This window comes from Bufo bufo, chromosome 1 (genome assembly GCF_905171765.1).
Source record: "Bufo bufo chromosome 1, aBufBuf1.1, whole genome shotgun sequence".
Lineage (NCBI taxonomy): Eukaryota > Metazoa > Chordata > Amphibia > Anura > Bufonidae > Bufo > Bufo bufo.
Window position 1 is genome coordinate 765,488,636 of NC_053389.1, and position 72,089 is coordinate 765,560,724.

The window sequence follows — 72,089 nt, forward strand, 5'->3', positions numbered from 1 at the left end:
ATCTAAGTAGGCACAGGCGTATTCCTGGAATCCGTCCAGTAACCGATCTAGCATCCGCTGAAAAGTTGCCGGAGCGTTTTTCATCCCGAATGGCATGCCCCGAAATTGATACAGGCCAAACGGGGTGACAAACGCCGACTTAGGGATGGCATCCTCGGCTATAATTCACAGTATGAAAAAATATATATAGTGTGGGAATACGAACTGTATATCACTGAATAATTTTCCCAAACTTAACTTTTAGTTATGAACATTTAAAATAGGTCCAACAAAGTATATAGATAACTGCATATAAACGATACAATGGACTTATGCAGAGTAGGGCTCAGGGTATATAAACAAACAATAGAGAGCACAGTTTTGGACTAAATAGTCTCCACTCACGGTTTGATGATTTTTCTGTTATGGAGATAACTCGTACCACAGCAGGATGTAGATATTTGTGGTGGGGAGGTCCGCAGGAACAAAATAGATGGGTGTTCACTGCAAATATCATATAAAAGATGATGTCATCACCGGCTCTTCTTGTATAGGACAAATATGAGATTGGGAAAGTAATATCCCTAGCCGACTAGTGAGGCCCTGCCTAAAAGCGGAGAGGTCTCCCGCCTATATGCGGGAGAATCACCCCCAGGAGAGCGACCCCACTTATCGACGGCTATCCCTATTATCCTGTCCCTGAAAGTGATTTTTCCCAATGTCAATGCAGCCAAAGAGAATAATAAAGTAATCCCAACGTGTTTCCTCCGATGAAGATATATGTATCACCGGATTCATCAGGGGATGTCAGAATGAAGGTATACGGATGGATCAATGGCACGATAGCCGTCAGCCCAATAGCTCTCTGTAGATAATCTCCAACTGAATAATGCAGTAATATCTGCAACTGCCCCCCTATATATACCAATGGCAATTATCATAATAGATAAGAAACAAATACCTCATGGTTTGTAGTCAGTGGCGCGCGTTCCACCATCGCCAGTGCCGAAACCGGCATCCTCGGCTAGTGGAATCTGCCAGTATCCCTTACATAAATCTATGGTAGTGAGATACTGGCCCCGTGCCATCTTATCCAGCAGCTCGTCTATCCGAGGCATGGGATAGGCATCAGACACCATTTTGTCATTTAGCCTCCGGTAGTCGACACAGAAACGTGTCGTGCCGTCCTTCTTGGGTACCAGCACTACCGGCGATGCCCAGGGGCTATCGGAAGGTTCGATAACCCCTAGCTGCAACATCTCGTCAATTTCAGTTTTCATATGTGTCCTGACTGCTTCAGGGACGCGATATGGAGTCTGCCGCATAGGTAGCTGTCCCGGGGTTTCGACTCGGTGGGTGGCTAGTGGAGTGTACCCAGGCAAATTGGAGAAGGTAGCCCCTTTAGCTATAATCAGCTCTTGTACCTGGGCACGCTCCTGAGGGCTTAGCCGCTCCCCCAGCTGAACCCCCTTGGAGGGCTCTGTCTGTTCTTCCTGTTCTAACAGGTCAGGTAGGGGCAGATTCTCCTGATCCTCAGAGGCTGAGGCGCATATCGCCGCCACGTCCTCTATCTTCTCATGGTAGGGTTTGAGCATGTTTATATGGAGCATGCGTCTCTTCCCTACCCCTGAGCAGGGGCCAATCACATAGGTGGTGTCACATCTCTGCTCCACCACCTGGTATGGGCCTTGCCAGATGGCCTGCAGCTTGTCTGTGCGGACGGGTTTTAGAATCAAAACCTTCTGCCCCACTTGAAAGCTGCGGTCTCTGGCTCCACTATCGTACCAGCGGCGCTGGCGTTGCTGGGCCGCCCGGAGGTTGGTGCGCACAGTCTGAGTAAGCGCCTCCAGACGGTCCCGGAACTCCAGTACGTAAGATACGATAGGGGTTCCATCTGGGCTACTCTCACCCTCCCAATGCTCCCTAATTAGGTCTAACGGCCCTCGCACCCTCCTTCCAAGCAGTAATTAAAAAGGAGAAAACCCTGTCGATTCTTGGGGTACCTCCCTGTATGCGAAGAGCAGGTGGGGTAAAAACCGCTCCCAGTCTTTGTGCGCTTCTCCAAACGTACGGAGCATTTGTTTCAGCATACCGTTAAATCTTTCGCACAGCCCATTGAACTGAGGGTGGTAGGCCGAATTTATTATTGGCTTAATGCCACATATCCTCCACAGTTGTTGGGTGACCTCGGCAGTGAATTGGGTGCCCCTATCGGATATTATTTCTTGGGGAAATCCTACCCGGGAAAATATCTTCATTAAAGCCTCGGCCACCGTTTCAGCATGGATATTAGGGAGGGCTACGGCCTCAGGGTATCGTGTGGCATAGTCCACTACTGTTAAGATAAACCTTTTCCCAGAGGGACTGGGTTTGGGTGAGGGCCCCACTATGTCGACGGCCACCCTACTGAAAGGTTCTGAAATAATAGGGAGGGGACATAATTTAGCTTTGTGGCGGTCACCTCGCTTGCCTACTCGCTGGCATATATCACAGGAGGTGCAGTACTGCCTCACATCTTTAGAAATCCCTGGCCAGAAAAATGCATGGGTTAACCTATATCGGGTACGGGTCATCCCTAGATGCCCAGACAAGGGAATATCATGCGCAATCCTAAGTAGCTCTTGCCGATATTTCTGGGGAACCACTAACTGTTTGGTGGTCACTGTGACTGACCCCCCCACTCCTCTTTCAGCAATCCGGTACAGTAGCCCCTTCTCCCACGTGTACCGCTCCCCCTCTAACCCAGCCTGGTCGGTGTGTACTCTGTCCCTATATATCTGTAGCGTGGGGTCTGACTTTACCTCTGCCTCAAATGTAGTTGGGGTATCCCAGGACATACGGGTCGTGTGGGGGTCATGGTCTCTTACCTGAGCCTCAGAGTGTGCTAGTGGAGCCGTGATGCGAGCCTGCTGTCATGTGGTCACTGGATGAGCTTCCTGGTGTGGAGCCTGGGGCACAAAAGCAGAGGTCATCTGGCCCAAGTCATTCCCCCGTACAACATCTGCTGGTAGATTTTGCATGAGGCCCACTTCCACAACCCCCTCTCCCACACCCCAATCCAAATGCACTTTAGCAGTGGGTAGTCGGTACACTGCTCCCCCTGCCACCCTTACGGCCACTGATCCGCCAGTGTAAGCGGAACCTGGAACCAGATGGGGTGCGATCAAGGTGAGCGTGGCTACGGAATCTCGGAGCCCTTGTACTTCCTTCCCTTCCAGGGTCACCAGCTGGCGATGATGCTGTCTGTTGTCGGTGGCTCGAACGGACATCACCTCGTGTAATACCCCTAGAGGTTCCTCGGCTTGCACACTCCACATCTCTTGGGCAGCTGGCTCCCGCTGATAATGGTGGGCAGCAGCCCTTGGTGCCGGATTCGGTCGAGCTTGGTTCCAGGCGGGTCTGCCTCGATTTTGGGTGCACTCACGGGCCATATGCCCCCACTGTTTGCAGGTGTGGCACTGGATATTGGCACGTCCATTATACCTGGAGGGTGGTGGTAGGTTCCCTGGGGACGGGCGAAAAGGAGATGCAGTGGGAGCGTGGGGGGGTGGAATGCTGGGTGACCCCGCGGGTCGCGGGTAACTCTTGGGGAGGGTTACCTGATGCCTTCTCGCATCAAAATGCTGATCGGCTAAGCGTGCCGCTTCTGTTAGGGTGAGAGGCTTCCTGTCCCGCACCCATTCTTGTGTCTCTGGAGACAAACCGTTGAAGAATTGCTCCAACAGCATTAACTGTCACAATTCTTCCATAGTAGTGGCTTGGCTGGCTTGTATCCACCCTTGTGATGCTTGGTCCAGCTTGTGTGCCCACTCAGCATGAGAATCTTTCTCTGGTTTTCGCAGGTTTCTAAATTTCCGCCGGTATGCTTCTGGGGTAATGGCATACCTCTCTAATATCGCTCGCTTTACTTTTTCATAATCTTTGCTGTCCTCGCTGGGTACAGCGCGATATGCTTCCGCTGCCCGCCCTGCTAGCTTGCCTGCCAGCAAGGGGTCCCATACTGCCCGTTCCAAGTCATGTAAATCACACAGCCTTTCAAAATCCTGTAAAAACCCGTCAATCTCATCCTTCTCCTCGCAAAATACTTTAAAGGCATGATAGGGAATTTTGGGTTTTACCTGGCTGTAGAGTGACCCAGTTGTGGATTCCGCTCGGGACGGTGCATGCTGTGGGCTGTGTGCCATCACGTACTCCTGCACATTTGCCATTACCATTTGCATCATGGCCTCTGATATAGGCTGTGGCAGAAATTCCAGCCTGGTTCTCATTTCCCTCTGGTAGAGTGTCTCCTCCATGACTGCTGGGGGTGCAGCGCTGCGGGCTCTGTCTCCCTCCCTCAGCTCGGCAATTAGTACGTCCTTGGGTTTGTTGCTGGCTACTTTACCCCTGGCTTCCAATAGCTCTTTCAATGTCTGCCGTTTCAAAGCAGCATAATCAATCTCCATTCACCTCGTTGTTCGTTCCTTTTTTCCATACGAATTGCCCTTCACTTTCCTTGTTCGATAGTTTCAATTTACACGAACACCGCTTTTCGGCTGTAAGGTTGGATCCCGTCGCTTGCCACCAATTGTAGCAGAGTGCAATATTAGAATCCACGATCTCCGCTGGTATAACAGGTAAATCCACAGTCCGCGCTGAACAGTAAGGCAATGTTCCCAATCCTCCCAATAACCGGACGAAACACAGTCTGGGAGTCAACTGACTTTACTAGGCATAGCACACATGTTTCAAACCCCTCAACAGCCTCATTTACATACAATAGGGTGAATAGATTACTATAATACAAGGAAAGGTGGGGCAGACAATAGCAAGGGCTGATGGGAGGTTGAGGGGGGACATGGCAGCTAGTTTAAACAGGTCTGGCAGTGTCCCTGGGACACCACCCTGCTCTTGGGAAACAATGGGACAGGAAAATGAGAAAGGAAGGGGGGTGTATGGACAGCCGAACCTAAAATAATATAAAAGAATCCATCTGTTACAGCCCAATATACATAGCCAAACACATCTAGCATACAGCACAACCTACAGACAACCTTTCTTACATTATAGTCCAGAAGTTGCTAGGTTTGCCACACCATGTTTTTATTGAACACACCATGTAAACATTCACAGTGCAGGTGGAAAAAGTATGTGAACCCTTGGATTTAATAACTGGTTGAACCTCCTTTGGCAGCAATATCTTCAACCAAACGTTTCCTGTAGTTGCAGATCAGACATGCACAACGGTCAGGAGTAATTCTTGACCATTCCTCTTTACAGAACTGTTTCAGTTCAGCAATATTCTTGGGATGTCTGGTGTTAATCGCTTTCTTGAAGTCATGCCACAGCATCTCAATCGGGTTGAGGTCAGACCTCGGACTGGGACACTCCAGAAGGTGTATTTTCTTCTGTTTAAGCCATTCTGTTGTTGATTTACTTATATGCTTTGGGTCGTTGTCCTGTTGCAACACCCATCTTCTGTTGAGCTTCAGCTGGTGGACAGATGGCCTTAAGTTCTCCTGCAAAATGTCTTGATAAACTTGGGAATTCATTTTTCCTTCGATGATAGCAATCCGTCCATGCCCTGATGCAGCAAAGCAGCCCCAAACCATAATGGCCCCACCTCCATACTTCATAGTTGGGATGAGGTTTTGATGTTGGTGTGCTGTGCCTCTTTTTCTCCACACATAGTGTTGTGTGTTTCTTCCAAACAACTCAACTTTGGTTTCATCTGTCCACAGAATATTTTGCCAGTACTGCTGTGGAACATCCAGGTGCTCTTGTGCAAACTGTAAACGTGCAGCAATGTTTTTTTTGGACAACAGTGGCCTCCTCTGTGGTATCCTCCCATGAAATCCATTCTTGTTTAGTGTTTTACGTATCGTAGATTCGCTAACAGGGATGTTAGCATATGCCAGAGACTTTTGTAAGTCTTTAGCTGACACTCTAGGATTCTTCTTCACCTCATTGAGTAGTCTGCGCTGTGCTCTTGCAGTCATCTTTACAGGACGGCCACTCCTAGGGAGAGTAGCAGCAGTGCTGAGCTTTCTCCATTTATAGACAATTTGTCTTACCGTGGACTGATGAACAGCAAGGCTTTTGGAGATACTTTTATAACCCTTTCCAGCTTTATGCAAGTCAACAATTCTTAATCGTAGGTCTTCTGAGAGCTCTTTTGTGCGAGGCATCATTCACATCAGGCAATGCTTCTTGTGAAAAGCAAACCCAGAACTGGTGTGTGTTTTTTATAGGGCAGCTGTAACCAACACCTCCAATCTCATCTCATTGATTGGACTCCAGTTGGCTGACATCTCACTCCAATTAGCTCTTGGAGATGTCATTAGTCTAGGGGTTTACATACTTTTTCCACCTTCACTGTGAATGTTTACATGGTGTGTTCAATAAAAACATGGTAACATTTAATTCTTCATCTGTTATTAGTTTAAGCAGACTGTGATTGTCTGTTGTTGTGACTTAGATGAAGATCAGATCAGATTTTATGACCAATTTGTGAAGAAATTTATATCATTCCAAAGGGTTCACTTGTTCTTGCAACTGTATGCAAGGGGCATATATGCAAGGGCATTATATGCGATGAATAAGCATGTTGATATGATGAAAGAGGAGGAGGAGAATAGGAAGATTCAGCCATATACCCTTGTTTGTGGTGGAAGGGGTGCATGGGAATACAGTGTATTCAGTACATTATAAACAACACATTTAGAGTGACTTTATGTTCAGCCGCTTTCCTCTGGTGGAGTCGAGAAGTCATGGTCAATCCAGGCTTTGTTCATTTTTATAAGAGTCAACCTGTCGGCATTTTCAGTTGACAGGCGGATACGCTTATCTGTTATAATACCACCAGCAGCACTAAATACCCGCTCAGACAAAACGCTGGCAGCAGGGCAGGCCAGCACCTACAAGGTGTAGAGCGCCAGTTCTTGCCATGTGTCCAGCTTGGACACCCAGTAGCTGTAAGGCACTGAGGGATCATTGAGGACGCTGACACGGTCTGCTATGTACTCCTTCACCATCTTCCAAAATTTTTCCCTCCTTGTGCTGGCGGGGTGTCATAAGACTGTCCCAGGCTTTGGAGAGTGTTGCCCTGCCTCTGTTGGAACTGCTGTGTGTTTCCCTTGTCTCCCCTCCTCGGTTGGCCAAGGAACTACGGACTCTGCCGCCAGTGTTGTCAGATGGAATTTTTTTTAGCAATTTTTCAACAAGGATCTTCTGGTATTGCACTCGTCCTCTCCACCAGAGGAATGAGAGATGAGAAGTTCTCTTTGTAGTGGGGGTCAAGAAGGGTGAACAACCAGTAATCCGTGTTGTCTAAAATGCATATAACGCGTGGGTCGCTGGAAAGGCAGCCTAACATGAAGTCAGCCATGTGTGCCAGAGTACCAACAGGCAAGTCTTCGCTGTCGTCATCAGAAGGATCACTCTCAATCTCCTCATCCTCCTCTGCTGCATTATTTGCTGCAATCCAACCGACCACCTGGTCGAACTGGTCTGACTTCAAGAGTGTTGTCCTGCGCCGCCCTGCAAACTGTGACATGAAGCTAGGTATCGTGGATGATTGTTTTTCTTGTGCTCTGGCAGCAGGCACAGTTTCACCGCGCCCAGGGCCACAGCCTCTGCGTGCACCATCAGCATCACGGCCACTGCCCCGTCCCTTACTTCTCGCCTTCTTCAAATTAAATGTTATACTGTATATGCTTGAAAGTGCGTCACACATCCAGTAGCGTAGGATTTGGAAGTGTATGCGCAAACACATTTAAAAAGGTATTTGGGATGTGGAAATGTCATACAGGAGATATCCCGCAGATAATGTCAATGCTGTCACCAGCGGTTAATAAAAAATTACAGGGAATGTCACAGGTATTTGGGATGAGGAAACGTTATACAGGAGATGTACCACCGGTAATGTCACTGTACGCAGCGTCTACTCAAAAAAGTACACTGTATGTCACAGATACATTTTAGAAGCGCACACGTTACATTGCAGATGTGGCGCAGCTAATGTCACTGTCTGCAGCGGACACTGTCTACGGAAAAAGTACACTGTATGTCACAGATAAATTTTATAAGCGCATACGTTACACTGCAGATGTGGCGCTGGTAATGCCACTGTCCGCAGTAGACACCGTCTATGGAAAAAGTACACTGTATGTCACAGATAAATTTTTTAAGCGCACACGTTACAATGCAGATGTGGCGCTGGTAATGTCACTGTCCACAGCAGACACCGTCTACGGAAAAAGTACACTGTATGTCACAGATACATTTTAGAAGAGCACACGTTACATTGCAGATGTGGCGCAGCTAATGTCACTGTCTGCAGCGGACACTGTCTACGGAAAAAGTACACTGTATGTCACAGATAAATTTTATAAGCGCATACGTTACACTGCAGATGTGGTGCTGGTAATGCCACTGTCCGCAGGAGACACCGTCTATGGAAAAAGTACACTGTATGTCACAGATAAATTTTTTAAGCGCACACGTTACATTGCAGATGTGGCGTAGCTAATGTCACTGTCTGCAGCGGACACTGTCTACGGAAAAAGTACACTGTATGTCACAGATAAATTTTTTAAGCGCACACGTTACATTGCAGATGTGGTGCTGGTAATGTCACTGTCCGCAGCAGACACCGTCTACGGAAAAAGTACACTGTATGTCACAGATAAATTTTAGAAGCGCACACGTTACACTGCAAATGTGGTGCTGGTAATGTCACTGTCCGCAGCAGACACCGTTGTTGTGCATTTTCATAAGTGTACAATGTATCTGATGATACTATATTCAATATGGATGATCATTGCCTTTAACAGCATGTGATCAGCATGAACCTGGAAAAAACCAAGATGGGTTCATGGCAAGTTCAATGTGTTAAAAGTAAATATATAGGGAGCATTATACTTCGTATTATTGTTTAGAGACATTATTGTTTCTCTAAACTTGTCTGTCTGAGGAACAATGGGTGTTTCATGGCTAAACCATGATCTGATAAGAGACGTCCATAAAACACATCTGGTGTGGAACAGATATCTATTCATATATTCACATATATGTATATATATATATATATATATATATATATATTCCTGTGTGCATTTATTTAGCATTTGAACTTGTTAATGATTCATATATACTATGCAATATTGATGTATTATAACCAAATATTATTAATGTATCTTTATGTGTGTGTATCTCACTGAGAGGATATATTCTAGGGGATATAGAAAGTGTTTAAGTAGAATTTTCTTAAATAGGGTTTATTTTAGAGGAGCTGATGTTATTTCAAACATCATTACTTAATAGCTGAGACAGTTAAGATACACAAACCAGGAAAAGGACCATTATACTCTTATCTGCCCCATAAGTTCAGGGATTAGGGAAACTTCTGATACCGCCAGTCAGTCTGAGCAAAGTGTCAGAAAGAGTCCCTCCTAATTGATTTAAGGTGGAAGAGGTCAAAGGTTAAGTGGTAATAAAGCAATATATATATGTTAATTCTTAAAATATTTAAAATTGTTATATGATACAACAGTGCCATCAAGTGGTAGATGGGCAGAAGTTTCTAAGGAATGTCAATTAAATGACATCATTCCCATGTTTAACATACGTCACACCCACCTTATCTAATTGGAAATCCCTAATCCAAGAGGGGATGGGCATAGATAAGGATTGGAATATCTGATCCAGTTTTGGAAGATCAAGACACTTCACAAAATAAACACTTCACAAGGACTTCACAAAGGGGATCACTTCACAAAGATTCATTCATCAGCATCACTTCACACGTCAGGAACGTACCACAGGACGGGACATATCTAAATCTTGGAAAGCTGCGTCCATTCTAAAAGCTCTTTATCCCAAAGCCAGGGGTAATGTATGATCTATTTAATTTGCAGTAATTATAAATCGCTCCAATTGGCATATAATTGAGACCCCATTATTAGTGGGTCAATAGTGTTAAAACAATAATTTTATGGGAAATTTTAATGAATGTGCACATCATTAGAATTCCTGTAATATTGCTATCAGAGTGGAATCTCTGATCGGATTTTATTATCCATAGTTAGGCCAACGGGCGTATTTATAAGGTGTCTCTTACTGCCATATTCTTTGATTGAGCATAAGGGATTTTCCACAGATTCATTTCTATTGTTTTTGTTGTTGTTGTTACATTATAATATTTTGATAATCAGTACACTAATCGGTAATAATTTGATAAAAGAAAAGAGTAGTATTGTATTGTACTTGGTGTAGTAAATTAAGTGAGCCTGGCGTAAACGGTGGAGCATCATCTTGTGGTCAATTTTGATATTATCCTTGTATTCATTTGTATGCCATTTTTACTGCATGTATTTATTTGTAATAAATTATATTTTATATAATTAATTGCACCCTGTTTCATTATCTGCACAAATTAACTTTAGATCTCGTCAATAAAAGAACTGGCGTTTATATGTCCGCCAATTAAATTTTAAATTTTTCATATTTCATAAAAATATGAAATCATAGTTTTTATGATTTCATATCTTATATGAAATAAATACCCGACACCGTCGAAGGAAAAAAGACACTGTATGTCACAGATATTTTTTGGGATGCGCACACTTTACTCTTGAGATGTGGCGCAGCTAAAGTCACTGTTCGCAGTGGACACTGTCTATGGAAAAAGTACACTGGATGTCACAGATTTATTTGGGATGTGCACACTTTACACTAGAGACGTGGCGCAGCTAATGTCACTGTCTGCAGCAGATACGGTCTATTGAAAAAGTACACTGTATGTCACAGATATTTTTTTGGGATGCGCACACTTTACACAGGAGATGTGGCGCAGCTAATGTCACTGGTTGATCTATTTGAATCACTGAGGCCAGACACACCGCGAGGTTACGATTAAGAATGCATCTCTTCGAAACATGTCAACCGGTGGTGGTGGGAGGTGATGTCCCGAACATGTAATGCGCAACATGAATAATAAAGACGAAGCGACTAAGATATGATCCTGTGCTGGAATATTTTTTATTTCCATATTTTACTAATGATACGGTCTGCTTTACAACCCTCTTACATGTCCTTATATTACTGCCATAGATACATACTGTATGTATCCCAGACATTCCTAAACCACATCCGCTGGAGGCTCGTTCCAAGTTCTACTACTCTTTTGGAAAAAATATTTTCTGACATTGAGTCTGATCTTCCTCCAGATTTCAGATTGCCTCATTGTTCTTATTAAAAAACACTTCCCTCCTGAACATGAAGGTTTCCAAAAGAAGCTCTCTTCTCTCCGGTACTTTTATATTGGGAGAGGTCATCAATGTCCAATCGGAGGAGGTCTGACTACGCTGCACTTCACAGCTCAGTCCACTGTGAATTAACCACCCCAGACATTACACAACAGACGGATCTGTGTAGTTCTGGTGCCTATTCCTACAGCAAAGTAGCATATCAGCGGTGGTTTTGGGAGTCACACCCCAGCCGATCTGACAGGGCCGGCGCCAGCACCCGGCAAACCCGGGCAAGTGCCGGGGCCCACTGCTTCTGGGGGGTGGGCCAACTCGTTTCTGCTCGGTCCCTTTAAAAATTTTTACAAACTGTTGCTGGCGCTGCGATGCCGCCATCATAAAAGATCTCGAGGCCTGCAGAGTGTGGAGCGTTAGTGCGCTATGTGCACGTTCGCGAGTACACTGGTCGGAGTGGCAGGCCCTGCAGCAGAGAAAGCCGGCGGGAGTTGGAAGAAGAGTAAGGAGAGCATGGTGCGCTGCACAAGGACCCATGGAAACATGACAGGGCCGCTGGAGAGCTAGGGAGCCCGGCCTGTCAGTCTTCAAGTAAATGATTCCCACCTCCCCCAATCATGGTTCTGTCCAGTCTCACAGTTCTCTGCTCCCCCTCCTCCTGTCTCCTCACTAGTGACCCTGCTCCCCCTCCTCCTGTCTCCCCACTAGTGACCCTGCTCCCCCTCCTCCTGTAGCCCACTAGTGACCCTGCTCCCCTCTCCTCCTGTCACCCTACTAGTGACACTGCTCCCCCTCATCCTGTCACCCTGCTCCCTCCACTAGTGACCCTGCTCCCCTCTCCTGTCACCCCACTAGTGACCCTTTTTCCCCCCTTCTCCTGTCACCTCACTAGTGACCCTACTCCCCCTCATCCTGTCACCTTGCTCCCCCCTCCTCCTGTCACCCCACTAGTGACCCTGCTCCCCCTCCTCCTGTCACCCTACTAGTGACCCTGCTCCCCCTCCTCCTGTCACCCTACTAGTGACCCTACTCCCCCTCATCCTGTCACCCTGCTCCCCCCTCCTTCTGTCACCCCACTAGTGACCCTGCTTCCCCCTCCTCCTGTCACCCCACTAGTGACCCTAGGATATGTGATGAATACCGCATCTCACGGCCCCCTGACGTCAACTACATCGAGCTCACGAGATACGGTATGGTCACTGGTTACCAAGATGTGATGTTACGCCCTCCTGGGAGTACGTAAGATACGCTTGGTACAGTTTACACAGATGCCTGCTGTCCACACGGGCACAGAGAGGCCACAAGCTGAGAGAGCCTTTTCACTGACCTAGTGAAACAGCGCTTTCTCAGCACGAGTAATCTGCTACCAGTTTCTCGTTTGATATAAGCCCGGTCCGCTAACGGGATTATATAAGGTGTGAAACCAACCCGCAGTAGCTTATAACTAGGCCGAAACACGGACGTGGGGATTTGTGATCGAGATACCAGAACAGCACAAGATTAAATTATACTGTATATTTAATTGCCTTAAGGGCTCACTAGACATAACACAATATACACAGAAAATATATACAGTGGTCTGAGTGGTAAATACAGATGGCGTGGTACAACAGGGTTAAGCAGAACAAAAGTCAGTTTGGATGAGTATTTTGGGTGGTGATGAATAATGGGTTTCTGTAAGGCTTGGTGACTACATGGGAGGCAGTGATGTCAGCCGTTTACAGGTCCCTTCCAAACACGTATGCAGCGTAACCCCCCTTTCAGAAGAAAAGACACGCCCGCTGACTTGCGTGAGCTTTTTGACCTGTAGCTGGCCCCTCCACTTCCCGCCTCTGGGAAGGGTCCCCCCCTCCCTGATGGTCTGGGCAGTCCAACGACCCACAAAACCCTTTAGGGTTCATAGCTTCAGACCAGGTCACAGGGAGATGGTTCTGGGACCAACGGACCCGCCTGGGTTCCGGCTACAAGTAGAGTCCAAACCTGGTACCGTTATTTGGTTTCTGTGGGGAGATATGTATATCTTCCCTCCCTGGCATCCTATTGCCAAAAAAGAGCAGGAGCCTGACCTTCTTGGCCACAGGATCGCAAATATCTAACTGACTTATGTAATGTGATGCATGGGCGATTCATAATTCCTTATAAATCGCCGGTTCCATGAGGTCTGGTAATTTGATTAAAGTGGTAATACCTCCTGACGAAGCCTACGTGGCGAAACACGTGTCGAGGTTGAAGCAGTGGGGGAATCGTGTTACCATTCTACAGCAGCAACATGGGTAGGTAACTTGGCAGCTGGATCAGGGTGGGACGAGAGGTTTGCAGTTCATTGTTATATGCCATCTCCATTAGTAGTACGGCACCGTCCATGGACACCTTACAGCATCCTTGGACAGATGTTGTGAACAATAGTCAGGTAGTTGTTTTACACTAGGGATTAGCAATTGCACCCGCAACTACACCTTTGTTCACGGCCTCTGGTAAATTGTTGTTCCCTGCTGTTTATGGTCACATTATCCCCCATTGTGATTCTCCACATTGTATAGCCCTTTGTGGCTCAGTCTCCATGTCCTGTCCCTTTTGAGCATTACCTGTAATGATCATGTGATTTATATTGAATAAAATGAGATTTTTTACCTTGTAAAAATCCTTGCTCTTTTTTTGTACAAGTTGCAGTAGGTTGGGGAGTGAGGTACTGTTTTTGGGTTATTGTAGGCTTTAATTGTACGCAAGTGGCCTGCTTGGCTTGGCCTCCTCCCTCTGCTATCAGACAGCAGATGGCTGGTATGAGAACATGTCTGACATTAAATAATAATCCATATTCCTCACAGGGGCCTAAGGGGTTAAAAAAAAAGATAACCCAACTACTAATTACATACTTACAACCACACTTCATCTAGAGTCCTAACTACATCCAGAATGAAGGTACATACATCACCAATTGAGTTAGCATTATCTGATAGCAACACACATCAGCTGGGGAGCCCGGGTGAGCGAGACTATCAGAGACTCGATTGGGAACAACCATTTTCTACGCAGATACGTCTATCTCATAGATGAACTCCAATGGCTTGCTGAAATAGTCCAGCTTTTATACTGTTTTAATCAAAGAGCTTCACCCCCTAATGGGATGTAGCTAGGTCACTGTACAGATGTTGGTTTTCTGGTGTTATTATGAATAGAGATGAGCGAATTTCATATTTTTTAATTCATTCACATTTCGTTTGGTGTTAAAAGCAGAATTGTATTATGGATTCCGTTACCACGGACCATAACGCAATTCTATGACGGAATACATAAAGGAATGCCTTTAGAGGCATTCCGTCATAATAGAAGTCTATGGGCTGCAAAACGGATCTGTCCTGTTTCCGTTATGCAGGGGATTCCTCTCTAGTATAGTCGTGGCCAAAAGTTTTGAGAATGACATAAATATTAGAAATGGGAAAAGTTGCTGCTTAAGTTTTTATAATAGCAATTTGCATATACTCCAGAATGTTATGAAGAGTGATCAGATGAATTGCATAGTCCTTCTTTGCCATGAAAATTAACTTAATCCCAAAAAAAACTTTCCACTGCATTTCATTGCTGTCATTAACCACCTCCGGACCGCCTAATGCAGGATCGCGTTCCGGAGGTGGCAGCCCTGCGCAGAGTCACGCATATATGCGTCATCTCGCGATGGCCGAGATTTCCTGTGAACGCGCGCACACAGGCGCGCGCGCTCACAGGAACGGAAGTTAAGAGAGTTGATCTCCAGCCTGCCAGCGGCGATCGTTCGCTGGCAGGCTGGAGATGTGTTTTTTTTAACCCCTAACAGGTATATTAGACGCTGTTTTGATAACAGCGTCTAATATACCTGCTACCTGGTCCTCTGGTGGTCCCATTTGTTTGGATCGACCACCAGAGGACACAGGTAGCTCAGTAAAGTCCCACCAAGCACCACTACACTACACTACACCCCCCCCCCGTCACTTATTAACCCCTTATTAGCCCCTGATCACCCCATATAGACTCCCTGATCACCCCCCTGTCATTGATCACCCCCCTGTCATTGATTACCCCCCTGTAAAGCTCCATTCAGATGTCCGCATGATTTTTACGGATCCACTGATAGATGGATCGGATCCGCAAAACGCATCCGGACGTCTGAATGAAGCCTTACAGGGGCGTGATCAATGACTGTGGTGATCACCCCATATAGACTCCCTGATCACCCCCCCTGTCATTGATTACACCCCTGTCATTGATCAACCCCCTGTAAAGCTCCATTCAGACGTCCGCATGATTTTTACGGATCCACTGATAGATGGATCGGATCCGCAAAACGCATCCGGACGTCTGAATGAAGCCTTACAGGGGCGTGATCAATGACTGTGGTGATCACCCCATATAGACTCCCTGATCACCCCCCTGTAAAGCTCCATTCAGATGTCCGCATGATTTTTACGGATGCACTGATAGATGGATCCGATCCGCAAAACGCATCCGGACGTCTGAATGAAGCCTTACAGGGGCATGATCAATGACTGTGGTGATCACCCCATATAGACTCCCTGATCACCCCCCTGTAAAGCTCCATTCAGATGTCCGCATGATTTTTACGGATGCACTGATAGATGGATCCGATCCGCAAAACGCATCCGGACGTCTGAATGAAGCCTTACAGGGGCATGATCAATGACTGTGGTGATCACCCCATATAGACTCCCTGATCACCCCCCTGTAAAGCTCCATTCAGATGTCCGCATGATTTTTACGGATGCACTGATAGATGGATCCGATCCGCAAAACGCATCCGGACGTCTGAATGAAGCCTTACAGGGGCATGATCAATGACTGTGGTGATCACCCCATATAGACTCCCTGATCACCCCCCTGTAAAGCTCCATTCAGATGTCCGCATGATTTTTACGGATGCACTGATAGATGGATCCGATCCGCAAAACGCATCCGGACGTCTGAATGAAGCCTTACAGGGGCATGATCAATGACTGTGGTGATCACCCCATATAGACTCCCTGATCACCCCCCTGTCATTGATTACCCCCCTGTAAAGCTCCATTCAGATGTCCGCATGATTTTTACGGATGCACTGATAGATGGATCGGATCCGCAAAACGCATCCGGACGTCTGAATGAAGCCTTACAGGGGCGTGATCAATGACTGTGGTGATCACCCCATATAGACTCCCTGATCACCCCCCTGTCATTGATTACCCCCCTGTCATTGATTACCCCCCTGTAAAGCTCCATTCAGACGTCCGCATGATTTTTACGGATCCACTGATAGATGGATCGGATCCGCAAAACGCATCCGGACGTCTGAATGAAGCCTTACAGGGGCGTGATCAATGACTGTGGTGATCACCCCATATAGACTCCCTGATCACCCCCCTGTCATTGATCAACCCCCTGTCATTGATCACCCCCCCTGTCATTGATCACCCCCCTGTCATTGATCACCCCCCTGTAAGGCTCCATTCAGACATTTTTTTGGCCCAAGTTAGCGGAATTATTTTTTTTTTTTCTTACAAAGTCTCATATTCCACTAACTTGTGTCAAAAAATAAAATCTCACATGAACTCACCATACCCCTCACGGAAACCAAATGCGTAAAATTTTTTAGACATTTATATTCCAGACTTCTTCTCACGCTTTAGGGCCCCTAGAATGCCAGGGCAGTATAAATACCCCACATGTGACCCCATTTCGGAAAGAAGACACCCCCAGGTATTCCGTGAGGGGCATATTGAGTCCATGAAAGATTGAAATTTTTGTCCCAAGTTAGCGGAACGGGAGACTTTGTGAGAAAAAAATTAAAAATATCAATTTCCGCTAACTTGTGCCAAAAAAAAAAAATTTCTATGAACTCGCCATGCCCCTCATTGAATACCTTGGGGTGTCTTCTTTCCAAAATGGGGTCACATGTGGGGTATTTATACTGCCCTGGCATTCTAGGGGCCCCAAAGCGTGAGAAGAAGTCTGGTATCCAAATATCTAAAAATGCCCTCCTGAAAGGAATTTGGGCACCTTTGCGCATCTAGGCTGCAAAAAAGTGTCACACATCTGGTATCGCCGTACTCAGGAGAAGTTGGGGAATGTGTTTTGGGGTGTCATTTTACATATACCCATGCTGGGTGAGATAAATATCTTGGTCAAATGCCAACTTTGTATAAAAAAATGGGAAAAGTTGTCTTTTGCCAAGATATTTCTCTCACCCAGCAAGGGTATATGTAAAATGACACCCCAAAACACATTCCCCAACTTCTCCTGAATACGGCGATACCACATGTGTGACACTTTTTTGCAGCCTAGGTGGGCAAAGGGGCCCATATTCCAAAGAGCACCTTTAGGATTTCACAGGTCATTTACCTACTTACCACACATTAGGGCCCCTGGAAAATGCCAGGGCAGTATAACTACCCCACAAGTGACCCCATTTTGGAAAGAAGACACCCCAAGGTATTCCGTGAGGGGCATGGCGAGTTCCTAGAATTTTTTATTTTTTGTCACAAGTTAGTGGAAAATGCTGATTTTTTTTTTTTTTCATACAAAGTCTCATATTCCACTAACTTGTGACAAAAAATAAAAACTTCCATGAACTCACTATGCCCAAAAGCGAAAACCTTGGGGTCTCTTCTTTCCAAAATGGGGTCACTTGTGGGGTAGTTATACTGCCCTGGCATTCTAGGGGCCCAAATGTGTGGTAAGGAGTTTGAAATCAAATTCTGTAAAAAATGACCTGTGAAATCCGAAAGGTGCTCTTTGGAATATGGGCCCCTTTGCCCACCTAGGCTGCAAAAAAGTGTCACACATCTGGTATCTCCGTACTCAGGAGAAGGTGGGGAATGTGTTTTGGGGTGTCATTTTACATATACCCCTGCTGGGTGAGAGAAATATCTTGGCAAAAGACAACTTTTCCCATTTTTTTATACAAAGTTGGCATTTGACCAAGATATTTATCTCACCCAGCATGGGTATATGTAAAAAGACACCCCAAAACACATTCCCCACCTTCTCCTGAGTACGGAGATACCAGATGTGTGACACTTTTTTGCAGCCTAGGTGGGCAAAGGGGCCCATATTCCAAAGAGCACCTTTCGGATTTCACATGTCATTTTTTACAGAATTTGATTTCAAACTCCTTACCACACATTTGGGCCCCTAGAATGCCAGGGCAGTATAACTACCCCACAAGTGACCCCATTTTGGAAAGAAGAGACCCCAAGGTATTCGCTGATGGGCATAGTGAGTTCATGGAAGTTTTTATTTTTTGTCACAAGTTAGTGGAATATGAGACTTTGTATGAAAAAAAAAAAAAAAAAAAAATCATCATTTTCCACTAACTTGTGACAAAAAATAAAAAATTCTAGGAACTTGCCATGCCCCTCACGGAATACCTTGGGGTGTCTTCTTTCCAAAATGGGGTCACTTGTGGGGTAGTTATACTGCCCTGGCATTCTAGGGGCCCAAATGTGTGGTAAGGAGTTTGAAATCAAATTCTGTAAAAAATGACCTGTGAAATCCGAAAGGTGCTCTTTGGAATATGGGCCCCTTTGCCCACCTAGGCTGCAAAAAAGTGTCACACATCTGGTATTGCCGTACTCAGGAGAAGGTGGGGAATGTGTTTTGGGGTGTCATTTTACATATACCCATGCTGGGTGAGAGAAATATCTTGGCAAAAGACAACTTTTCCCATTTTTTTATACAAAGTTAGCATTTGACCAAGATATTTATCTCACCCAGCATGGGTATATGTAAAAAGACACCCCAAAACACATTCCCCACCTTCTCCTGAGTACGGAGATACCAGATGTGTGACACTTTTTTGCAGCCTAGGTGGGCAAAGGGGCCCATATTCCAAAGAGCACCTTTCGGATTTCACAGGTCATTTTTTACAGAATTTGATTTCAAACTCCTTACCACACATTTGGGCCCCTAGAATGCCAGGGCAGTATAACTACCCCACAAGTGACCCCATTTTGGAAAGAAGAGACCCCAAGGTATTCGCTGATGGGCATAGTGAGTTCATAGAACTTTTTATTTTTTGTCACAAGTTAGTGGAATATGAGACTTTGTAAGAAAAAAAAAAAAAAAAATCATCATTTTCCGCTAACTTGTGACAAAAAATAAAAAGTTCTATGAACTCACTATGCCCATCAGCGAATACCTTAGGGTGTGTACTTTCCGAAATGGGGTCATTTGTGGGGTGTTTGTACTGTCTGGGCATTGTAGAACCTCAGGAAACAGGACAGGTGCTCAGAAAGTCAGAGCTGCTTCAAAAAGCGGAAATTCACATTTTTGTACCATAGTTTGTAAACGCTATAACTTTTACCCAAACCATTTTTTTTTTTACCCAAACATTTTTTTTTTTATCAAAGACATGTAGAACAATAAATTTAGAGCAAAATTTATATATGGATGTAGTTTTTTTTGCAAAATTTGACAACTGAAAGTGAAAAATGTCATTTTTTTGCAAAAAAATCGTTAAATTTCGATTAATAACAAAAAAAGTAAAAATGTCAGCAGCAAAGAAATACCACCAAATGAAAGCTCTATTAGTGAGAAGAAAAGGAGGTAAAATTCATTTGGGTGGTAAGTTGCATGACCGAGCAATAAACGGTGAAAGTAGTGTAGGTCAGAAGTGTAAAAAGTGGCCTGGTCTTTCAGGACGTTTAAGCACTGGGGGCTGAAGTGGTTAAAGGACCTGCTGAGATCATTTCAGTAATCGTCTTGTTAACTCAGGTGAGAATGTTGACGAGCACAAGGCTGGAGATCATTATGTCAGGCTGATTGGGTTAAAATGGCAGACTTGACATGTTAAAAGGAGGGTGATGCTTGAAATCATTGTTCTTCCATTGTTAACAATGGTGACCTGCAAAGAAACGCGTGCAGCCATCATTGCATTGCATAAAAATGGCTTCACAGGCAAGGATATTGTGGCTACTAAGATTGCACCTCAATCAACAATTTATAGGATCATCAAGAACTTCAAGGAAAGAGGTTCAATTCTTGTTAAGAAGGCTTCAGGGCGTCCAAGAAAGTCCAGCAAGCGCCAGGATCGTCTCCTAAAGAGGATTCAGCTGCGGGATCGGAGTGCCACCAGTGCAGAGCTTGCTCAGGAATGGCAGCAGGCAGGTGTGAGCGCATCTGCACGCACAGTGAGGCGAAGACTTTTGGAAGATTCTCTCCAAAAAAAACATCAGGGACAGATTGATCTTCTGCAGAAAGTATGGTGAATGGACTGCTGAGGACTGGGGCAAAGTCATATTCTCCGATGAAGCCTCTTTCCGATTGTTTGGGGCATCTGGAAAAAGGCTTGTCCGGAGAAGAAAAGGTGAGCACTACCATCAGTCCTGTGTCATGCCAACAGTAAAGCATCCTGAGACCATTCATGTGTGGGGTTGCTTCTCATCCAAGGGAGTGGGCTCACTCACAATTTTGCCCAAAAACACAGCCATGAATAAAGAATGGTACCAAAACACCCTCCAAAAGCAACTTCTTCCAACAATCCAACAACAGTTTGGTGAAGAACAATGCATTTTCCAGCACGATGGAGCACCGTGCCATAAGGCAAAAGTGATAACTAGGGGTGCACCGAAATGAAAATTCTGGTCCGAAACCGAAAATTCAGGATGCCGAAACCGAAACTGCCATGTAATGATATTATTAACTAAGCCACATATTATATAACATGGTGCTTCCTCATACACAAGTGATTGTACAAAACAACAGTGCAAGAAACAGTTGTAAAACCAACCTCAAACTGTAAACAGACGTAGCCTCAGGTCAAGAACAAATTTTTGCTGGGCTACACAATTTTTTTAAAATGTAAATAAAATAACTACACACAACTTGGACTGCTTTCTATTTAAGTAAAAGTGGCAGGTTTCTTTTCAAGAACAAAAGTTGCTCAGCTTTCTCGCACGAGAGACTGTTCCGCTTCTCATCAAGAACATGAGATGTTGCACTGAATAGTCTCTCGCTCTCTGTGCTGGTGCTTGGGGCAGATAAATATCTGCGTGCAATCCGTGCAAGCAATGGAAGGCGATCTTTGTTCATGCGCCAGTAGTCAAGGGGATTGTCGCTTCTGGCGATGGGTAGTTCAGCAAGGTAAATCTCCAGCTGTTTTGTATCAAAATGCTCTAGGTAGGAATCACTCTGGTGTCACCCTACATATAATTAATTATAATAATAATATAATACTTTATTAATTATATTTATTTACATTTGAGTCTGAGTGCTAGTCAGACTCATGGCACTATTTTTAGAAACAACAAAATGTCGGATGGGCGCGAAAATTGTTACAGTACAGTGACAGTCAGCTTTATCTTCCTGGAGGCTAAGACACAATTAGCCTCCTGTACATCAGGGCAATCATCATTTTAATATATATCTAGGTGGATGGCTTCCCACAGGATTGGGGATTCTTACTGAATCTATGTAATTAATTTTATTAACAAATATAATTACTTACCGCAGGCGATCTTACAGCAGTGTAGCAGTGCCCCACTTCTCTCACGGCACTTCCGGTTTGAAGGCTGCGCGGCGGCAGTGTGCGGTCTTCTCACAGCGCGGATGGTGAGCTACTTGGTGGGTGACAAATCCCACAAATCCCCAACCCCATATTTTCTGCCGATATGTACCAATATCGGCCAAAATGGATTAGGCCCATTTTCGGCCGCCGGAATTTCGTGCACCCCTAGTGATAACTAAGTGGCTCGGGGACCAAAACGTTGACATTTTGGGTCCATGGCCTGGAAACTCCCCAGATCTTAATCCCATTAAGAACTTGTGGTCAATCCTCAAGAGGCGGGTGGACAAACAAAAACCCACTAATTCTGACAAACTCCAAGAAGTGATTATGAAAGAATGGGTTGCTATCAGTCAGGAATTGGCCCAGAAGTTGATTGAGAGCATGCCCAGTCGAATTGCAGAGGTCCTGAAAAAGAAGGGCCAACACTGCAAATACTCTTTGCATAAATGTCATGTAATTGTCGATAAAAGCCTTTGAAACGTATGAAGTGCGTGTAATTATATTTCACTACATCACAGAAACAACTGAAACAAAGATCTAAAAGCAGTTTAGCAGCAAACTTTGTGAAAACTAATATTTGTGTCATTCTCAAAACTTTTGGCCACGACTGTACACACATTTACAACCAAGTCCTTGGTCGTTTAGAGGTCTTCTACTAAATGAGACAATGCCTGGTACACATTTCAGACCTGTCTTCTTTATTCAGTCTATCAGGTAAAATGAACAAACCTTTCCAGACCAGTTTCATTTCATCCGACAGAAATATACAAGGTCTCAAATAAACAGTTAAAGGGGTTGTCTCATCATGGACAATGGGGGCATATCGCTAGGATATGCCCCCATTGCCTTATAGGTGCGGGTCCCACCGCTGGGACCTGCACCTATATCGAGAACGGAGCCCCACAAGTGAAGGAGGGCGCACTGCGCAGCTGCCACCCATTCATTTTCTATGGGGCCGGCGAAAATAGCCAAGCGCTGGCTCGGCTATTTCTGTCGGCCCCATAGAAATGAATGGGAGCGGTGGCCGGTCATTCACGGTATGCTCTCATTCACCCATTCACTTCTATGGGGAGCCGGCTTGGTGGTGGCCGGACCGGAGTCCTCCAGCCACCACTTTGTGGGGCTCTGTTCCCAATATAGGTGGGACCCGCACCTATAAGACAATGGGGGCATATCCTAGCGATATGCCCCCATTGTCTATGATGCGACAACCCCTTTAAGACAAATAACAAGTACACAGTTTAACTATTCAAGTACAAACATTGCCAGTCTTCAATTCATTCAGAGGTGAGAATAATTTTATCAGACCCAGTGGATTCCAAATGATCAGAGACATATTCATATTTGCACTTCAGCATGTCGCTAGAATATGCCCCCAATGTCTGATAGGTGTGGGTCCCACCTCTGGAACCTACACTTAGAACAGAGCCAGTCCTGGAGGGCGCACTGTGCATGCGCGGCCGCCCTCCATTCATTCCTATGGCTATTTTTGGAAGTGCCATTGAATTGAACTGTATGCACACAGCGCATGCGCAGCCACTGCTCCATTCACTTCTATGGGACTGACTCGGCTATGTTCGACGCTCCCGTAGGAATCAACGGAGGGCGGCTGTGCGCCCTCCAGAACTTTGCCACTACGGGGAAATGGTGCAGGACCGCAGACAGATGGGTTATTTTTGTGCCACATGTCAGGACCACAGGGGCAGGCTCCTAGGCCAGACAACCCCTATATGACAGTAATGTCTGAGGTCATAATAATAATAATATGCTAGTGGTATTACTAACACTATTAAGTGCCCCCCTTATGGCCCCCAATATCAGCAGCGGCCATTTCTCCCCACATAGTGTATATCTGGAATGAAACTGACTCTAGAGGCCTCTACCATGGCACCGCCTCACGTAAGTGTGCATTCACACAAAAGGAAACCTTCCCACACTAAAAACGTCAAAACGAGCTTCAGAGGCTCATGTGACGTCACATCCGGGACCCAACCAATAACGTTCGAGCTTTACGTGGTGGCGGAAGTCTCCAAACTGAGCGGAATATGGTCTGGCGATGTGCGCATGCGCAGTGTTCACTTTCGGAAGCTGTGTGAAGACGCTGAGGCAATGGATGCTAGATTTTGGGGTGAGCACGCAACCGGGTCTTGTAGTCACACGAGTCCTTTCCACGTTGTAAATGCACACGCACCGTACATTAGAGTTGACCTACAATTCCCTGCAGTTGGTAAGGCATGATGGGACTTGTAGTGCTATTGCTAATGTAACGGAGTATGTGCGACGGTGTAATGACAGTGTGCTTGTCACCATCTACAGCTGAGAATTGAGGAGGTGGGGTGCAGCTTTAGTATTGTGATGCCACATTGGCGGGGGGCACAGTAACTCTAGTATTATGGGGGAGGGGACATTGCCTACAATGTTGGGCAGCAGGTTTAGTATTATTCTACCTGGGGTGGGGGCAGGCTTAGTATTATCCTACATCGGGGGCAGGTTTAGTATTCTACATGGGGTGGGGGCAGGCTTAGTAGTATTCTACATGGGGTGGGGGCAGGCTTAGTAGTATTCTACATGGGGGGGCAGGCTTAGTAGTACTCTACATTGGGGGGGGGGGCAGGCTTAGTAGTACTCTACATGGGGGGGGGCAGGTTTAGTAGTACTCTACATGGGGGGGGGCAGGTTTAGTAGTACTCTACATGGGGGGGGCAGGTTTAGTAGTACTCTACATCGGGGGGGGGGGGGGCAGGTTTAGTAGTACTCTACATCGGGGGGGGGGGGGCAGGTTTAGTAGTACTCTACATCGGGGGGGGGGGGGCAGGTTTAGTATTAGTCTACTTTCACACTGCCGTTTCTGGGTCCGCCTGTGAGATCCGTTTCAAGACTCTCACAAGCGGCCCCAAACGGATCAGTTCAGCCCCAATGCATTCTGAATGGATAAGGATCCGTTCAGAATGCTGCAGCTTGCAGCGTTTTGGTGTCCGCCTGGCGGTGCAGAGCCCAACGGGTCCATCCTGATTTACAATGTAAGTCAATGGGGACGGATCCGTTTACATTGACACAAATATGGTGCAATTGTAAACGGATCCGTCCCCCATTGACTTTCAATGTAAGTCAGGACGGATCCGTTTGACTTAGACTTAGATTTTTTTTTTACTAAGTTATGCATACGGATCCGTACTGAACGGATACCAGCATTTGCATTTATAGGTGCGAATCCGTCTGTGCAGATACCAGACGGATCCGCACCTAACGCAGGTGTGAAAGTAGCCTTACTCTACATCAGAGGGCAGGCTTAGTATTATTCTACATCGGGGGCAGGCTTAGTATTATTCTACATCAGAGGGCAGGCACGGCAGGCTTAGTATTATGGTCCCACATTATATCTATGCTTTCAGCACTTGTAGGTTTGCTCCTTATGGGTATTGTGATATGGAGTCCTACCTTCTGCCTATGATTTTGTGTCTTGTGGTTCTGTATACTGCAGGGCTGAAACGATTCATCGATGAAATCGAGGCAAAAAAATCCTCGATGCAGTTTCCCTGCAACGATGAATCGTTTGAATCACATGACCACGGAGCGGGGGTGAAATGAAGCGTCTCACTCACCGCTCCGTGGCCTCCATAGTCCGAACTCGGCACCGTGCTGCAGGCCCATGCGTACACACATCGTCAGCGCGCTGGCTGACGATGTGTGTGACGTCAGGTCCCAGTTCTTGCTGGGATGAAGACGTGTCTCCTGTGGACTCAACGTGCCAGCGCACATCGCACTGCCATTAAAGGTAAGTATAAAGTAAGCAGCAGCAGGCCAGGGGGGAAACGGGGGCACCTGTGAATTGGCAATGGCATGTTATTGCCAGTGGGGGGACTGGTTAATTGGGGCACTAGGCTGTGATTTGGCATAAAAAAAGTGATATGAGAGGGAGGTGGGGGGATGGAGAGGGTTAATGGGGGCACCTGTGATTTAGCATGGAGGGGCTGATCTGGGGGAGTGGGGGACATGGAGGCACAGGGGAAGGGGGACATCATGGCAATCTGGAGGGGCTGATGGCAGTGCCATCATTGGGGCACTGGGGGACATGGCATGCAGGGGCTGCTGATCTGATGGCACTGCGGGGAGTGGGGGACATGGCAATGGACGGCATGGGGGTCTGGCTCTGATTGCACTGCAGCAAGGGAGGGTGTGATCATGATGGCAGGCGGTCTGATCATGGTGACATGGGGGACTGATTTGAGGACAAGGCTGACTGACTTATGGAGTGGGGGGCTTATCTATGGCTGAGATCTGTGATAGTCTGATTTAGGGGGGGGGGGGGGGTAGTTTGATCTGTGTTTGATGAAAATCAGATGTAATAAATAAAAATATTGTTTTTATAAAGCAATACTGCACGTTGCCGCTCAGTCTGTGTGGGGAATACACATTCCCCTTTGGAAGTAATCGAATTAGCACCGGCTGCTAAAAAACTTTTTGGAAGTGGTAATGAGAGGTTTCCTGGATTCTACACTAAAGCCCATGAAAGTACATAACACCTGAGACATGGCCGCTAAGTACATTTTTACTACATTAGGGTCCATTCACACATCCGTATTTGTTTTGCGGATCCGCAAAACATGGACATCGGCAATGTGTGTTCGCATTTTGCAGACTGCACATCTCCGGCACTTAATAGAAAATGCCTAATTTTGACCGCAATTGCGGACAAGAATAGGACATGTTCTATTTTTTTTCGGGAACGGAATTGCGGACCCGGAAGTGCGGATCCTCATTTCCGGATCCTGACAGCACATCGTGCAGCCCCATAGAAATGAATGGGTTCCGCAATTCCGTTCCGCAAAATGCGGAACAGAATTGCGGACGTGTGAATGGAGCCTTAAAGGGATTTTCCAAAATTTTTATACTGACATTATCAGATCGGTTTGGGTCTGATACCCGGCACCCCAGCTGATAAGCTGACTGAAGAGAAGGCCACGCAGGTGTAATTACAGCCCGTCCCATTCATTTCAGTGGGACAGCTCCTTCCTATTCAAGTGTATCGGACGAGCCATCATATAGAAGTGAATGGGACGGCTTCTTGTAATTACACCGGCTCATTGCTGCAATGTCGACGGCGAGCAAGGGAACAATGAAGGGAAGGCGGCGCTCTCACATGGATCGCGGCCTTCTCTTCCACCAGCTGATCTGTGGGGGTGCCAGGTGTTGGACCCCCACCCATGTTATATTGATGACCTATCCTTAGCATAGGTCATCAATATTAAAATCCCGGAAAACCCTTTTAATGGTTTTGCCTTGTGGCCTGAATGATCCGACTACCCCCCATTTTAAGTGCATTAGTACGTTGTGTGTTACCGTGTGGATAGTGCTACTGTGTGTCTGCTGGCGAGTGGGGCCCCTAATTAACTTGTATATTTAAATATCATAGATGGGCGCAGCGTGTTGGGGTGCATGAAAGTCTGTGTAGGGGTGTGATTTATGTTCAGGCCTCTTGCACGGTCTGCAATACACGGGGTCCGCAATCACGGAGATGCGAAACGAGCATGGATCGGAACCCCACGGAAGCACTCCATAGTGCATCTGTCCGTGCCTCTGCACCGCAAAAAAATAGGACTTGTTCAATTTTTTTCCGGTGTGGACGGATCACGGACCCATTCAAGTTGAATAGTTCTCGATCCGTCCCGGGCGCCGCACAGACATTGCCCGTGCATTGGGGACTGCAAATTGCGGTCCCCAATGCACGGAGCGGCTGCACAACGTTCGTGTGCAAGAAGCCTCAGTCTGTGGCCTTGGTGTAGGGGTGTGCGAGATTGTGTGAAATGGATCAGCCCTTGGCACTTGTACCCAGGTCACGTGGCAGGGCGTACATGGCAGCTATTGTCCTGAACAGTAAGGGAAAAAAAATACATTTGACCTTATATCCGTCATGAAGCATTTAAAGTGTCCCTCCAATTCTGTTCTGTCTGATCCGACAGCAGACGCTAAGGCGGTATAATTGTTGCGACCACGATGTGATGCACAGATCCAGTTCTAATGAATCCTCTCTGGGCATCTTACTGCTAACCTTCTGGCCAGCAGACGTGTCCCTCCATGCCCAGTGTCACCAGCGCCAGGAGAATGGAATCAAGGCCTCTAATGGGAACACTGCCTTTTGTTGGTTACATGAAGTGAGTAACTATACGACCAGAAGAGTCCATTGATAACGATTATCATTCCTCAAAGGGCACGTCCCTCAATTGACATTTATTTACAGAGCAGGCGTTAAAGGGGTTACCCAGAATCGCAACCCTGATGGGTGCAATGTCCGATCAGTGGAGGGGCCGACTTCCAGCATCCTGGCAGATCAGGGTGGCAGTGCTAAGGCGAGTGCTGCAGCCCCTTCAGTGTTTGCTTCATGAGTGGCCGTCGATGTAATGCATGGATGGTCCGAGCCCCCCATAGAGGGGTGAAACATCCAAATATATACTTACAAGTAATTGTGTATCTGCTCATACTCTTTAACCATCTTTTTGCATATACATAGGTCGTCCTGGTTTTAATTTCCCCCGTCCCTGGAACTACCCTGGACCTGTGGTGAACTATGGTCCTCCTTTAGGTGACCCCAGATTCATGCACGGACCTGGGATGGAGCCTCGGAAGTTTCCACCGCACATCAGGTAGCGAATGACAATTTCTCAGCTTGGCATGAAGTCCTAGAGTAAAGTTAAATTGTCTGTGGGGAAAAGCCCCTGACATCAGCATATGTATGACGTGTCCTCGTCCTTTTTCTTTTCAGACCTCCTGTCCGATTTAACCCCCCTCCCTGGGAGCGTCCCAAAAATCCCCACATGCATGGAAATGCCTTTGGTGTTAGGCCGCCACCGTTTGACCCGACACAAATGCAGGTAAGTCAGCGCTCCCTCCTGCCCTGTGGTAGTTGTATAGTTGTCAGTTCCTATACTAATGAGGGCCGCTATATTCATGTAGGTAGTGTATACTGCTGCACTAGTGCACACCAGCAATTTCCAGCATGCTGAAAAGATGCCAGAGACAACATTGTGTATGGGGTTGATCCAGCAGGCTGTATACTGCTTCTATGCACCTCCCTGCCAGTGCAGTAGAAGTCATCATATCGAACATAGTTTATAAGAAGAAAAACATTTGTCCATCCAGTTCGGCCTGTTATCCTGCAAGTTGTTCCAGAAGAAGGCAAAGACCCCTGTGAGGTAGAAGCCAATTTTCCACACGTTAGGGGGAAAAAATACCTTCCCGACTCCAATCAGGCAATCAGAATAACTCCCTGGATCAAAGACCCCTCTCTAGTAGCTATAGCCTGTAATATTATTACACTCCAGAAATACATCCAGGCCCCTCTTGAATTCCTTTATTGTACTCCCCATCACCACCTCCTCAGGCAGAGAGTTCCATAGTCTCACTGCTCTTACCGTAAAGAATCCTCTTCTATGTTTGTGTACAAACCTTCTTTCCTCCAGACGCAGAGGATGTCCCCTCGTCATCCTGGGGATAAATAGATGATGGGAGAGATCTCTGTACTGACCCCTGATATATTTATACATAGTAGGGATCGACCGATTATCGGTTTTACCGATATTATCGGCCGATATTGAGGATTTTAAACCTTATCGGCATCTATTTTGCCGATATACCGATAACGTATTGGGAACACAGAACGCGCTGCTCTCAGCGCTCTCTGTGTTCCCTCCGCAGCACAGGGGAGAAGGAAGCAGTGTCTCCCTCCCCCTGTGCTGCTGCTGCCGCTGCCGCCGCCGCCAATGAGAGGAGAGAAGACAAGAGGAGGGGAGGGGCTGTGGCCACCGCTCCACCAATGAAGAGGAGTCTTTCATGAATTCATATACAGGAGGCGGGAGCTGGCTGCAGAATCGCATAGCCGGCTCCCGACCTCTATGAACGGTAGCTACGGTCCGCGGTAGTTAACCCCTTAGGTGCCGCGGATCGCAGCTACCGCTCATAGAGGTCGGGAGCCGGCTATGTGATTCTGCAGCCAGCTCCCGCCTCCTGTATATGAATGAGAGACTTCTCTTCATTGGTGGCGCAGTGCCCCCCCCCATCCCAATAGTAAAAACATTGATGGCAGCCAGGACGCTATTGAAGCCCTGGCTGCCATGTTCAGCTCCATGCTGCTGTGTGCACAAAGCACAGAGCAGCAGGGACAGTGTGAGCTCCTATTCACCCTGATAGAGATCTATCAGGGTGAATAGGACAAGGGTTCTAGTCCCTAAGGGGGCTAAAAGTTATTAAAAAAAATAAAAAAAATTTTTTTTAAGTATAAATGAAAAAGATTTACAAAAAAATAAAAATAAATACACGTTAACAATAAACATATTAATTTTCAGCAGATTTGTGTAGGAAAATATTTTTTTTTCTCAAAAATAAAAATACCCAGAATATCGGTATAAATTATCGGCTATCGGCCTGAAAGTTCTCAAAGTATCGGTATCGGCCTTAAAAATCAATATCGGTCGATCCCTAATACATAGTAATTAGATCTCCCCTCAGTCGTCTTTTTTTCTAAAGTGAATAACCCTAATTTTGATCTTTCTGGGTATTGTAGTCCACCCATTCCAGTTATTACTTTAGTTGCCCTCCTCTGGACCCTCTCCAGCTCTGCTATGTCTGCCTTGTTCACAGGAGCCCAGAACTGTACACAGTACTCCATGTGTGGTCTGACTAGTGATGTGTAAAGTGGCAGGACTATGTTCTCATCAGGGGCATCTATACCCCTTTTGATGCAACCCATTATCTTATTGGCCTTGGCAGCAGCTGCCTGACACTGGTTTCTACAGTTATTGATGCCTTTGTTTAAAGAGGCTGTCCCAACTGTGCAGTAGTATGCCATACACACATTAGGAGCTGGGGCCAAAGCAAGTCATCTGTGGAAATAATGGTGGAGCCATTGAGATTGTGTATTGACCGATTGTGTATTGGCCATAGGAGGCACTTAAAGGGGTTTTTCCATCACCTGGTATGGCATATGGCTAGTACACGGTATAAAGTACCCCTGCTTTGTGTAGCGGAATGGAAGGTGGCTCTGGTGAACCCTGCGCGTCCGTGATTACATGGACAGCCGTTCACTTGTAGCAGGTGCTGCCGAGGAAATATTTTTATCGATGCAGATTCCAGGAGCCATTTGAAAAGTGGTTTGTCTTCTGCCAAAAATGACCTGCTTTGCAAGGGGTTAAACGGCAGGATGAATCCTCAAAAGTTGGGGTGTCTACTAATCCTATCCCTGTGTTTGTCTTTCTACCATCTTTTAGTGGAGACCAATGCTTAACCGGAAAAGGAAGTTCTCCCCACACAGGCAGTTACCCAATATGGAGCAAACAGGTACGTGTCTTGGGGGGGGGGGGGGACGACGACAGCAGAAGAGGATAGAAGCCTCCAGTAAAGAACCAAAAGTTAATACTCGCACTAAATAGACGCATGATGTGACAGGAGCAAATATCTTGACTGCAGCTTACAAGTAGTGGAGCTGCTCATAGCAACCAAGTGGTTTAAAGGGGTTGTCCGAACAAAAATAATTGCAAGGCAACAGAAGGTATTAAAATAATAAAATAAAAAAGTAATACTGACTGTCCTGCCCGCCTGTGCTCCAGCACCACTGCCTGGTATGACTGCAGGGGTGATGTGCCTGTATATCACTTGTGACTGCTGCAGCCAATCACTGGCCACAGCAGTTTTGTGTCATTTACCACTGGTCAGTGATTGGCTGCAGTGGTCTTGTATACAAACGGCATGGCCGCAGCGGTGCTGGAGCCAATATCGTTTTCAATTACTAGGTATTCTCTGGTTCCTAGTATTTCACACAAAATTCAGGCGGTAAGGATCCACACAGTGGTAGGTCTCATTCACACATTCAGTGCTGGATCAGTGATTTCTAGTGATGAGCGAAGCAACTACAGTATTAGAATGTATGGGCTCCGATGAGCCGAAGTCAGTTATTCGGAAAGTCGCGTTAGACTTCATTGAATAACTTCGCTAGTTGATTTTTTTGAAGTGGAAAACCACTTTAAAACTTGGAACCGAACTTTGCGAATTATGGACTTTGGCACATCTGAGCCCGTACATTTTATTACTGTATGGTGACAGATCCCTGTACAGTATTAATCCGAAGTTTCGAACATACAGACTTCAGATGTAACATCCGAAACTCGCTTTGCCCATCTCTAGTGATTTCCATCAGTAATTTTGAGCCAAAACCTGAAGCATAGCCTAAGAGATAAGGTATTGCTCGAGCCTGTACAAATAAATATGTGCAATACCAGACACAACCTGTTGGCAGAAGTGGCGCTGTTTCAGACAGGCATAGATTTCATCAGAGGTAAAGCTATAAAAACTAAGTGCTTCTGTCCCTTTGTTTTCTTTCATTGGTGATCTCCAAACATTGGACCCACAAACTTTTGACATGTCAGAAGTTTGAGAATGCTAGGTATGCCTGATCCAGGCTGTTTAACTCTTTAGAAGCCACAGTCAATAGTGACTGTATAGCCTAGGGGGAGGGGACATATCGATGCCCAGGTCTGCCATAGGCATGCATCAGTTAGGCCATGTTAGAGGCTTGGCTTAAAGGGGTTGTCCCACAAGAAATATTCTACATTATTTAACCACCTCCGGACCGCCTAACGCAGGATCGCGTTCCGGAGGTGGCAGCCCTGCGCAGAGTCACGCATATATGCGTCATCTCGCGATGGGCGAGATTTCCTGTGAACGCGCGCACACAGGCGCGCGCGCTCACAGGAACGGAAGGTAAGAGAGTTGATCTCCAGCCTGCCAGCGGCGATCGTTCGCTGGCAGGCTGGAGATGTGTTTTTTTTAACCCCTAACAGGTATATTAGACGCTGTTTTGATAACAGCGTCTAATATACCTGCTACCTGGTCCTCTGGTGGTCCCCTTTGTTTGGATCGACCACCAGAGGACACAGGTAGCTCAGTAAAGTCCCACCAAGCACCACTACACTACACTACACCCCCCCCCCGTCACTTATTAACCCCTTATTAGCCCCTGATCACCCCTGATCACCCCATATAGACTCCCTGATCACCCCCCTGTCATTGATCACCCCCCTGTCATTGATTACCCCCCTGTAAAGCTCCATTCAGATGTCCGCATGATTTTTACGGATCCACTGATAGATGGATCGGATCCGCAAAACGCATCCGGACGTCTGAATGAAGCCTTACAGGGGCGTGATCAATGACTGTGGTTATCACCCCATATAGACTCCCTGATCACCCCCCCTGTCATTGATTACACCCCTGTCATTGATCAACCCCCTGTAAAGCTCCATTCAGATGTCCGCATGATTTTTACGGATGCACTGATAGATGGATCCGATCCGCAAAACGCATCCGGACGTCTGAATGAAGCCTTACAGGGGCGTGATCAATGACTGTGGTGATCACCCCATATAGACTCCCTGATCACCCCCCTGTAAAGCTCCATTCAGATGTCCGCATGATTTTTACGGATGCACTGATAGATGGATCCGATCCGCAAAACGCATCCGGACGTCTGAATGAAGCCTTACAGGGGCGTGATCAATGACTGTGGTGATCACCCCATATAGACTCCCTGATCACCCCCCTGTCATTGATCACCCCCCTGTAAAGCTCCATTCAGATGTCCGCATGATTTTTACGGATGCACTGATAGATGGATCCGATCCGCAAAACGCATCCGGACGTCTGAATGAAGCCTTACAGGGGCATGATCAATGACTGTGGTGATCACCCCATATAGACTCCCTGATCACCCCCCTGTCATTGATCACCCCCCTGTAAAGCTCCATTCAGATGTCCGCATGATTTTTACGGATCCACTGATAGATGGATCGGATCCGCAAAACGCATCCGGACGTCTGAATGAAGCCTTACAGGGGAGTGATCAATGACTGTGGTGATCACCCCATATAGACTCCCTGATCACCCCCCTGTCATTGATTACCCCCCTGTAAAGCTCCATTCAGATGTCCGCATGATTTTTACGGATGCACTGATAGATGGATCGGATCCGCAAAACGCATCCGGACGTCTGAATGAAGCCTTACAGGGGCGTGATCAATGACTGTGGTGATCACCCCATATAGACTCCCTGATCACCCCCCTGTCATTGATCAACCCCCCTGTCATTGATCACCCCCCCTGTCATTGATCACCCCCCCTGTCATTGATCACCCCCCTGTCATTGATCACCCCTCTGTAAGGCTCCATTCAGATATTTTTTTGGCCCAAGTTAGCAGAATTTTTTTTTTTTTTCTTACAAAGTCTCATATTCCACTAACTTGTGTCAAAAAATAAAATCTCACATGAACTCACCATACCCCTCACGGAATCCAAATGCGTAAAATTTTTTAGACATTTATATTCCAGACTTCTTCTCACGCTTTAGGGCCCCTAGAATGCCAGGGCAGTATAAATACCCCACATGTGACCCCATTTCGGAAAGAAGACACCCCCAGGTATTCCGTGAGGGGCATATTGAGTCCATGAAAGATTGAAATTTTTGTCCCAAGTTAGCGGAACGGGAGACTTTGTGAGAAAAAAATTAAAAATATCAATTTCCGCTAACTTGTGCCAAAAAAAAAAATTTTCTATGAACTCGCCATGCCCCTCATTGAATACCTTGGGGTGTCTTCTTTCCAAAATGGGGTCACATGTGGGGTATTTATACTGCTCTGGCATTCTAGGGGCCCCAAAGCGTGAGAAGAAGTCTGGTATCCAAATGTCTAAAAATGCCCTCCTAAAAGGAATTTGGGCACCTTTGCGCATCTAGGCTGCAAAAAAGTGTCACACATCTGGTATCGCCGTACTCAGGAGAAGTTGGGGAATGTGTTTTGGGGTGTCATTTTACATATACCCATGCTGGGTGAGAGAAATATCTTGGTCAAATGCCAACTTTGTATAAAAAAATGGGAAAAGTTGTCTTTTGCCAAGATATTTCTCTCACCCAGCATGGGTATATGTAAAATGACACCCCAAAACACATTCCCCAACTTCTCCTGAATACGGCGATACCACATGTGTGACACTTTTTTGCAGCCTAGGTGGGCAAAGGGGCCCATATTCCAAAGAGCACCTTTAGGATTTCACAGGTCATTTACCTACTTACCACACATTAGGGCCCCTGGAAAATGCCAGGGCAGTATAACTACCCCACAAGTGACCCCATTTTGGAAAGAAGACACCCCAAGGTATTCCGTGAGGGGCATGGCGAGTTCCTAGAATTTTTTATTTTTTGTCACAAGTTAGTGGAAAATGATGATTTTTTTTTTTTTTTTTTTTCATACAAAGTCTCATATTCCACTAACTTGTGACAAAAAATAAAAAGTTCCATGAACTCACTATGCCCATCAGCGAATACCTTGGGGTCTCTTCTTTCCAAAATGGGGTCACTTGTGGGGTAGTTATACTGCCCTGGCATTCTAGGGGCCCAAATGTGTGGTAAGGAGTTTGAAATCAAATTCTGTAAAAAATGACCTGTGAAATCCGAAAGGTGCTCTTTTGAATATGGGCCCCTTTGCCCACCTAGGCTGCAAAAAAGTGTCACACATCTGGTATCTCCGTAATCGGGAGAAGTTGGGGAATGTGTTTTGGGGTGTCATTTTACATATACCCATGCTGGGTGAGAGAAATATCTTGGCAAAAGACAACTTTTCCCATTTTTTTATACAAAGTTGGCATTTGACCAAGATATTTATCTCACCCAGCATGGGTATATGTAAAAAGACACCCCAAAACACATTCCTCAACTTCTCCTGAATACAGAGATACCAGATGTGTGACACTTTTTTGCAGCCTAGGTGGGCAAAGGGGCCCACATTCCAAAGAGCACCTTTCGGATTTCACAGGTCATTTACCTACTTACCACACATTTGGGCCCCTAGAATGCCAGGGCAGTATAACTACCCCACAAGTGACCCCATTTTGGAAAGAAGAGACCCCAAGGTATTCGCTGATGGGCATAGTGAGTTCATGGAAGTTTTTATTTTTTGTCACAAGTTTGTGGAATATGAGACTTTGTATGAAAAAAAAAAATAAAAAAAAAAATCATCATTTTCCACTAACTTGTGACAAAAAATAAAAAATTCTAGGAACTCGCCATGCCCCTCACGGAATACCTTGGGGTGTCTTCTTTCCAAAATGGGGTCACTTGTGGGGTAGTTATACTGCCCTGGTATTCTAGGGGCCCAAATGTGTGGTAAGGAGTTTGAAATCAAATTCAGGAAAAAATGAGGAGTGAAATCCGAAAGGTGCTCTTTGGAATATGGGCCCCTTTGCCCACCTAGGCTGCAAAAAAGTGTCACACATCTGGTATCCCCGTACTCAGGAGAAGTTGAGGAATGTGTTTTGGGGTGTCTTTTTACATATACCCATGCTGGGTGAGATAAATATCTTGGTCAAATGACAACTTTGTATAAAAAAATGGGAAAAGTTGTCTTTTGCCAAGATATTTCTCTCACCCAGCATGGGTATATATAAAATGACACCCCAAAACACATTCCCCACCTTCTCCTGAGTACGGAGATACCAGATGTGTGACACTTTTTTGCAGCCTAGGTGGGCAAAGGGGCCCATATTCCAAAGAGCACCTTTCGGATTTCACTGGTCATTTTTTACAGAATTTGATTTCAAACTCCTTACCACACATTTGGGCCCCTAGAATGCCAGGGCAGTATAACTTCCCCACAAGTGACCCCATTTTGGAAAGAAGAGACCCCAAGGTATTCGCTGATGGGCATAGTGAGTTCATAGAACTTTTTATTTTTTGTCACAAGTTAGTGGAATATGAGACTTTGTAAGGAAAAAAAAAAAAAAAAAAAAAATCATAATTTTCCGCTAACTTGTGACAAAAAATAAAAAGTTCTATGAACTCACTATGCCCATCAGTGAATACCTTAGTGTGTGTACTTTCAGAAATGGGGTCATTTGTGGGGTGTTTGTACTGTCTGGGCATTATAGAACCTCAGGAAACATGACAGGTGCTCAGAAAATCAGAGCTGCTTCAAAAAGCGGAAATTCACATTTTTGTACCATAGTTTGTAAACGCTATAACTTTTACCCAAACCATTTTTTTTTTACCCAAACATTTTTTTTTTATCAAAGACATGTAGAACTATAAATTTAGAGCAAAATTTCTATATGGATGTCGTTTTTTTTGCAAAATTTTACAACTGAAAGTGAAAAATGTCATTTTTTTGCAAAAAAATCGTTAAATTTCGATTAATAACAAAAAAAGTAAAAATGTCAGCAGCAATGAAATACCACCAAATGAAAGCTCTATTAGTGAGAAGAAAAGGAGGTAAAATTCATTTGGGTGGTAAGTTGCATGACCGAGCAATAAATGGTGAAAGTAGTGTAGGTCAGAAGTGTAAAAAGTGGCCTGGTCTTTCAGGGTGTTTAAGCACTGGGGGCTGAGGTGGTTAAACCAGCACCTCGATCTGAACACTTTTTGTAATTGCATGTAAATAAAGAGTATAGCTACTCAGTTATTCGGTAAAATGTAACTGTACAGCACCACCTGCTGTTTGTTCTTATTCTTATTTCTCCGTCCTCCTCACTGAGGTGGTCGCGTGCACTGAGTTTAAATCTTCAAATGTCACCAGCCATATCTTCTGTTAGAAGCTGTGGCAGTTACAGGGAAAGTGCTGCAAAGGACACCCCTGAGGTGTTATAGGGAGAGAGTTGTAGCAGAAAGGACACACCACCTGAGCTGTGCTATGGAGAGAGCTGTGGCAGAAGGGACAACACCACCTGAGCTGTGCTACGGAGAGAGCTGTAGCAGAAGGGACACACCACCTGAGCTGTGCTACGGAGAGAGCTGTAGCAGAAGGGACAACACCACCTGAGCTGTGATAGGGAGAGAGCTGTAGCAGAAGGGACACACCACCTGAGCTGTGCTACGAAGAGAGCTGTAGCAGAAGGGACTACACCACCTGAGATGTGATAGGGAGAGAGTTGTAGCAGAAGGGACACACCACCTGAGCTGTGCTACGGAGAGAGCTGTAGCAGAAGGGACACACCACCTGAGCTGTGCTACTGAGAGAGCTGTAGCAGAAGAGACAACACCACCTGAGCTGTGCTACGGCGAGAGCTGTAGCAGAAGGGACACACCACCTGAGCTGTGCTACTGAGAGAGCTGTAGCAGAAGGGACAACACCACCTGAGCTGTGCTACGGCGAGAGCTGTAGCAGAAGGGACACACCACCTGAGCTGTGCTACGGAGAGAGCTGTAGCAGAAGGGACAACACCACCTGAGCTGTGATAGGGAGAGAGCTGTAGCAGAAGGGACACACCACCTGAGCTGTGCTACGAAGAGAGCTGTAGCAGAAGGGACTACACCACCTGAGATGTGATAGGGAGAGAGTTGTAGCAGAAGGGACACACCACCTGAGCTGTGCTACGGAGAGAGCTGTAGCAGAAGGGACAACACCACCTGAGCTGTGCTACGGAGAGAGCTGTAGCAGAAGAGACACACCACCTGAGCTGTGCTACGGAGAGAACTGTAGCAGAAGGGACAACACCACCTGAGCTGTGATAGGGAGAGAGCTGTAGCAGAAGGGACACACCACCTGAGCTGTGCTACGGAGAGAGCTGTAGCAGAAGGGACTACACCACCTGAGATGTGATAGGGAGAGAGTTGTAGCAGAAGGGACACACCACCTGAGCTGTGCTACGGAGAGAGCTGTAGCAGAAGGGACACACCACCTGAGCTGTGCTACGGAGAGAGCTGTAGCAGAAGGGACACACCACCTGAGCTGTGCTACGAAGAGAACTGTAGCAGAAGGGACAACACCACCTGAGCTGTGCTACGGAGAGAACTGTAGCAGAAGGGACACACCACCTGAGCTGTGATAGGGAGAGAGCTGTAGCAGAAGGGACAACATCACCTGAGCTGTGCTACGGAGAGAGCTGTAGCAGAAGGGACACACCACCTGAGCTGTGCTACGAAGAGAACTGTAGCAGAAGGGACAACACCACCTGAGCTGTGCTACGGAGAGAGCTGTGGCAGAAGGGACACACCACCTGAGCTGTGCTACGGAGAGAGCTGTAGCAGAAGGGACAACACCACCTGAGCTGTGATACGGAGAGAGCTGTAGCAGAAGGGACACACCACCTGAGCTGTGATACGGAGAGAGCTGTAGCAGACATGCCAGTTTGAAATAAATCTAGCAGAGCAATGAATGAGGAGATCTCTGGATCCATGTGAGGTACAGGGCTGGTTCTAGCTTTGTTAGAAAGAGGTTGTCATGTAATATGTGAGGTCTTTGCATTGTTTACATTAATCACAGGATAGCACCTTTAGGAGATTACTTGTTAGTGTAACATTAAGGCCCCTTTCACACGAGTGAGTTTTCCACGCGGGTGCGATGTGTGAAGTGAACGCATAGCAGCCGCACTGAATCCTGACCCAATTATTCATCACTTGTGCGTTGCGTGAGAATCGCAGCATGTTCTATATTCTGCGTTTTTCACGCAGCCCTGGCCCCATAGAAGTGAATGGGGATTCAGTGAAGAATGCATTGCATATGGATGTAAATGCATTGCACCTGCACGGAAACAACTGAACGCAATCGCAGACAAAACTGACTGAACTTACTTGCAAAATGGTGCGAGTTTCACTGAATGCACCCCGAACGCATCCTGACACAATCCGTATCGTTTGTGTGAAAGAAGTCCTTAGTATTTAAGAGCAATATATACATGCGACCAACCTGTGGGGTAAAGGTTTCGAGGTGCTAGGACTGAACGTTACATGTGTATTGGAGGCACTCCAATGTACAATACTGCTGTATTCTATTCTAGGACTGCAGACTTCTCATGTCTATGGTCACCTCTTATGTGGTAGAGAACAGTTTTATCAATTGATGTGAATGACAGGGGTGGGGCTGTGACAACCTCTCTTAATGTATACTTTATTGTCATTGATCAATACAGGTACATATGCCAGCCAGCCCGCAAATGTCTATCAAGTAAGTAGCTGGGATGGGGTGTTATTGGGCTCTTCTTGCAATAAACATTTCGGGCATGTATGGAACTGCTCAGACTACATGGGGTCCCATTTTGGAAGTTTAGTTTCAATACTACTCACAGCTGAGGTTTGGCCACATTTGTATTCGGGGAAGGCCATCCTGTGCACTTATACCTCACTACTATACGGTCTAAGGCCTCATGCACACGACCACCTGTATTTTACAGTCTACAAAATACGGATCCGCAAAAAAATACGGATGACTTCTGTGTGCATTCCGTATTTTGCGGAACGGAACAGCTGGCCCCAAATAGAACAGTCTTATCCTTGTCCGTAATGTGGACAATAATAGGACACGTTCGATTTTATGTTTTACTTATTTTTTTGCTGCCCAATTGAAGTGAGTGGTTCTGAATATGGGCTGCAAAAAAAACCCCCAACAGAATGGACATGGAAACAAAATACGTTCGTGTGCACGAGCCCTAATAGTAAAACTGACTTTCTTGTCCATCAGAGCTCAACTTTCATGTCTTAAACTGCTTTGGGAAAATGAAAGCTGCGTTCTGCTAAATGAATCAACTTTCTATAGTCTTCAGTAAAAATTTCCTACCATTTTGCTTCTGCATAGTATGTTTGATCTAGCTTGTGGTGCTGCTGGATATGACATGAATCTGTCAGATTCTCTCTCTGCTGTCCCCCTCCCTTCTGTGTTAGATATTGCAGGAGGGAGGAGGGGGGGGGGGTATTGTACATGGCGGTTCAGGGTGTGGAGGGGGCAGAAAGTTACAAGAAGGGCTGAAACTAGGGCATTTTTTTAAAATACTTAAATCAAAGGCATCCTTAGTCTTTAAATGGGTTGTCTGTGAATTCATTTTTCACTGCTGTCCACACCTCACCTTTGCGAAAAGGGAAAGACCCATACTTACCTGCTCCCCTGCACTACCACAAGTCCATCTTCTGGTCTGCAGCTTGTTTACTTCCTCCCTGGCATGGGCATATTCACTTGCTCTGCTGCAGCCAACACCTGGCTTCAGCGGGGAGCTACCTGTCTCTTCAGGTTCAAGACAAGTCCTTTACATCTATGTGCACATATCAGTCACTAGGAGCAAAGCCTACTAAACATTAAAGAGGCTCTGTCATCAGGATCAACCCCTTTTAAACCAGGCATATAGCCTTGTAGGGTTGATACAGCTTAGTAAAACGATACCTGTATTTTTTTTTTATTTTTTTTGTAGGTGGCGGCATTTTGGAGAAATTTACTTTTTTTTTTTAATGCAATTGAGCAATTGGAGCACCAAGTGACAGGGTCATGCAGTTTGAGCACCGCTCCAGTGACCCCCCCCCCCCCCCACCCCCGTGCTCCAAACACTCCACCCTCGCCTTAGATTGACAGAACTAGACGTGAAGTTTGGCACTGAGTTCTTGCGTCTGCACATTCTGTCGCTAACACAGCATTTAAGCACCACGTCTTCTGCTGCTTGCCGAGCAGGGAAGATGATTAGTGCTCATGCGCCATAGACGTCACTATACCCGGAAATGGAGGCGACTGCAGATGAAGCCGACTGTGCCTCCACTTTCATGTGGAATGACATCAACAGTGCATGTGCACTAAATGTCTTCTCTGCTCGGCAAGCAGCAGAAGACTTGGCGCGCACGCGCTGTGTTAGCAAACGAGTGCACAGGCGCGAGAACTCGGCACTAGGAATAAGATCTAATGCTGTCAGTCTAGGGGGAGGGGGTGGCATAAGCCTGCCTCTTGGTGCTCCCATGGCTCATTTGCATTAAAATAGAAGTGTAAATTTCTCCACAGTGCTGGCACCTACAAAAAAAAATAAAAAATACAGGTATGGTTTTACTCAGCTACTACCAGCTACCAGGTTATATGCCTGGTTTAATAGGGTTGCTCCTGGTGACAGCCTCTTTTAGAAACATTCCTGCCTTTCCCTGTTAGCATGATAAGTTGTACAAGGGGAAAGGTGGCAGTATGTCAGGTGTGGTCGCAGTCTCTCTCTCCCCTCCATTCTAACAGAGTTAGATAGATATTGATGGTACAATATGAAAGCTGTGATTCAGATGGCGCCAAGATCTAAGCTCCATTTTGTAGTCTAGTCACAGCAAGTGTTCGTAACTACATATTATGGATGTCCTTAACAGTTAAATGGGTTGTCCGGGTTCAGAGCTGATCGAGGGCATAACCCCATTTTCACGCCTCCAGCCCCCCTAACATGAGCATCTGAGCATTTCATGCTCCGATGCTCTCCCTTGCCCTGCGCTTGATCGCGCAGGGCAAGGGCTTGTTTGTTTATATTTTCACACTGCTAGGCGGAGGCTTCCGCCCATCAGTGCCGGTGATGTCACTGGGCTCACTGCTAGGCGGAAGCCTCCAACTAGCTTATCTGATGGAGAGCCAGCTTGTCACCGTATCTCCATATAAAACCTTTGCCCTGCGTGATTCAGCGCGGGGCAAAGGGGAGCATGAAATGCTCCGATTCTCATATTAGGGAGGCTGTCTGGGTGAAAATGGGGGGTATGTCCGGGTTTAAAGAGTTCAGAACCTATATTTATTAGTGAGTATTGGACTGGAAAATTGCTCAATAAATTGCATGTGCTGGGGAATGATACTGTACAATAATCGAGGGGAGACACACAGACTGTTCTTTTGCTGAGTGTATGTAGGTGTGAAGGTTCTTTAGAAGCGTTAGTAAGGGTTGACATTTGTTCATTTATTCCACAACAGGCCAAAACCCAGAATGGAGATGTGCAGGAACACACGGCTGCTGGGGAGACCAGTGGTAACTACCGTACTTGCATTAGGCTGCCCACATGCGAGAGACCCTGTTGACCGATCACTCGTTTGGTGGACAGCTTTTTCTCCCGACCCCATACACATGCGTGCTCAGTTCTACACACGTCTAAGGCTCCATTCACACGACCGTATTTTTGATCCACATCTGATCTGCATTGTTTGTCGATTGGATGTGGACACATTCATTTCAAAGGTGCTGCAAAATATGCAGACAGCACTCTGTGTGCTGTTTGCATCCTTTTTATTCGTTCCGCGGCCCCTCAAAAAAGATAGAACATGTCCTTTTTCTTGTCCATTTTGCTGTCAAGAATAGACTTTGTTACAATGGGTCCGCCCAAAAAACCACGATGCGACATAGACGTCATCTGTATTTTTTGCGGTGGGCAAAATACATAGTCATGTGAATGCACCCTAATGTGTATGGCTATCTTCATTGTTGTAATATGTTAATCATTTAATGACTTAAGTCTTGTATCAATTCCTAGATGCCAATTCGTCGAATCAAGAACACAAAAAGGCAGAAGATTCGCACCTTCTGACAGAGCAGTAAGAACCATAGATAACAGCCCTGTCATTAACATAGAGTAACCATCACCTCTGTATGGGGATGGATGATCGTTACTATGTTGGTTGTATATATGTTTATTCCTATGCAGTTTAGTTGTGTCGGCAGCACATCCCTGCTTACACAGGGCGACCAAACATTTGTTGGGTGTTTAGCCACATATTTACCAAGGGCAGTTATGCTCCTATGAATATTCGTAAATGGGTTCTAATTCAGTTACCCTTCTTCTATGATAGATTCATAACCATAAATGTATTGTTGTACGCCGACCAATCTAGTTAATGTTACCAGGGTGGTAGTTGAAATCCCTTGGCTCCTAGTCAAAAAGTTTATCTTGGGCATTCCCCCTTTCCCCACATAACTTCTGTTCACACTGGATAATTGTGACGAGCATTCATCTACATTGCTGGCAGGGTTCACTCTAGCCATTGAGTGGGTGGTAATGTCAGTATAACTGATGGTCTAGGGCAGTGATGGGCAAACTGCGGCTCTCCAGCTGTTGCAAAACTACAACTCCCACCATGCCATGCTGTAGGCTGAAAGCTGTAGGCAGCCTTTGCATGCTGGGAGTTGTAGTTCTGCAACAGCTGGAGAGCCGCAGTTTGCCTATCACTGGTCTAGGGCATTGAAGCAGTAAATGTCTATATAGCTGGTGATCTATTGCAGTATCCCTGGTGGTCTAGGGCAGTAAAGGGGTTATTCTAAGGATCCTATGGAAGACAGTTTAGGACAGGGATGGCCAACCTGTGGCTCTCCAGCTGTTGTAAAACTACCTTTCCCACCATGCCCTGTTGTAGGCTGATGGCTGAAGGCAGTCTGGGCATGCTGGGAGTTGTAGTTTTGCAACAGCTGGAGAGCCGCTGGTTTGCCATCCCTGGTCTAGGAGTTAATTTTGCATACATGATGTCCAGTGGTTAATCGCTTTCCAGCCTCAAGCATTGTTCTGGCTGTAACTTACTCTTTGCATTGTTGATATGATGAGTGCAGAGAGGCAATAGAGAGCACTGTGCAGCTGTAACTGCATGGCTACGCAGTTCTCTTTATGATCTAGAAAAGCTATTCAGAAGTGCTGTGCATGATCATTAAGGGGCGAGTCGGCATGTGTTGATTGTGGGGGGGGGAAGGTTATGGGCCCCCTGGATTAGGGGCCCAGTTGCAGCTGTAACCCCTGTAAACTTTGCAACTGTAGGCGACTATGTAATACATGGTTGCACTAAGGCCACTTGCACACAAATGTTGTGCATCCGTTCCCTGCATTGGGGACGTCCGTGTGGCGGGCCGGGACGTATCGAGACCCATTCAACTTAAATTGGTCCGTGATCCGTCCGCACCGCAAAAAAAATAGAACAAGTTCTATTTTTTTGCGGTGCGGAGGCACAGACAGAAAGACCACGGAAGCACTCCGTAGTGCTTCGTGGGTTTCTGATCCGTGCTTCTGTTCCGCATCTCCGTGATTGCGGATCCATTCAAGTTAATGATGCAGAGTGCACACGGGCCGATGCCTGTGTATTGCGGAACCGCCGTATGCAGGCCGCAATACGGGCACACAACGTTCGTGTGCAGAAGGCCTAAGACTGCTAAAGCAAGAGCTGCAGTCTGCTCAGGCTAGTAAGGACCCAACTCTCCATGTGTGCTAAAGAGTCATACAGACAGTGATGGTCCAGATAGGACTATGCTTTGAAAAAACGTGGTCTCCTAACTTAATGTATTTATTTCCAACCTTATTACAGTAGTGGAACCCCTTAAACTGTTTCCAGATCTAGTGAACCCTTTAAAGGGAACCTGTCACCATGAAAATGCAATGTAATCTGTAGGCAGCAGGTTATAGAGCAGGAGAAGCTGAGCAGTCTGATATATACAGTTTGTGGGAAAAGATCCAGTAAAACTTGTTTCATGCATTTAAATCCCTGCTCATTCTGGGGTTTGAAGTCCAGGGGGCGGTTCTATCTGTGACTGACAGGCTTCTCTCTGACTGTGTATACAATGCTGTCAATCACTGATAGGACCGCCTCCTGGACTTCAAAGCCCAGAATGTGCAGGAATTTAAATGAATGAAATACAAGTTTTACTGAATCATTTCTCAAAAAAATTTATATCAATCTGCTCAGCTCCCCCTGCTCCATAAAATGCTGCCTGCAGATCGAACACCATATTCAATGTAACGGCTTCCCTTTAAGCCTTTCATGCCTCAAAGATGTTTGTGGGAGTGGGTAAAGCTTCTTTAATTTTCTTACACTTTCACAGACAATAACGCCAAAAGTAGGTCTCCACATTGACTCCCTTGCTCATCCTATCTAGTTGTAATGCTGCTTGTTTTTTTTTATCAGACCCAATGTGAACAATTTTGGATGGCAAGGAGATACCAGCACAATGTTCTCGTGTGTCTTGTGTCAATATTATACCCCGGATGAGAAGCAAATCCAGATACATTTTTTTTCCTGCCAGCACACGGAGATCCTAAAACATCTGTCTAATTTCTTTCCGGAGAAAAGAGTCAGCTTCCTTAATGTGAGCGAGAAGCCTATGAATAAGTCCTGCAAAGCTTCTCAATCCTTCTAAAGAGGTGCTTTAATGATGTTTTTTGTATTTTTTAGGAATACCTTATGTTTAAGAAGAACCAAATGGCCATGCAGAAAAAGAACAGCAACCTGAACCCCGTCAAAGACACATTTAAAGGTACGAGAGGATATCCTTGACGGACTCCTGCACAGGAACAGTTTTCCTTGGCTTCTGTTTTCTTCTATGTGGAGAGATTTATTAAAACTGCATAGCAACCAGTCAGATTGCACCTTTTCCATACTATACAAGGTATATTTGTATCCACAAGGTCTTCAGGTGGGTGGTTCTTTAAGTTCCTCAGTAGTTACTGAGCAGCTGTTGTCATGAGGAACCTATATAGAAAATAACTCTCAGGCATAGAGCCATTTTCTATATAGGTTTCTGGGTGGCGGACTTCTATGGGCCTGGTGGAGATAGCACGAGCACCATACTTGACATTCCTATAGAAGTGGATGGAGTGGTGGTCATACATGCGCACCACCACGCCATTCCTCTGGTACACTCCAAGACTTCCATTCTCGTGATTGTCAGAGGGGTTCCAGCAGCAGGCCCACCCCCTATTTATCGGATACTTACCATCCTTTAAAATAATCGTTTATGAAGGTAGCTGTAATTTTGTAATGTATTTCTTTTACCTTTTTATTGCTCCTATCTTCCATTCTGGGCTGTGGTCACATGAACATGTCCGTGATGTTCTGTCCTTGGTTGGGGGCAGTGATGGGGGAGTGGCTATGTAACTAGCTGGGTAGGAGGAGCTATAAACTAGCTGGGTAGGAGGAGCTATAAACTAGCTGGGTAGGAGGAGCTATAAACTAGCTGGGTAGGAGGAGCTATAAACTAGCTGGGTAGGAGGAGCTATAAACTAGCTGGGTAGGAGGAGCTATAAACTAGCTGGGTAGGAGGAGCTATAAACTAGCTGGGTAGGAGGAGCTATAAACTAGCTGGGTAGGAGGAGCTATAAACTAGCTGGGTAGGAGGAGCTATAAACTAGCTGGGTAGGAGGAGCTATAAACTAGCTGGGTAGGAGGAGCTATAAACTAGCTGGGTAGGAGGAGCTATAAACTAGCTGGGTAGGAGGAGCTATAAACTAGCTGGGTAGGAGGAGCTATAAACTAGCTGGGTAGGAGGAGCTATAAACTAGCTGGGTAGGAGGAGCTATAAACTAGCTGGGTAGGAGGAGCTATAAACTAGCTGGGTAGGAGGAGCTATAAACTAGCTGGGTAGGAGGAGCTATAAACTAGCTGGGTAGGAGGAGCTATAAACTAGCTGGGTAGGAGGAGCTATAAACTAGCTGGGTAGGAGGAGCTATAAACTAGCTGGGTAGGAGGAGCTATAAACTAGCTGGGTAGGAGGAGCTATAAACTAGCTGGGTAGGAGGAGCTATAAACTAGCTGGGTAGGAGGAGCTATAAACTAGCTGGGTAGGAGGAGCTATAAACTAGCTGGGTAGGAGGAGCTATAAACTAGCTGGGTAGGAGGAGCTATAAACTAGCTGGGTAGGAGGAGCTATAAACTAGCTGGGTAGGAGGAGCTATAAACTAGCTGGGTAGGAGGAGCTATAAACTAGCTGGGTAGGAGGAGCTATAAACTAGCTGGGTAGGAGGAGCTATAAACTAGCTGGGTAGGAGGAGCTATAAACTAGCTGGGTAGGAGGAGCTATAAACTAGCTGGGTAGGAGGAGCTATAAACTAGCTGGGTAGGAGGAGCTATAAACTAGCTGGGTAGGAGGAGCTATAAACTAGCTGGGTAGGAGGAGCTATAAACTAGCTGGGTAGGAGGAGCTATAAACTAGCTGGGTAGGAGGAGCTATAAACTAGCTGGGTAGGAGGAGCTATAAACTAGCTGGGTAGGAGGAGCTATAAACTAGCTGGGTAGGAGGAGCTATAAACTAGCTGGGTAGGAGGAGCTATAAACTAGCTGGGTAGGAGGAGCTATAAACCAGCTGGGTAGGAGGAGCTTTAAACCAGCTGGGTGGTGCTGGAGCGGTGGTAGAGGGAGAAGTGCATCATGGGTTTGGTTGGATACAGCAACAGAAAGTCCTACATACAGGAGGGAAACAAACCAAAGGCATTGGTTCACATGGTGAAAATGGATCAGGAGAGTCCAAAATAAAAAAGAAAGAAAGAAAAAGAATTTGCGATGCTGCTTACTAGCACGAGCCTTATGTGATAAGAGAGCCTCTATGTTTATACCGACTATACGTCAGCCATCAGGTACCCTGGCATATCACACACAGGATATTCTTTCCTCCTTCAGCTCATATTATACGTCCCTTTACGACCTACCTCCACCCAATCATACGTCTGACCTTGATAACACCCCTAGCTCGCTCCAACACTACCTCTCCCATACAGCTTTACCTGCTCTATCGAAAGAACAGATGGACTCCGATTACTTCGAAAGAGCCAGAATCTGTGGGTTTTTTTTTTTTTTTTTTTTTTTTTTTTCCCCTCTCTTCTGGGAGGTAATGACCCAGATGGCTATACGGCCAGGTTTTACAAAATAATGCAGCCTGAACTGTCACCCGTTATGCTAGACACCTTTTAATAGTTTTTCAACTACTCAAAATTTCCCCCCTTCCTTCCTACATGTCCACGTGGTAGAGATTCCCAAGGAGGGAAAGGATCCTCAACTATGCTCCAGTTATAGACCGATATACCTTATCAATGTCCTGGCATGCCGTTTGGGGTGTCTCCTGGGTTCCTTGGTCCACCCGGATCAGATGGGTTTCGTTCCGGGCAGGGAGGCTCGTGACAATACATTGAAAACGTTCTCAGTTATCCACCATGCCAAAAAACGGCGCAAAACTCTTATGTTACTGTCTCTTGATGCCAAGAAGGTTTTGACCGAGTGGACTGGGGATTCCTGTGGGCCACCCTGAAACAACTTGGGATGGGTCAGAATATGCTCAGTAGAATACAGGCATTGTATCACTCTCCCCGAGCTCAGATACGGGTTAGGCTACTTTCACACTAGCGTTTTCTCTTTCCGTTTCTGAGATCGGTCATGGTCTCTGAGAAGCGGTCCAAAACTGATGCGGTTGTATTATTGTAACGGAAGCGATTTTGCAGATCCATGACAGATCTGCAAAAAACGCTAATGTGAAAGTAGCCTTAATGGATCTTTATCAGACCTTTTTACTATTTGCAGTGGTACCAGACAGGGCTGTCCTTTATCTCCTCTCCTGTATGTCCTCACGATGGAACATCTCCTTGTGGTTATACGCCAACATGAAGTCATGCAGGTCTCTATCTTGAATACTCAGCTTTCACCGATGATCTTTTGGTTTATATCTCCCAGTAACGACAGTCCCTTCCAGCACTCATTTCGATACTCCAAGAGTTCAGTTCCTATTCCAATTACAAAATTAACTTATCTAAAAGCGTGGCACTGAATGTTACCCTAGACGACTCTACAGTCCAAGCCTTACGCTCCCAGTTTGCTTTCTCTTGGAAACAGCAAGCGCTCAAGTATCTAGGGGTATTCATCCTGAAGTCCCCTCACAACATTTTTTAATTGAATTATGAACCCCTTCTCATTGCCTTAAAGGCAACCTCTCTAAGGCTACTTTCACACCTGCGTTTAGGTCGGATCCGTCTGGTATGTGCCCAGACGGATCCGCACCTATAATGCAAACGCTTAGATCCGTTCAGAACGGATCCGTTTGCATTACCATGAACAAAAAAAAAAAAAAAAAAAAATTTTTTTTTGTTCATGATAATGCAAACGGATCCGTTTTGACTTTACATTGAAAGTCAATGGGAGACGGATCCGTTTGAAAATTGAGCCATACTGTGTCAACTTCAAACGGATCCGTCCCCATTGACTTACATTGTAAGTCTGGACGGATCCGTTTGCCTCCGCACGGCCAGGCGGACACCCGAACGCTGCAAGCTGCGTTCAGGTGTCCGCCTGCTGAGCGGAACGGAGGACAAACGGAGCCAGACTGATGCATTCTGAGCGGATCCGCATCCATTCAGAATGCATTAGGGCTGGACGGATCCGTTCGGGGCCGCTTGTGAGCCCCTTCAAACGGAACTCACAAGCGGAGCCCCGAACGCTAGTGTGAAAGTAGCCTAAATGGGATAGACGGGACTTTTTGTGGCTGGGTAGGATTGAAATCTTAAAAATGAGTGTCCTTCCATGTTTACTGAACCTTTTCTATACCATTCCTATTTGTTTACCTAAGACCTTCTTTTTCCCACTGTCCAGATTAGGGTTGCAGCTAACGATTATTTGAATAATCGATTAGTTGTCAATAATTTCATCAATTAATCGGGGGGGGGGAAACAAAATGACAAAAAAAGGGGCTTATATGATTTTACTTGAAAAATTATGTTCAAAGACAATATCAAAACAAATTGTGGATGACGCACTGTTGTGTGGGGGATCTGTGGATGACGCACTGTTGTGTGGGGGATCTGTGGATGACGCACTGTTGTGTGGGGGATCTGTGGATGACGCACTGTTGTGTGGGGGATTTGTGGATGATGCACTGTTGTGTGGGGGATTTGTGGATGACTCACTGTTGTGTGGGGGATCTGTGGATGGCGCACTGTTGTGTGGGGGATCTGTGGATGGCGCACTGTTGTGTGGGGGATCTGTGGATGGCGCACTGTTAAGGGGAGGGGGATCTGTGGATGGCGCACTGTTAAGGGGAGGGGGATCTGTGGATGGCGCACTGTTAAGGGGAGGGGGATCTGTGGATGGCGCACTGTTAAGGGGAGGGGGATCTGTGGATGGCAGTATATAGCATCTTATGCTATAGGTGCCATCCACAGATCCTTCTCCCCATAACAGCCCTGGCCCGGCAGTAACTTTAACTTTAAATCACTTTATGAATGAAGCAGGCGGAGCAGGCGCGTCACGTGAGTAAGTGACGTTACGCCGCCGCCCGCTCGAATCCTGTTATCGAATATTTTCGATAACTTCGATTAATCGTTGCAGCCCTAGTCCAGATTGTTCTCTCCTTATATTTGGGCGTCCCGCTCTCCCAGAGTGGCTAGATCCACTCTCATAAGAAGGAGGAGGGTTGGGTCTTCCAGACTTTTCTTAATTTATAGCTTTCACAATGGCTAGGATGCTGGATTGGTTTCACCATGCGGGGAATAAGCTCTAGGTAAAATTGGAACTCTCCCTTTCTCCTACCCCACTGACGGCTGTCCCATTGATCCGCACATCGGTTTGGACACCATCTCAGGCAGACAGTCTTCCATTTGTCGCCAAATACTTGTCACAAATATGCAAGCTTTCTGCCCTCCTCCCCACTGTTTACGAGGATGGACCATTGACTCCTGTCCTAGGTAATTTTGATTTCATTCCGGCCCTGTCCTCTCCCTCCTTCCTTACATTTAGGTGGAGCAAACCAGCTCCCATTCGGGAGACGCTGGGCGGCGCGTCTTTGCTGATGTATGAGAGCCTGGTTCCAGAATCTCTGCAATCTCCCAGAATGTCTTTTGAATACCATCAACTGAAGATTTTCTATATATCAAACAAGTCTTCCCTTGCTCTCCACAGTCCTCTGACACCCTTCGAGGAACTTTGTGTCGCTAAGACCTCTGAGGGTGATCTCTGTTATTTATGGACTGGTCCAAGACTATAGGGGGTTGCAACCCCCATCTTTTACATTAGACTGGGAGAAAGCACTTCATTGATCTTTCGCAACAACAGCGTGGCATAAAGCCTTCACTCTCTGTCATAAAGTATCCGTCTTGTGTAAGGCCCAAGAAATCAACTATAAAGTCCTAAGGAGATGGTATAGGGTCCCGGCCCTTCTGCATCGCCTTTTCCGCGCGGTCTTAGACCGCTGCTGGTGTTGTGGACTGGAGGAGGGGACCATGTCCCATATCTGGTGGAAGTGTTCTGTTCTCCAACCTTTTTTGGTGTAAAGTGATTTTCCTCATTCAGAAAATTGCAGTGATAGTGATTGAAAATAACCCTTCCCCCCTTATTGCTATGTATGCCCCCTGGTGTTATAGGTTACCGAACTAGGGACTAGTCCGATTCCTGGTTCTGGTAGACAAAAACGGTAATTCCTCGCCTATGGAAGAGTGTCCGACCTCCCTTCATTTTGGAGTGGTTTCAGGAAATTACTGACAGCGGACTGAGGTACTGACAGCGGACTCAAATTCCTCCTGAAACCTATAATACTAGCTGGAGGCCTTGGATAGATTTCCTGGCCACCCCGGAGTGTCTTTCCTACACTTAAAATCTGGGACCCTCATTCCCCCCATGGTGATGGACCTTTCCTATCAGAAGCCTCATTGAGGCGCTGTGGGTGTCGGACCTTTTCTCGGGAACAAACCTCTATGATGATGAGGCGGAGACACACCACCTCTTATGTTATCTATGGAGCTAAAGTGGTACTTGCCTTGAGAGCTTCGCCTCTCTAGACTCATCCTCTCTTTGTCTTACCTCCTAGATTCAGTATTGGAGAGACTAGGAGCTACTGATTGTTATTTTTTCATAGTTTATTTCTTTGTTTCTTTTCTTTGATTGTCCTCTTGCTCTGAGGTTCTCTTCGCTCCTATTCATGAGACCTGGCTGACAGGTCATTGACATAACACTGTAATCAAGGATCACGAGTATTTTTATACTGCAACATGCATACATTGGACAATGTTTGTTTGATACCCTACATTGTATATTCTTATACCTGCTATACTGGTCTTAATAAGCATTTGAATGAGAAAAAGCATTGGCAAGATGTACTTGATGTAGGCAACTACATGAGCAGATCTGTTAAAAACCATAGTAATCTCCGAAAACGCCTTTAAGGGTGTTAAAGAGGAATTCTCGTTACGAAAACCACTGCCCAACCTCTTATTTGGATTAGCTGTAACTCATGCCTATTAGAGACCCCTGCCCTTGGACAGTTGGAGGTTCCTTGTATGGGAATTATACACGTGACTCTGGAGTGCGGCATGATTTCATGCGCACAAGTTTTCCATGGATCTGTTTGTGTGAATCCACATTAGAATGGGAGAATCAGCGATCTGAGTGACTACCATTAAGACTGAGACCGAGGAAAAGGGGATCCTGTGGAGGTCAGCAGCTTATCGATGAAAGGGTAAGAGGAAGAAGTCGAGAGGGGTTGGACATTTGGACAGCAGGGCTTACTCAAGTATTGTCTTTGGGCCATTTTCAACTTTGTATGGCAGCAGGGCACTTTCAGCAGGATGGTGCACCATGTCACAAGGGTTGTATAGTCATTGTTTGCTTTCAGGAACATGACCGAGTTTCACTTACTTCCTTGTCCTTCACAGTCCTGAGATCTTAATCCTGTAAAGCACCTCTGCAACAAAGCAGAAAGGGCTGTTCAGAACATGTTGATACTTCCATGTAATTTGTGACAACTGTGAGATGCTATCCTGTCCTCATGGGCCAATATTCCTACAGAACGATTTGAACATTTAGTGGCATTTATGCCTTGACAAATCGCTGCAGTTCTGAAGGCCATAAGAGGTCCAACTTGCTTGTAGATGAGGGTCTCTAATAAAGTGCTCATTCAGTGTATGTGGGAGATGTTCACTTTTATGTTTGCAGATCCTTTACCTTTGTGTATTGTTATATGTATTTATTGTATTGTCTTCTCTCTTTCAGGAGTAATCCAGGACCAGTACTTGTCTCGTGTCCAAGCCACATACTGTCAAGCATGTGATGTTTTCATACCTGATGCCCCAGAGCTTCTGAAAACGCACATCAAATCAGATGTCCACAAACAGAATCGCAAGGTACAGACTAACTGGAACACATAAGGATGTGTACACGTGGCAATTTTGTGGCAGAAATTTCTGAAAGTGAGAATTGGGCTATTTATGCAGCACATGTATGGATTCTGCAAGCTCCATTCAGATGCATGGGACAGTTGCAAAAATGTCTGCAATAAATTTGCCACATGGGACTATACCCTACCAGATATATATTCGGAATAACCTGTTCCCACTGATAAATAAAGCGCAACCATGTAGAAAATGTGACATCATTGATAGCAACTGGATCTGTTATTATGTGGTAGAGCAAATAGTTTGAAAATGAGTTTTGAAGGTTACAGATACTGGAACAATTGAGAGGAATTTCCCTTCCCAATTTAAATGGCTTGTCTGGCTAGAGATATTGATGACCTACCCTCAGGATAGGTCATCCATATCAAATGGGCAGGGTCCGACACTCCCAAAGATCAGCTGTTTGAAGAGAACACGAGCGCTGGGTTTTCTTCACTGTGTACCTGCTCGCCGTCAGTATAGGAGTGGCCAATTTTGAAATACCAACAGACTCCCTGGTTACAAACACGTATTTGTCACTCCGAAACATTGTGACGTTACAGAAAAAGCGTGCTTTAAAGACAAGCTGAGAAGAGTCGGCTTGTGGCCAGGATTTCCCCGCCTGATTTTGCTTGTTTGTCAGGTCTCTCCCTTGACTCTTCTTTCCACTCCCAGGTCGTCTCTAAATTTATGTTCTCTAAAATGCTTTGAACCTATGAGAATAAAACATAGCTATATATAACAGGGGAGCCTGTCGAGATGTCATGCTGCCCCTGGTTCACTTTAACTAGTCGCGTATAACCAGACATATAGTGGAATGGATAAATGGAGTGTGTTATGTCATTGTAGAGAAGCATTATTTTTGCATGAATTAAATGATTGTTTTCGACAAACATATTTTTACAGACTGTGGATTAGGTGGAAGTATTTTATATCAAAGCCATCTTATCTCAGACAAGATTAGAGTGAAAAGTAAAACCTGTGCATAGATTACACAGGATCCAAGATTCACAATAGGTGATATCACTGCTCACCTCCTCCCTTTCCCTGCACGCTGACCCCTGCACAGGTCACAGAGCATGCTTGGATGTCATTGGGCAATTACTAGACAACATGGGGATAAGCGATGGCATAACGATCGCTCCTCCCCATGCTCCGGAGGAAATTGCTGCATGTAGTTGCACCGGTCTCCTCCTTTAGCAAGCAGGTGATTGCCTGGAAGGAAGGCTTCCCTCTTGACAATCGCTTGCTCAGTCGGCCTCTGTAATACAGGCTTTGGCCAGATTCTTAGTAAGATAAGAATTGAGTTTTAATGAGTGTCTGTATAATGTCAGAGATAAGGAACCCATCAGCTTCCTGTCTGATGAAGCAGAGAGAAAATGCAGATTCTGCTAGTAGATAAACTCAAACTGTGCAGGGAAAACGGCTCATCATTTTTAATAAAGACCAATTGAAAAAATTATTTTTAGCTCAAAATGAAATTGCCACCAAAGGTGTACATAGCCTTTTAACTGTGAATGTTACACCTGATCATTTCCACCAGATTTTCTCATCTATGTCCTAAACATTGTGTCATCACCAGGTGAGATTCAAAACTGTAAAGACCAGCAGCCTCGCAACAGCCAAGAATCTTCTGCAGGATAAAGCTATTTTGCAGATGCATGTTAAATACATAAAGGTGAGTGATTGATGTGTTCAGCTCTGATATACTCCTGGAGTTGTTGCTGTATGTAGACTGGAGTGCAGCCTGGTTAGTGGAAAGATCTAAGAAGGTTAAAGGACACCTGTCAGATTGGTACCTATGACACTGGCTGACCTGTTACGTGTGCTCTTGGCAGCTGAAGGTGTCTGTGTTGGTCCCATGTTCATATGTGCCCGCATTGCTGAGAAAAATGTTTTATTATATGCAAATTAGACTTTTAGGAGCAACGGGGGCGTTATCGTTACTCCTAGAGGCTCAGCGCTTGCAGGGTCAGGCAATGATCATGTCTGGCCCTGTCAATCAAAGTGCAGAGGATGCAGCAGTTGCAGAGAGATCAGATCCTCTAGGTGTATCGGCAACGCCCCCGTTGCTCCTAGAGGCTCATTTGCATATAATAAAACATCATTTTTCTCAGCAATGCGGACACATATGAACATGGGACCAACACAGACACCTTCAGCTGCCAAGCGCACATGTAACGGGTCAGCCAGCTTCATAGGTAGAAACCTGCTGACAGATGTCCTGTAAATATGGCCAAAACCTATGCAGTAGTTCATGAAAAACTAAATACTAATATTGTGCTTGGCTCGAGATACATTTAAAGCAGCTTGGTGCATGCTGGGGTTGTAGTTGTACAAAGTAGGGCATTGTCCGGCACTCATTGTACTACCTATTATCCATGATTTACTGGCATGTTAGGTCGTACAGTGTAAGAGGGGGAGCAGGTTAAATGGACCTACTCGCCACTTACCTGCATATACCCTAATGGGATGTTCACACACAGCGCATAGGCGGCAGATTTTCTTACACAGGATTGCATTTGTAAAATCACAGCAATTGACCTGCGGTGAAGATTTGAGCCTTTTTTTTTTTTTTTTAATGCAAGCGGTGAAATCGACAAAAAAATCTACATATACACTGAATTTATGTCCAGCGAGGACGTAGCCTAATAGTTATACTGCAGGTGATAGCTGGAAACTTACGTTGTTTGTGTTGTCTTCCTAGGGACAGAATCCCTTTAAGGACTTAACCTGTTCATCGCAGGTAAGCGGCTCGCCTGAAATCCTGGTCCCTGAAGAAGACGATAATGATAACGACGATGATAATGATGGTGGTGATGATGATATCGTTGACGATATTCTTGATGATACTAATAATGAAGACGCCATTGCCAATGTTGGATATGGTGAAGAGCTTCCCGTTTACGATGATGAGAACACAGACACTGATCTGATGTTTCTTCTCAGTGAGCAAGAGATGATTGAAACTGATCCCGAGATCGAGAGAAGCCCATCCATGACTGTGAAAACTGAAGGCAAAGTTAAAGGGGAGGGAGAGGAAGAGGAGGCTGCGGAGGCCCCATGATGTTGCTTATTATCTCTTAATGTGAATTCTTATGTTAGTTTATACCAATGTCATCTGAAGCAAGAAATGCCCCATTACTGTAGATCACGAATGTCTGAGCCCCTCAGCCATTGCCCCCAACAGTGAGTACAGACTTGCTGCATGCCCTTGAATTTCGGGGTCACTTAAGTGGGTTGTCTATTTCAACATAAGCCGACTGTGATCTAATGACTGCCTTCAGCCATACATTCCCCTTTATTTGTCCCTGGGAACATGTAGCATTACATGGTAGCCATTTATGAGTGGTCAGCTGCGTAATGCATGGGCATGCCGGGGCTGCCATCAGAGCCACTTTTACATAGGACCTGAGGGTCGCAGGTTTGAGACAATCCCTTTAATTAGTTAGTTTCTCCTCGGAGACCATTTTCTAAATTCAGCTCACAATTGTAAAGATTGATGGTGGCCGATCATTCCTTTAAACTGGAGACACTCCAACCTTCCTGTAAAAGTGTTGTCAAGAATTGAATAAAAAGTGTTTTTGTTTTTTTTAAATGCACTCTTGTCCATGGCTCGGGTGTTGGTATTGCATCTCAGCCCAAAAGCGACTGAGGCTGGGCCGGAATAGTAGATACAGCCCATGGGATACAGTACTGATTTTATTTTTTATTAGTTTTTTTTCTAATCCTCGCCTTCCCCTTTAAATGTTGCAATCACAGTATCTAATTAAAGGGATTGTGCTGAGTATAAACAGGATAAGGGGATAGCTAACTGATCAGCGGGGGTGGGACTGCTCGGACCACCACCTATCCCAAGAACGGGGTCCACATGTTCCCGTCGCGATGGAGCTTCTGGCCGAATGTGCACCCTGCCATTCAACTCATTCTTTATGGGACTGCCAGAAATCGCCAAGAGCTGTACTCTGTCTGGCATTGCCATAGGTAGTGAAAGGATCGGCAGGGCACATGCTCGGCCCTCCACCGCATCAGGACACAAATGCGGGAACCCTGTTCTCGTACGAGCGCTTGCTTCTCTTCAAACAGCTGATCTGTGGGGGTGCTGGGAGTCGGACCCCCACCAGTCTGATATTTACCTATCCTAAAGATAGTTCATCAATAGTAAAAAGTCGACAACAGTTATAAGGAGTGGTCTTCTCCTCGTGTCCCCCTTTTATGCACCTTTGGGGGGGGGTTAACCAGATGGGACAAGTGCTTTTAAGTCACTTCCCCCAGTGTTATAGGGTTTATCCCATGACTAATGTAAAAAATGAAAATCTGACATACAGCACATTGACAACCTCTTTCTAACCAGCCCCGCACCTCACACGGATTGCTCTAATAGATTTATATCAAGCTGACAGCTCAAGGGAGCGTCTTTTCTGCTGCAGCTCGGGAGGGGTGTCCTTTCTGCAGGAGCTCTTTCCCTATCACAGTTCAGTACGCAGCTGAAGGATGAAACTGAGCATGTGCGGCCATCTCAGTGAGCAGGACAAAGAAATAAGAAAAGAAACAAACAGCAGGTGGTGCTATGCAGATACATTTTATTAAATAACTCAATAGCTATTCAAAATGTTTAATTACATGCAATGTCAAAAGTACTCAGATCCAAATGGTGTGAAAACTGGTAGAATATTTCTTGTGGGACAACCCCTTTAATGGCTCAGTCATGCCCACCTAATTGATCCCCTGTTGGTCTCTGCTTCCTGATTCCTCTCACAGGAAATGTCATTGATTATTTCCTCTTGTGTTGAGTTTGATGAGGAAGCATGGACTGCATGAGTGTCAGAAAGATGGCTATGGCTTACTTTATTGTTATTTTTTATCATTCTGAGCCTTAAAAAGTCATAAGTTTCATCAGTGGGGCTTGCAGTAGATCTATGACACGGCCATGAACATCGGATCGGGTACAGTGAATGGGTTGTGGAATCTAGTGGCTTTGTGTTCAGATGTTTGTAATTTCTACATATTCTTATCCATTTTAGATGTCTCGGCATAGGTTTATGTAAACTGTATAAAAGCAAAGCAGTCTGTTGCCCATAGCAGCCAATCAGCATAGCAAACCAGAATAAAAGCTGTCCTGTGATTGGTTGCTATGGGTAACACAGTTTTCAGAAATCTTCCCACATTTCTCTGTTGCTTCGTTTTGTGTTTTTTTATTTTTTGTTTTTTTTGTTTTGTTTTTTAGTCTGAAATGTAAATAAATATAAGTTGTCTGAAAATGTAGTTGTTTTATTCGCTGTGCTATTTATAAGCTGATTTTTGCACAGTCTGTTTCCTTGTGTCATGCGCTGCCTCTCATGTCCTGCACTAAGCAGAACATATGCTGATTTACGAAAACTGTCTGAAAGTAAAACTGTTTATACCAACCAATCACAGCACAGCTTTCATTTTTGAAGAGCAGAATACGACATGAAAGCTGGTCCGTGATTGGTCATAAAGATGTCTTTTTAGGCCATTTCCTAAATCTTTCCCACAGTCTAGAATGCCTATGTTCAGGAATCGTTAATTTCTAACGATAATTTGTTTTCCTTTAGTCCTAACAGCAGCACAGATGGGGTTAACTGCCCCCCGTGGACTGGTAGGACCGGCTGAATTTTTTATGAGCCCAAAGAATAACCAATAGAAGAACTCCAGCTCCCTTAAAGGGAGGGGTTTGCCCCCCAGCCCACCGTGTATATAACAAGAAAGTACTTAGGGCGGGAAAATTTGTGTGCTGCTGTTAGGACTAAGGGAAAACAAATTATCGTTAGAAATTAACGATTCCCTTACGTCCTACCAGCAGCACAGATGGGGAGATAGCAAGAAAAATCCCCTAGGGAGGGTCCTCATGCTCGGCAGAAGTAAGAACTGTCTGCCCAAAGGCCGAAAACTCTGCTACCTTAGCATCTATTCTATAATGAGAGATGAAGGTTGATTCAGAGCTCCAGGAAGCTGCCTTACAGATCAACTCTAGGGGGAGAAGACTTCTCTCCGCGACAGAGGTAGCTACGGCCCTAGTAGAATGGGCCCTCACAAACTCCGGAGGATCTAAGGATTGGGAGGTGAAAGCTTCCCTAATGGCTTCCTTGACCCAGCGACTAATAGTAGTTTTAGACGCCTTACGGCCTTTAGAGTTACCGGCACACAGGATGAAGAGGTTCTCATCTATCCTGAATGCTCTTGATCTATCCACATAGATCCGGAGGCATCTCAATATATCCAGTGGATGTCGGACTGGAACATCAGAGGAGGAGACGGAGAATAATACAGGTAGAGAGATTACCTGATTGATATTTTGAAAGGTTGGAACTTTAGGTCTAAAATAAGGTAGAAATTTTAGAAGGACCCTATCCTGTAAGAAAATGGTGTATGGGTGTAAAGCGGAGAAAGCTTGCAGCTCCGAAATTCTTTTAGCTGAGGTTATGGCCAGAAGAAAGACCACCTTGAGTGTTAGAAATTTAAAGCTTACCTCCTCCAAGGGTTCAAAGGGGGGAGATGCTAACCCCCTGAGAACTACTGACAAGTCCCATTGGGGAACGGCTTTCAGTATTGTAGGCTTCAATCTTTCCGCTCTCTTAAGGAAGCGTTTGAGTGGGTCTCGAGAATATGGCCTTTTGAGGCAGGCCGAGATGGCAAAAAACTTGGACCTTCAGGGTAGATGGGGAGAGACCTCTGTCTAACCCATCCTGGAGGAATTGTAAAATCACTGAGAGGGGCGGATCTGCAGACGCCACCTGGTTGGAGCTACACCAAGAGGTGAAGATCCTCATGATCTGGGAGTAGACCTTCTTGGTAGACTCTGCTCTGGAATGCGATAAAGTTCTCAAGACCGACCTCAGAGAGCCCATCCACTATGGGAAGGGACTGATCAACCTCCAGGCTGTCAGGTTGAATCTGGGCATAGATGAGTGTCCCACGACACCAGGGTCTGCCCTGGGGGGAGTCTCCAATATTGTACCCGACTCATCTGAATGAGCTGGGTAAACCAGGATCTCCTGGGCCAGAATGGTATGATGGCTATTACCGAGGCCTGATCCTGATGGATTTTCATCAATACCCTCGGAATCATGGAAAAAGGAGGGAAGATGTAAGCCAGCCTGAACCTCCACGTTATTGTCAGAGCATCTATCGCCAGGGGGTTGTCCTCCCTGTATAGGGAACAGAACCTCTGTACCTTGGCGTTGAACCTGGTTGCCATGAGATCCACCTCTGGGATACCCCATCTGAGGACTAGCTGCTTGAAGATCTCCGGATGCAGTGACCACTCCATGGTCGGTAAGCCATGACTTAGGCACTCCGCAATGATGTTGAGGGAGCCTCGGATATGAATAGCAGATAGATGGGATAGGTTCAGTTCTGCCCATCGTAGAATTACCCCAACTTCTGAAAGAAGGGGTAGGGATCTTGTGCCTCCCTGCTTGTTTATGTAAAGCACGGCAGTCATGTTGTCTGACTGGACTTTCACTGCTTTGCCCCGAATCTGAGGGGCGAAGTGAAGGAGGGCTAGCCAGATAGCACGCATCTTGCGGAGATTTGAGGAAAGATGCCACTCCTGAGGAGACCAAGATCCCCAAACTGGGGATCCGTCTAAATGGGCGCCCCAGCCTACAAGGGACGTGTCCGTAGTCAATATGAGCCAAACTGGTTGGGTCATAGACTTCCCTGCTGGTAGATGGAACCACCATCTGAGGGAATTCCGGTTTGGTTGGATAGGGAGCACAGGGAATCTAGCCCCGCAGGGCTGCCATTCCATTTGTTTAAGACCTGCGACTGAAGAGGTCGGAGGTGCCATAAAGCCCAAGGGACTGCATCCGCAGCCGCTGACATGAGCCCCAACATCTTCATGAGGGTCCGTATGGAGACTCGTCGTGGTACGTAAAGGAACCTTGCCAGGTCCTGAATCCGCGCTCTTCTTTCTGGCGTCAACTGGAGGGACATCTCCAGAGAGTCTATTACAAATCCTAGATAATGGATAGAAGTTGAAGGGCTCACATTTGACTTCTGCCAGTTGATGATCCAGCCTAGGCGGAGCAGAAAGGAAATTGCGACATGAAGATGATGGGAAAGTAAGGGGACCGAAGAGGCTAGAAGAAGCCAATCGTCCAGGTAAGGAACAATGGTCAGACCCTGGAGTCTCAGAGCTGCTACCACCGATACCACCACTTTGGTGAAGATGAGGGGGGCAGATGAGATTCCGAAGGGGAGGGCGGTAAATTGAAAATGCCTGCGCACTCCTGAAATCTGGACCGCGATCCTGAGAAATTTCCGGGAGAAAGGATGGATCAGGATGTGGAGGTAGGCATCCTTAAAGGTCCAGAGTAGCCATCACGTCCCCAGGGCTGAGGAGGTGGCTGACTGACCTTATGGTTTCCATGCGGAACCTGGTTCTCCTTACGAAACGATTGAGGAATCTCAAATCTATGATCATCCGGAGATCTCCTGTCTTTTTGGGTACCAGGAATACTGGAGAATAAATCCCTAGACCCCTCTCCCCTGCCGGTACCTCCTCCAGGGCTCCCTTGGAAATGTAGTCCTGGATGTAGGACTCTAAGATCCCTTGTCTGGCCGGCAAAAAACTGCGCGTGGCACCGAATCTTTCTGGGGGGAGAGAAACGAAGTCTATTAGATAGCCCGTAGCTACAATGCTTTGGACCCAGGAATCTGAGATTTCCTGGGCCCATACGTGTTTGAAAAAAGAAAGACGCCCCCCTACAGGGAGGTGAGGGAGGGGTACGGGAAAATCTAGAGGCGTAATGACGGGTAGCAGGGTTTATCCAAGAGCCTCTGAGAGGCCCAAAGTCAGGAGGGTTTTGCCTCCCTGGTGGGTTTACGGGAGCGTCTAGAGAACTTTCTAGACGCCCCCCCAGTCTCTACGTCTAGCCTGCTGTCCGGATCGGCCCCGCAAGCTTGTCCACCCCCCTGCCCCGAAAGGGCTGTTGGGGGAGACTTTTTCCCTTTTTATCCGAAAGACCCCCCATGATGGTGTCTAATTCAGAACTGAATAAACGGTTCGGTTCGAAGGGAAGCCCACAGAGGTTATACTTGGATGCGTTGTCCGCATTCCAGGGCTTTAGCCACAGAGGTCTCCTAACAGCAGACACTAGAGCCATTGTTTTGGCTGCCAATTTCAGCTGTAGCTGGGATGTGTCACACAGGAAATCCATGGCCAGATTGACGGATTTGAAGGCGGTGAGGATGTTGTGTCGGGAGACACTCTGGTCGACATCCGTCTGGATCTGGTTCAGCCTAGATCTAAGGAAAGAAGAGACCTCTGTGGCTGCAATGGATGTTGAGGCCGAGGCTGCGGCCGCCGAGTAGCCCCTTCTTAGGGTGCATTCTGCCCTCCTATCTAGAGGGTCCTGCAGACTAGACCCATCGTCTGCAGGAACCAGAGTGCGCCTGGACAATTTGGCTATCACCATGTCCACCTTAGGGATGGAACCCCATGATTCCACTAAGGGTTTAGCCATCGGAAACATTAACTTAAATTTCCGGGTAATGACTGGACCTTTTTCCGGCTTTTTCCACTCTGTGCACATCACAGAAAGAAGGGTCTCATCTGCCTTAACCACCTCCGGACCGCCTAACGCAGGATCGCGTTCCGGAGGTGGCAGCCCTGCGCACAGTCACGCATATATGCGTCATCTCGCGAGACGCGAGATTTCCTGTGAACGCGCGCACACAGGCGCGCGCGCTCACAGGAACGGAAGGTAAGAGAGTTGATCTCCAGCCTGCCAGCGGCGATCGTTCGCTGGCAGGCTGGAGATGTGTTTTTTTTAACCCCTAACAGGTATATTAGACGCTGTTTTGATAACAGCGTCTAATATACCTGCTACCTGGTCCTCTGGTGGTCCCCTTTGTTTGGATCGACCACCAGAGGACACAGGTAGCTCAGTAAAGTCCCACCAAGCACCACTACACTACACCCCCCCCCCCGTCACTTATTAACCCCTTATTAGCCCCTGATCACCCCATATAGACTCCCTGATCACCCCCCTGTCATTGATTACCCCCCTGTCATTGATCAACCCCCTGTAAAGCTCCATAAGACGTCCGCATGATTTTTACGGATCCACTGATAGATGGATCGGATCCGCAAAACGCATCCGGACGTCTGAATGAAGCCTTACAGGGGCATGATCAATGACTGTGGTTATCACCCCATATAGACTCCCTGATCACCCCCCTGTCATTGATTACCCCCCTGTAAAGCTCCATTCAGATGTCCGCATGATTTTTACGGATGCACTGATAGATGGATCGGATCCGCAAAACGCATCCGGACGTCTGAATGAAACCTTACAGGGGCATGATCAATGACTGTGGTTATCACCCCATATAGACTCCCTGATCACCCCCCTGTCATTGATTACACCCCTGTCATTGATTACCCCCTGTAAAGCTCCATTCAGACGTCCGCATGATTTTTACGGATCCACTGATAGATGGATCGGATCCGCAAAACGCATCCGGACGTCTGAATGAAGCCTTACAGGGGCATGATCAATGACTGTGGTGATCACCCCATATAGACTCCCTGATCACCCCCCTGTCATTGATTACCCCCCTGTAAAGCTCCATTCAGATGTCCGCATGAATTTTACGGATGCACTGATAGATGGATCGGATCCGCAAAACGCATCCGGACGTCTGAATGAAGCCTTACAGGGGCATGATCAATGACTGTGGTTATCACCCCATATAGACTCCCTGATCACCCCCCTGTCATTGATTACCCCCCTGTAAAGCTCCATTCAGATGTCCGCATGATTTTTACGGATGCACTGATAGATGGATCGGATCCGCAAAATGCATCCGGACGTCTGAATGAAACCTTACAGGGGCATGATCAATGACTGTGGTTATCACCCCATATAGACTCCCTGATCACCCCCCCTGTCATTGATTACCCCCCTGTAAAGCTCCATTCAGATGTCCGCATGATTTTTACGGATCCACTGATAGATGGATCGGATCCGCAAAACGCATCCGGACGTCTGAATGAAGCCTTACAGGGGCGTGATCAATGACTGTGGTTATCACCCCATATAGACTCCCTGATCACCCCCCTGTCATTGATTACCCCCCTGTAAAGCTCCATTCAGATGTCCGCATGATTTTTACGGATACACTGATAGATGGATCGGATCCGCAAAACGCATACGGACGTCTGAATGAAGCCTTACAGGGGCATGATCAATGACTGTGGTGATCACCCCATATAGACTCCCTGATCACCCCCCTGTCATTGATCACCCCCCCGGTCATTGATCACCCCCCCGGTCATTGATCACCCCCCCTGTCATTGATCACCCCCCCCTGTCATTGATCACCCCCCCTGTCATTGATCACCCCCCTGTAAGGCTCCATTCAGACATTTTTTTGGCCCAAGTTAGCGGAATTATTATTTTTTTTCTTACAAAGTCTCATATTCCACTAACTTGTGTCAAAAAATAAAATCTCACATGAACTCACCATACCCCTCACGGAATCCAAATGCGTAATTTTTTTTAGACATTTATATTCCAGACTTCTTCTCACGCTTTAGGGCCCCTAGAATACCAGGGCAGTATAAATACCCCACATGTGACCCCATTTCGGAAAGAAGACACCCCCAGGTATTCCGTGAGGGGCATATTGAGTCCATGAAAGATTGAAATTTTTGTCCCAAGTTAGCGGAACGGGAGACTTTGTGAGAAAAAAATTAAAAATATCAATTTCCGCTTTTTTGTGCCAAAAAAAAAAAATTTTCTATGAACTCGCCATGCCCCTCATTGAATACCTTGGGGTGTCTTCTTTCCAAAATGGGGTCACATGTGGGGTATTTATACTGCCCTGGCATTCTAGGGGCCCCAAAGCGTGAGAAGAAGTCTGGTATCCAAATGTCTAAAAATGCCCTCCTAAAAGGACTTTGGGCACCTTTGCGCATCTAGGCTGCAAAAAAGTGTCACACATCTGGTATCGCCGTACTCAGGAGAAGTTGGGGAATGTGTTTTGGGGTGTCATTTTACATATACCCATGCTGGGTGAGAGAAATATCTTGGTCAAATGCCAACTTTGTATAAAAAAATGGGAAAAGTTGTCTTTTGCCAAGATATTTCTCTCACCCAGCATGGGTATATGTAAAATGACACCCCAAAACACATTCCCCAACTTCTCCTGAATACGGCGATACCACATGTGTGACACTTTTTTGCAGCCTAGGTGGGCAAAGGGGCCCACATTCCAAAGAGCACCTTTAGGATTTCACAGGTCATTTACCTACTTACCACACATTAGGGCCCCTGGAAAATGCCAGGGCAGTATAACTACCCCACAAGTGACCCCATTTTGGAAAGAAGACACCCCAAGGTATTCCGTGAGGGGCATGGCGAGTTCCTAGAAATTTTTATTTTTTGTCACAAGTTAGTGGAAAATGATGATTTTTTTTTTTTTTTTTTTTCATACAAAGTCTCATATTCCACTAACTTGTGACAAAAAATAAAAACTTCCATGAACTCACTATGCCCATTAGCGAATACCTTGGGGTCTCTTCTTTCCAAAATGGGGTCACTTGTGGGGTAGTTATACTGCCCTGGCATTCTAGGGGCCCAAATGTGTGGTAAGGAGTTTGAAATCAAATTCTGTAAAAAATGACCAGTGAAATCCGAAAGGTGCTCTTTGGAATATGGGCCCCTTTGCCCACCTAGGCTGCAAAAAAGTGTCACACATGTGGTATCTCCGTACTCAGGAGAAGTTGGGGAATGTGTTTTGGGGTGTCATTTTACATATACCCATGCTGGGTGAGAGAAATATCTTGGCAAAAGACAACTTTTCCCATTTTTTTATACAAAGTTGGCATTTGACCAAGATATTTATCTCACCCAGCATGGGTATATGTAAAAAGACACCCCAAAACACATTCCTCAACTTCTCCCGAGTACGGAGATACCAGATGTGTGACACTTTTTTGCAGCCTAGGTGGGCAAAGGGGCCCATATTCCAAAGAGCACCTTTCGGATTTCACAGGTCATTTTTTACAGAATTTGATTTCAAACTCCTTACCACACATTTGGGCCCCTAGAATGCCAGGGCAGTATAACTACCCCACAAGTGACCCCATTTTGGAAAGAAGAGACCCCAAGGTATTCGCTGATGGGCATAGTTGGTTCATGGAAGTTTTTATTTTTTGTCACAAGTTAGTGGAATATGAGACTTTGTATGAAAAAAAAAAAAAATCATCATTTTCCACTAACTTGTGACAAAAAATAAAAAATTCTAGGAACTTGCCATGCCCCTCACGGAATACCTTGGGGTGTCTTCTTTCCAAAATGGGGTCACTTGTGGGGTAGTTATACTGCCCTGGCATTCTAGGGGCCCAAATGTGTGGTAAGGAGTTTGAAATCAAATTCTGTAAAAAATGACCTGTGAAATCCGAAAGGTGCTCTTTGGAATATGGGCCCCTTTGCCCACCTAGGCTGCAAAAAAGTGTCACACATCTGGTATCTCCGTACTCAGGAGAAGGTGGGGAATGTGTTTTGGGGTGTCATTTTACATATACCCATGCTGGGTGAGAGAAATATCTTGGCAAAAGACAACTTTTCCCATTTTTCTATACAAAGTTGGCATTTGACCAAGATATTTATCTCACCCAGCATCGGTATATGTAAAATGACACCCCAAAACACATTCCTCAACTTCTCCTGAATACAGAGATACCAGATGTGTGACACTTTTTTGCAGCCTAGGTGGGCAAAGGGGCCCATATTCCAAAGAGCACCTTTCGGATTTCACTCGTCATTTTTTACAGAATTTGATTTCAAACTCCTTACCACACATTTGGGCCCCTAGAATGCCAGGGCAGTATAACTACCCCACAAGTGACCCCATTTTGGAAAGAAGAGACCCCAAGGTATTTCGTGATGGGCATAGTGAGTTCATAGAAGTTTTTATTTTTTGTCACAAGTTAGTGGAATATGAGACTTTGTAAGAAAAAAAATAAAATAAAAAAAAATCATCATTTTCCGCTAACTTGTGACAAAAAATAAAAAGTTCTATGAACTCACTATGCCCATCAGCGAATACCTTAGGGTGTGTACTTTCCGAAATGGGGTCATTTGTGGGGTGTTTGTACTGTCTGGCCATTGTAGAACCTCAGGAAACATGACAGGTGCTCAGAAAGTCAGAGCTGCTTCAAAAAGCGGAAATTCACATTTTTGTACCATAGTTTGTAAACGCTATAACTTTTACCCAAAGCATTTTTTTTTTACCCAAACATTTTTTTTTTATCAAAGACATGTAGAACAAAAAATTTAGAGCAAAATTTATATATGGATCTCGTTTTTTTTGCAAAATTTTACAACTGAAAGTGAAAAATGTCATTTTTTTGCAAAAAAATCGTTAAATTTCAATTAATAACAAAAAAAGTAAAAATGTCAGCAGCAATGAAATACCACCAAATGAAAGCTCTATTAGTGAGAAGAAAAGGAGATAAAATTCATTTGGGTGGTAAGTTGCATGACCGAGCAATAAACGGTGAAAGTAGTGTAGGTCAGAAGTGTAAAAAGTGGCCTGGTCTTTCAGGGTGTTTAAGCACTGGTGGCTGAGGTGGTTAAAGACCCGCTGAGTCCTGCAGGCGGGATCGGAAGACTCCCTTATGTCAACATCATGGTCCCCCGACCTGATGGACTTCAGTAGCTTCTGTGTCTTTTCGGGTGGAAAGAAACATGAAGTTGATTCCTCCTCATCCGAGGAAGATGACCCCACAGAAAGGGGCATAGGTCTGTCAGTGGGGGCGACAACCTCCATCGGAGTCTGAGAGGGAACCGGTAACCTCTCATTTAGAAGGCGTATGACACCCTTAATGGAGTCGTCCACGTACGTCTTAGCCCACTGATACATGTCCTGCATAGTAGGTTCTGTAGCAGTGCCGGAGCGGCAGCTGTCGCACCTGGAATAAGGGCAACTGTCGTCAAGAGGCGTGTTGCAATCGTAACAGGCCAGGTGTTTCCTCTTGGCCGCAGACTTCCGTTGCTGGTCTGACTCTCTAGGAGAAGCCATAGCTGAAAACGAGAGAAGAAAATTAAAACATCCCTAAAAAACTAAGGGAGAATAACATTAATTAGCGGCACGAACCAGAGGAGAAAAGTCGAGCACTTTGAAAGATAGAAGCTGAATTGGATTCAGATGATAGCAAAATAACTCTCACTGAACACAGGAGACTCTGGAGCTAGCTTGTTAAAGCAGCGCAGCCAGAGACAGACTGAAGCTATCAGGGAGCTTAAGTAGGGAACAGCTCCACCCAGGGGAGGGACCCAGCCACCAGCCCTCCCCAGGAGTCATTGTAATAGCTATCTGCTTTTAAAACATTACTGTGGTAAAAAAAGGGCACCCTAATGCCTTTACATCGCCCACCCCTCCTGTGGGAACGAACCACCGGCTGGCAAGAACTAGTTTGCTTTAAGAAAATAAAAAACGACATCAGCCGAAAGACCGGAAGTGACGCCCCCGCCGTCTGCGCGTCACTTCCGGTCATGGCGGCGCCCATACCACGCCGGATCGGAACGAGCCGATGCATCCAGGAGGGGAACCTTAGTGTACCAGAGGAACACATCGCCCCCAGGTATCGCTAAACATAGCAGCAGAATGGGGGGGAAATGAAAAAAATAAGCGCATAGAATAAGCGCTAGATGTAAGGACAAAAAAGAGACCAAACAAACATTAGGGTAATGGTCTCCAAATCCCAAAGAGGGAGAGCTTCGCCAGTCCACCTGTCCAAAGGACAGAAAAAAACACGGTGGGCTGGGGGGCGAACCCCTCCCTTTAAGAGAGCTGGAGTTCTTCTATTGGTTATTCTTTGGGCTCATTAAAAATTCCGCCGGTCCTACCAGTCCACGGGGGGCAGTTAACCCCATCTGTGCTGCTGGTAGGACGTAAGGGAATAGGATTTCAGACCATGCTGTCTCAGATGTCACTCATTTCAATGAAATGAATCAAATCCATATATTGATACAGCTATAAAAATAGAATTTGTAAGCGGCTCATCTACCAAGACGGAGACTGAGTAGGTGCACACCCCACTGGCTCACCCAGAGCCTGTATACAACATGCCTAAATACACTGCTCAAAAAAATAAAGGGAACACTTAAACAACACAATGTAACTCCAAGTCAATCACACTTCTGTGAAATCAAACTGTCCACTTAGGAAGCAACACTGAGTGACAATCAATTTCACATGCTGTTGTGCAAATGGGATAGACAACAGGTGGAAATTATAGGCAATTAGCAAGACACCCCTAATAAAGGAGTGGTTCTGCAGGTGGTGACCACAGACCATTTCTCAGTTCCTATGCTTCCTGGCTGATGTTTTGGTCACTTTTGAATGCTGGCGGTGCTTTCACTCTAGTGGTAGCATGAGACGGAGTCTACAACCCACACAAGTGGCTCAGGTAGTGCAGCTTATCCAGGATGGCACATCAATGCGAGCTGTGGCAAGAAGGTTTGCTGTGTCTGTCAGCGTAGTGTCCAGAGCATGGAGGCGCTACCAGGAGACAGGCCAGTACATCAGGAGACGTGGAGGAGGCCGTAGGAGGGCAACAACCCAGCAGCAGGACCGCTACCTCCGCCTTTGTGCAAGGAGGAACAGGAGGAGCACTGCCAGAGCCCTGCAAAATGACCTCCAGCAGGCCACAAATGTGCATGTGTCTGCTCAAACGGTCATAAACAGACTCCATGAGGGTTATATGAGGGCCCGATGTCCACAGGTGGGGGTTGTGCTTACAGCCCAACACCGTGCAGGACGTTTGGCATTTGCCAGAGAACACCAAGATTGGCAAATTCGCCATTGAAGCCCTGTGCTCTTCACAGATGAAAGCAGGTTCACACTGAGCACATGTGACAGACGTGACAGAGTCTTGAGACGCCGTGGAGAACGTTCTGCTGCTGTCACGAGGGTATCAAGAGCCACGTCTGACTCCGTTATACCCGGGGTCAGGAAGTCGCAGCGGGTGGCTGCGCGCTCTATATCTAAAGATCACGTTATTTCTTAGTGATTGTTTTCTGTGTTTGCCTTGCTATCCTTTTTGTCTCTCTCAGGGATCCGTAGCTTCTCCTCCTCAGCTGTTTCTTGTCTGCCACTCCCTACCTCCTTATATTCTCCCCTCACACTTCTCTAGTTGCCAGTTATAGAGCTTCCTTCCTGGACATCTATACTGACCCACTGGAGTGGTTAATCCTGGTTGTCGTTCCTGTGTGCTACCCTCCGGATCCCTGTTGGGCTTATTGTTGTCGCCCACCTGGGAATATATGTTGAGTCTGTGTTGTCTGTCCTCCCCTTGGTGTTTTCCCTTAGAGTTAGTGGTGCGGACTAGTGTTCCCATCGCCCTGTTCACTACCTAGGGCTCAGCTCAGGGAAAGCCAGGGCTTTAGGCACGTGATCGGCGTACGGGTGAGGAACCCGTCTAGGGACGTCAGGGCAGCCAGGTGCCAGCCGCCAGGTGAGTCAGGGGTCACCATCTTCCCTCTCACTTGGGCAGGGCCTTCCTCGTTCCCTCACTCTGTGTCACGTATGTGATAGCCACGCCGACCGTGATATTATAACTGGCCCTTACTTTTTGAGAAAAAAAAAATAAAAATTTATAATTTTTTGTTTGTTGTTTTTTTTTTTCTCTCTCTACTTAGAATCCAATATGGATCCTATTGAACAACTTCAAATCTTGTCTTTGGAGGTAGCAGGATTGAAGGCATCTGTTCTCCAACAACAGCAGCAAATGCAGCAGACCGCACCCCCAGCGGTTGCTATGGGTAACCAGGTTGTCACTGAACCCAAGGTTGCTCTTCCCGACAGATTTTCTGGGGGAAGGGACAAATTTGCGACGTTCCGTGAGGCCTGCAAATTATATTTTAAGTTGCGCCCTTACTCCTCAGGTCATGAAGAACAGCGGGTAGGGATTGTCATTTCCCTGCTTCAGGGGGATCCGCAATCCTGGGCGTTCTCGTTACCCCCTGGTTCTCAGGCTCTTCGGTCAGTGGAGGGATTTTTTGGGGCTTTGGGTCTCATATATGATGACCCTGACCGAGTCGCCCTGGCTGAGTCGAAGTTACGGAGACTCCTACAGGGAGATCGGTCAGCAGAGGAATATTGCTCAGAGTTCCGTAGGTGGGCTACGGATACTCAGTGGAACGACCCGGCTCTCAGGAGTCAGTTCTGCTCGGGGTTATCTGAAAGGGTTAAGGATGCACTGGCGCTGTATGAGACCCCCCTTTCCCTTGATGCTGTTATGTCCCTCTCTATCAGAATAGATAGACGTCTTAGGGAGAGATCGAAAATTCTGGAGCAATTGGTTACCTCTCCCAAGCAACAGTCAGCCTGTACTGACTTAGATGAGCCTATGCAGCTAGGCGGAACTTCTCGTCAGGTCCGTCCTCCCGAGGTTCGCCGTAGGGGGGGGGCTTGTTTTTTCTGTGGGGGGAGGGGTCATTTCATTAATGTCTGTCCCTCCTTTCTCAAAAACAAAAGACCGTCGGAAAACTACTAACCCCAGGCTGTGCGGAGGATGTCAGCCGGGGGGTATACGTTTCCTCCATACGAACATCTCAATTTGTGTTACCAGCGGTCATTGTTTTTGGTGTTAAGACGGAGTCTATTTCTGTTTTTCTAGACAGTGGAGCAGGGG

At 46.2% G+C, this 72,089-nt stretch overlaps 1 protein-coding gene across 1 annotated transcript; it reads left to right on the forward strand.

Annotated features, from left to right (window-relative positions):
* The first annotated feature begins 23,807 nt into the window (after window positions 1–23,807).
* On the forward strand, window positions 23,808–57,865 carry LOC120986248 (A-kinase anchor protein 8-like). The gene is made up of 12 exons (XM_040414725.1): window positions 23,808–23,878; window positions 28,259–28,391; window positions 28,511–28,619; window positions 31,011–31,080; window positions 39,688–39,722; window positions 42,459–42,513; window positions 43,013–43,073; window positions 45,420–45,600; window positions 45,687–45,768; window positions 53,253–53,383; window positions 54,996–55,091; window positions 56,121–57,865. Exons 1-12 carry the CDS (start codon window positions 23,815–23,817, stop codon window positions 56,478–56,480), a joined length of 1,377 nt encoding a protein of 458 aa, XP_040270659.1. The 5' UTR covers window positions 23,808–23,814; the 3' UTR covers window positions 56,481–57,865.
* The last annotated feature ends 14,224 nt before the right edge of the window (window positions 57,866–72,089 follow it).

Coding starts and splice junctions, on each gene's coding strand:
- LOC120986248 (XM_040414725.1), top strand. CDS start 23,815: ATGCGCAGTGTTCACTTTCGGAAGCTGTGTGAAGACGCTGAGGCAATG. Junction 39,723..42,458: donor AGCCCGCAAATGTCTATCAA/GTAAGTAGCTGG, acceptor ATTCCACAACAG/GCCAAAACCCAGAATGGAGA. Junction 42,514..43,012: donor GGCTGCTGGGGAGACCAGTG/GTAACTACCGTA, acceptor ATCAATTCCTAG/ATGCCAATTCGTCGAATCAA.